At 40.6% G+C, this 72,089-nt stretch overlaps 1 protein-coding gene and 1 long non-coding RNA gene across 4 annotated transcripts; one reads left to right on the forward strand and one right to left on the reverse strand.

Moving 5' to 3' along the window:
- Positions 1-21,486: 21,486 nt before the first annotated feature.
- On the reverse strand, positions 21,487-26,253 carry LOC131906138 (uncharacterized). The gene is made up of 3 exons (XR_009378124.1): positions 25,519-26,253; positions 23,354-23,460; positions 21,487-21,704 (listed from the first exon to the last, which is right to left on the reverse strand). It is a non-coding gene; the product is annotated as an uncharacterized LOC131906138 (long non-coding RNA).
- Positions 26,254-27,666: 1,413 nt separating this feature from the next.
- On the forward strand, positions 27,667-60,502 carry LOC131907451 (C-type lectin domain family 2 member D11-like). Of its 3 annotated transcripts, XR_009378407.1 has the most exons (6): positions 27,672-27,948; positions 34,199-34,324; positions 36,122-36,297; positions 36,848-36,954; positions 55,679-55,803; positions 58,655-60,502. XR_009378407.1 is itself a non-coding variant. In XM_059258682.1 (5 exons), the coding sequence occupies exons 1-5, from the start codon at positions 27,882-27,884 to the stop codon at positions 37,982-37,984; spliced, it is 621 nt and encodes a 206-aa protein (XP_059114665.1). In that variant the 5' UTR covers positions 27,667-27,881; the 3' UTR covers positions 37,985-39,186. The 3 variants fall into 3 exon arrangements, 2 of the variants coding, with proteins under 2 accessions (XP_059114665.1, XP_059114667.1); XM_059258682.1 differs by lacking the exons at positions 55,679-55,803; positions 58,655-60,502 and adding an exon at positions 37,840-39,186 and having other exon boundaries at positions 27,667-27,948; XM_059258684.1 differs by lacking the exon at positions 55,679-55,803 and having other exon boundaries at positions 27,677-27,948.
- The last annotated feature ends 11,587 nt before the right edge of the window (positions 60,503-72,089 follow it).

Raw genomic sequence — 72,089 nt, forward strand, 5'->3', positions numbered from 1 at the left:
TAGTGAAAGAAATGAAACCACCTTGACCCATTAGCTACAGCATAGTGATTAGACAAACAAACAAACACAGAAAGAGGGATGTGGATAGTGACCTACTTTGTAGCTAAAGGACCAAAAGTTTGCTTTGAGAGTAGAATGGATAAAATGTGTACAGAGCTCATTCATTCACTCAGAAATATGCACCTACTATGTGTGAAGCATTGCTCTAGATGATGAGGATGCAGCTATAAATAAAAAGGACTATCCTTTTCCTTTTAGAGTTTATATGACTGTAGGTGTGCAGTCAGTGATCAATGAACACCTGCCTCAAAGACTGTGTGATGTTGAACGGCAATAAGAAAAACATTTAAATGGAAATTAAGATTTTTGCCATTAGAGATTGAATCACATCAAGCAAGCAGAGTAATCATGGCAGGCCTTTCTGAGAGATGATGCTGGAGTGAAGAACTAGAAGTCGCTAGGACTAAGGATGAATATCAGATAGATGAGTCCTCTAGGCAGCTGGACCTGCAAATGCAAAAGGAGAGCATGCCTGTGGTGTGGTAGGGGAACATGCATGCCTGGTGTGGTGTGGAGATCAAGCTAGCAGGAATGGTGACAAACAGAAAGGGGTTTGCAAGACATTCCATAGGCGCATATGTTCAGGGGAGTCATTGAAATGCTTAGAACAGCGGCGATGACTTAGCATTCTGAAGATACCAAAGCAGGTACTTCCACATAACCAATGTTCATGTGGCCTCTTCAGTGATTAATGTCTGTTGCGTTCAATATAATTTCATACAGAAGAATCCCAACAGGACACATAGCCCATCTTTTAGGACATAATATCTATGCAGTTTCTTATATCTTAGAGGTAAGAAATAGAGATTTCTAAAGTCATACAAATAACTTTTACTCTTAGTTAAAATAAACAAAAACAAAACAAAGCAAACAAAAACACTTTCAGGGGAAAAGGAAGGAAGGATGGAAGGAAGGAAAGAAAGAAAGAAAAAGAAAGGAAGAAAGAGAATGAAAGAAAGAAAGAAAGAAAGAAAGAAAGAAAGAAAGAAAGAAAGAAAGAAAGAAAGAAAGAGGAAACAAAACTACCTTTATTAAATAGTACCCTATATCAGACACTTGGCTTTGGAATTTATAAGAATTGTTTCATAAATTCTAAAAGGTTGTGAAATAGATATTGCTCAGACATTTCACAGATGGGGACATTTATGGTTTATGTAGGTTAAACAGATTGTCCTACTATTATACTGGGCTGCATTATATTACAATAATTTAAAATGTGAGTTTTCTTATTCCTAGGCTTTAGTAAAAACTATCAAAATGGCGACTGTATGATGCTTTCTCTATTTTACAAAAAACAATGGATTTTCAAAGGTGGAGAGATTGATAAAAGAGAAATATGAAATAGCACACACAAATAGAACATGAAACATGATGTGTTAGGATTATTTACTGGACTTTGTCACTCTCTGTTAACACTAGTGTTCAGGAGAAATTCTAGGCTGTTATAAATACCAGTCTCCTCATATTTGGAGTATCCCTGGGAACTTGGGGTCTTCTCTGGTGTCTGTTCCTGTCTCCTTTTCCAGCAAACAGCATGTCCCCCACAGCAGGAATTGATGAACCTTGGTCCCATTCCACAAGTCCAATGCACTGGGTGTTTCCTTCCATAACAGTCTTGTATCACCTCATCATTGCCCACTGTTAACAGAAGATTGCTTACAGAACCTCTGCATACAAGCTCAAGTCTCTTCTATAAAATATGGTATTTGCACAGGACGTATGTGCATATCCCTGTGTGCTTTAGATAATCTCCAGATTGCCTGCAGCATCTAAGATGATCTCAATGCCATGCAAATAGCTGTTAAAAGTATTTGTCTAAAGAATAATGATGGTGAATATCTGTTTATGTTTAATAGATGCAGCTTATATATATGTGTGTGTGTGTGTGTGTGTGTGTGTGTGTGTGTGTGTGTGCAAAGTTTTACTCAGCAGTGAACAGTGTCTTCAGATTTGGATGGACTTTAAGGCTAAGGGGAGCTTTCTCTTATGTCCTAGGAACATTTCTACTCTTTCTGCTTTACTTCCTTTCTCTTTTAGTTTTTCCTCAAGAACATTTTTAAATGAGCTGACTTACTTAATGATTGTCAGCATCCTAAAACTGGTCCAAAGTCCTGAGACCACTAGTGTTTGTCTGAAATCTGAATCATACGATGCAGCCACCAAAGATAATGCAAAAAAAAGAAAAAAGAAAGGAAGGAAGGAAGTAGAAATAGTAGAAATGGGCAAACAGGCAATTCTGGTACCACACAGTGTTATATCACAGCACCCCTTCTCTGCTATAGACATAGTGTATGGCATGTTATAGTGCAGAATCTCCTTTTTGCCACTTCAGTGTCTGTCATTTTGGTTACTTGCTTCAAGAGTAGTCTTAAGCCACTAACTATGAAATTCTAGGAATAAGTAACTCAGTGTTTTAAGTTGGACACAGCCCTGAGCAGCAATGATGAGCATCTAGGTCAAGAAGTGACTCATAGTCACCAGTGCTTGTGTCCTAGTCACCCTCACTCGTTCAGTAATGGCCTCAGATTGAAAAAGTAGTGAGAGCAACAGCCCAGTATTCTAAAGAAAAGCCATAATGCATTCCTTTAAATGAAAGGTAATAGCACAAAGTACTCCACTTAGTTGAAAAAAATTGTTCTTATTGTCATATATCAAACTGTGAAAGTTAGAGCCACCAGATGTAGTTTGGGCTTAGTTAAGATGGAAAATTTGTGTGTGTGTGTGTGTGTGTGTGTGTGTGTGTGTGTGTGTGATTGTGTTTGTATGTGTGTGTGTGTGTATGTGTGTGTGTGTGTGTGTGTGTGTGTGTGTGTGTGTGTGTGTAAAACAGTGCACACAGAGTGTAGCACTATCTCCAGTTTCAGTCACTCCATTAAGAGTGCTGGAAAGAGTCCTTGAAGTTAAGGGTGGTCTTTTGCAGTAACAAAATCACCTCTGACTTTTATCCCAGATGCACTCAAGTGGATTTAAAAAGTGTATTCTTTGCACTTCCTATATGCCTGTCAGTGTCCACGCTGGCATTGGGTGGCTCTGAAACTTGGCTCTGCTGGGCTGACCCTTCTTGTCTTGAGCCTGACTGGACTCAGTGTCTCAGGTAAGCGAGAGAAGAGCTTTAGCTTCATGATTTCCACATAAACATTAGTCCTCTTCATAGCACTTGGCCACCTTGAGCCTAGGAGGAGGTCAGTGACATTGAATGTTACAGGACAATATCCTGAGTCCTCTGTGGAAACTTCACAATTCTTCCATGCTCTTAATTTTTCTGAGAACCATTCTGGGTATGACATATGTGCATCTAGAATTGTAGAAAATAAAAGTCACAATTGTGACAGAAATATGACAACAAAGAAAACTAAAAGGCCCCATATTTACATATTGCATGGCTGCTAAACCTTCCCTTGGAGTAGGTGTGATTGAGGATGAACAAGCTCAGGTGAGACTGGGAGTGGCTGAGAGTTTTAGCAACACCCACAGATTGACTTGTCAATCAGATGATATGCAACCTCAGAGCTGTTTGAATCCGTGTGTTCTGTGCTTCTCTTGTTCATATATCTCCACACTTGTCCCTTAATCCAGTTTGCTAATATTTTATCTTCAGTTACTTTATCTAAAGTTAATTAATATAGACAAAACATAATATGAATCCTTTGTCATTAATTATGATTCCTTGACAAAGGACAGCAGTAACCTTGTCCCAGCATGTGCTAATGAAGCAACTACTGTGTGGAGTTGATTGTGGTGTAGCAGGAACAGGGCAGAAATAGTACTTGTCTTCTTTTTACTTGAGGGAGTTCAGTGATACTAACATGCCTGAGAGATTGGCATCCACATCGGGATAAATGCTTATTTATTTCTCAAATTCCCAGACCTTGGGCTGAAGGTCTTGCTGACAGCTCTGTGAAAGATGCCACTTTGCTGCTCATTGAATATGAAGAAGAACTGGTAAATTGTCAAATAAAATTGCTCATTTAGAACATAACACTTTCTTGATGCTATGTCGACATCTCTGGACTTTAATCAATTGTCTGAGCCAGTAGAGACTTGGATTTTAGGCAGCTCATAATTAGAGAGACTAAAAGGAATAATGAATTAATAACTGAACATAGTGAGATGAATCAATTAAAAGTATGAATATATAGAAAGCAATTTTATGAAGCAGAGAGAATTATGCTGGTGGGGAGCTAGGAACGACTTCAAATAGGAGCAACAGTGTTTTAGAAGTTTAGTAGAAGAAAATATGTCATAAACAAACATTGTAGCTTACATCTCTCACTCTAATCTTTGATTGGAGATTCATGCATGTGGTGGCATTGTGTTCCCCAAAATATTGTGCATCCTAATAAACTTATCTGGGGTCAGAGAACAGAATAGCCACTAGATATAGAGGCCAGAAAATAATGGCACATACACCTTTAATCCTAGCATTCCAGAGGCAGAGATCTGCCTGGATCTCTGTGAGTTCAAGGCTACACTGGAAACAGCCAGGCGTGGTAACAAGAGCCTTTAATCCCAGGAAGAAATGGCACAAATAGAAAGGTATATATGGTGTGAAAACCAGGAACTAAGCTGGTTAAGCTTTTACGCTTTTGAGAGCACAGTTCTGCTGAGAGGCATCCAGTCTGAGGAAACAGGACCAGCTGAGGAACTGGCAAGGTGAGGTAGCTGTGGCTTGTTCTGCTTCTCTGATCTTCCAGCATTCACCCCAATACCAGGCCCTGGGTTTGTTTTTATTAACAAGACCTTCTAACAATTCATGCTAAACATGCAGAACTGCTTAAAGGAAACAACAGTTATTTTCTATTGGATTCTATTTCTATTGGACTAAATCATGTATCAGCGGAGAAGATCTGGAAGTGCATAAATGGCTTTATTTTAAATCCTGATCTGTAAGTTTTTTTGTTTGTTTGTTTTTTGTTTTTTTGGGGGGGTTGTTGTTGTTGTTGTTGTTTTGAGACAGAGTTTCTCTGTGTAGCTTTGCGCCTTTCCTGAACTCGCTTTGGAGACCAGGCTGGCCTCGAATTCACAGAGATCCGCCTGCCTCTGCCTCTCAAGTGCTGGGATTAAAGGCTTGTGCCACTACCGCCCGGCTTCTGATCTGTAAGTTTTAAATGAGCTAATCTGAATAGTCAATTTACATTCATTTTGCTGAAAATTAAATTTTGTAATTTTAATTTAGTTTATAAGTTCTTGAGAAGGTCAGAGTAGGCTGAAAAGACAATTCCAAAATTGGTTGAAACTTCATGTACAAGTAGACATCAACCCTTTATAATAATGTGCGTGTGTGTGTGTGTGTGTGTGTGTGTGTGTGTGTGTACTTACAACTGAATTTTAAAGGACAAGAAATAGATTAACCCCTTAGGTTTAGAGATAAAATATTTTTCAGTGTCAATCTGGAATACATAGGTCTTCTTTTTCTATTTCTTTTTTCATACACACACACATATATATGTATATATGTATATATATACATATATATGCTTACATAGAATTTGTTTTTAAACTATTTATTTGTTTTATGTGTGTATGGTTGAGTGTATATATGTGTACCATGTGCATGCAGGAGCTCACAGAGTTCAGAGGAGGGCATCAGATTCCCTGGAATTAGAGTTACAGATGGCTGTGAGCTGCCCTGTGTGCTGGAACTTGAACCTGGGTCCTCTGAAAGAGCAGTAAGTACTCTTAACCCCTAAGCCATCTCCCCAGCCCCTACACAGAAATCCTTAAGCAGTATTTTTAGAGTTGTGGCAATGAAGTTGCACCATAGTGTATCATGAAATATATTTCTCTAGGTAGAATCAGTATAGATATTGCTGTTTAAAAATATTTTCATACATAGTAAGGTTTCATTTGTGTGTGTGTGTGTGTGTGTATCTCTGTGTGTGTTTCTTAATTGTGCTATGATATAAAATGCTTGCTTAATTTTGATTCATAGTAAGAAAGTCATGGTAAGTAAAGAAATACATGTAAGGCAGAAGATTTAGCTCAGTTGCTGTGTGATTTTTTTTTTTTTTGTTTGTTTGTTTGTTTTTTGAGACAAGGTTTCTCTGTGTAGCTTTGCACCTTTCCTGGGACTCACTTGGTAGTCCAGGCTGGCCTCGAACTCACAGAGACCCGCCTGGCTCTGCCTCCCGAGTGCTGGGATTAAAGGCGTGTGCCACCACCGCCCGGCTGCTGTGTGATTTTGTTCTTTAGATAAAAGGATGCTCTGACTAGACAGCGGTGACCAGGTAAATTTGGAGGCCGTCATGCTACAATAGAAAGAGAGTCAGTCAAACTGGCTTTTATTTTAACTGGACTAAGAAAATGGCTCTCTTGGAGTTCCTTTAGTGACCATGAATTTTTGTTTGTTTGTTTGTTTGGTTTTTTTGTTGTTGTTTTCAAGACAAGGTTTCTCTGTGTAAACAGTCCTAGCTGTCCTGAAACTCACTCTTTTGACCAGGCTTGCCTCAAACTCACAGAGATCTGCCTGCCTCTGCCTCCCTGAATGCTGGAATTAAAGATGTATACCACCACCACCACCTGGCTGGCCATGAATTTCTTTAGCCTACTTTCACTATTTTTTTATATTAGTCAGCAACAATTTCAGGATTAATGCATTAAAAATAATATATGATTATTACTGACTTATTCCAATTAATTATTTAACACATTAATTAGATGGGATTTTTTTAACGGTAGTCAAGAATTGCATTCATGTATACAATGTAAACACTTCAATAACATTTTTCTTTCCCTATTTTTTCACCAATGTATCCTAACAGCAGGGGAATGTGGCTTAGTGTGTGGTGCTCAGCAAATGCAAATAAATGAGGATTTGAAGAGGAATTTTAAGTTTTTTGCTGGATAATTGTTTTTGGAGACAGCTTAAAGGAATGTGAGTTGTTTATTCATGTTCATTTTTCTTTTGATATCCTTTTTTTTTTCTCCTTTGCCCACTGGAGATTTTAAATAATTGCTTAGAAATCCAACTCTAGGGGATGGAGCAATGGCTTAGTGGTTAAGAGCATTTATTGCTCTTCATGAGGACATCTGTTCCCAGAACCCATGATGGAAACTCAAACTCCCTTGACACCCTCTTCTGGCCTCCTGGGAGCCCTCAGGCATTTGACATACATATAAATAAAAATAAATTTTTAGAGAAAAAAATGTCTAATTCTGTCCTCTAAGATGGGGCCTATGGTTATTTCTGACGGCAGGAAATCCTGTTTCCAGTGCAGTCACACTGCAAGTCCAATATTGGCCATGAACTTTGTAGTGCATATATTCTGAATCTCATTTTATTTCTATTTTCTTATTACACAAAGTGAAATGTGACTCTTTAGGGCCATATGCTGCATGCATGTAAACATTTTCACACTACTTACCTCTTGCTTAGCACATAATCAAGCTGCTTGGTTGAGCTATATGCTTTCCTAAATTAGAATTCATGGTGATTACCAGTGGTACACAGACAGACACAATCCAGGTCAATAACAACATCACAATAAGAACAACTAAAAAATGCTAAAAACTCTAATTTTTTAACCAGAACAAACAAATTAGTAGCAAGTGATTCATACTCGTTTCAGATTTACTTCATGAATTACATAACACTAAACTAGAATTAAAATGGGATAAATAACTATAAATGTGATTGACCTTTGTGCCCTAGTCAACATGACAATCAATTCCACATTCTGTAGCTTAATATACAGTACTTCAGCTTTGTCATGTGATTAGATTAGATATTTCCACTGGTCAAGTCTCTGATGACTTTGCCCTGGCTGACTCATCATGGAATCTTGAGTGGTCATCTGAGGACTTGCTGACATACCACATGTCCAGTGAGTATTTCAACAGCTTATTTTCATGGTCATTGGACTTAGTTGGAAGACAGAAAAAGACTTGGCCTTCCATGCAGCTCTGTGCACTCTCATGCACATTTTGCTGGATGAGCCAAGTTCAACCCAAGTTCAAGGGTGGGGAATTGACATCTTTCCTTGATGGAAGGAGTTTCAGGTCATGTTACAAACCATGTGAATATAAGAAAAGACAAGGAACTAGGACTTTTATTTAAGTTCCACCATATAAAACTTTAATATTATTTTGTTTTATACTAAACTCCAGAAAGAATGTGTGGGTAAGTCTGTTAGGACTAGATGGCCTTGAAAGTAAGTACTTTCCTGCCATGAGTGGTGGTCTAAAACTATAATCCTAGCACCTTAGAGACACAGACCTGAGGGACAGTAGTTTTAGGTTATCTTCAGCTGCATAGTCAGTTTGAGGCCAGCTTGCGTTAAATGAGATGCTCTCTCAAAAAACAACAGTCCCAACACATACATCAAAATTTCTGGGTGTGGTTGCCCATGTAACTGTGACTCCAGCTTTGTATATGGTAGTGCTGTGGGGGATGGGAGGAGGGTCTACAAACAGGAAGATAACAGGCTACTGCCCAGCCTACTTCCAGAATCAATGAGAAACCCTGTTTCAAAGGAATAAAATGGAAAGATGATAGAAATGGACATCTGACACTCTCTGCTGGTCTCCCAGATACATACATTTGCATGCTTGCATGTGTGTGGATGTACACACACACACACACACACACATACAAAGAGGAAGGGAATTTCAGTCAATTAAATATATGTCACTTATTTTGAAAATTTTTTTTAGGGAATGCACCTTAGTCTTGATGAAGAAAAGAAGTTGAAAATGTTTTTTTAGAGACTGGTGATGACCAAAGCGGAAAGGTTGGAATGCTTTAAAAGCTATTGAATATTAAACTACAATTCTAGTCTCACTTATATTCAAAATGAGGTCCATTGCCCCTTCTGATCATAATGCATAGCTACAACTTTGAAACCACAGTGCTTCAAGAAGAAATTTCATGTCTATGCAAAAGCTCTAGAACTGTTGAGTCAGTAGTAATCTCTCTTTCTTCAATCCTATACTTAACCTATAACAGTTTTTCCAAATGTGTTTTAGCTCTCTCTTGTCTCCTTTGTTTGTTTGTTTGTTTTTGTAGACAGGATTTCTATGTGTAGCCCTGGCTGTCCTGGAACTCACTGTGTCAACCAGGCTGGCCTTAAACTCAGAGATCCTCCTGCCTCTGCCTCACAAGTACTGATTAAAGGGAGGGTGTATGAGCCACCAATGCCTGTCTATTGATGTCTTTTATTCTGAATGATTTGAAATAAAAATAAGAAAAAACACACCTCACATAATCATATATTATAAGATAAATTTTAGATCTGAATTTTCTGAGTTTTACTAAAATATCTACTAGACATTTTGGAACACTTCCACCCATTCCAGTAGTCACAGTTTAGAGTTAGACTTCACTTTCAGAAGTCACTGAGAATGACCCATTCTTGTCTTTTCCTCAGTGGTGTGTGTGTGTGTGTGTGTGTGTGTGTGTGTGTGTGTGTGTGTGTGACTTTGTAAAAACTAAATTTCTATGTTCAAGTCATGAAAGGATGTGCTTGATTTGTTATTTTAGGAAAGGAGGTTTTTACCTATTTAATGGTAAGATTGGCTATACCCAATAGAACCTACCTTGACCAGGATTTCTTAGCTATGCCTTGTTCTGACCTTCTACTTAAATCTAAACTTCATTCCAGGACCCTGAAGATGGACTTGGAAGAGTCACTAAATTTATTTGCCCAAAATCTTGTTGTTTATTTAATTGGCTTAATGGGTGGACAAACCTTGCTGGTTCCCAGTTTCTGAACCTTGGTAACTTCAGAAACACCATCTGTTTATGATAAAGATATAGACTAAATGGCTAGTGTGACCCGTCTTTTTTTTTTTTTTTTTTTTTTTTTTTGAGACAGGGTTTCTCTGTGTAGTTTTGGTGCCTGTCCTGGATCTTACTCTGTAGACTAGGCTGGCCTCGAACTCACAGAGATCTGCCTGGCTCTGCCTCCCAAGTGCTGGGATTAAAGGCATGAGCCACCACCACCTGGTGACATGTGGCCTATCTTTAATCTTTCAAAATGAGTCTTTGTCATCAATATTGTGTCCCTTCTAAACTATAGAAGATCTATACTTTCTGAAAGCTTTGACACATTTTGTGATTTCATTCTTTGTTGTCTCTATGTTTTGCTGAAGACTAGGGATAGAGGGAATTAATTTTAATAAAGAATAAATATTTATAACAACCACTTAAAATATTTATTTTATTGTATTTATTATTGTTGTGTACATATATTTTGTGTGTGTGTATATGTGAATGCAGTCATATGTATAATGGACAACATTTATGAGTTTGTTATTGTGTAGGATAGTTTTATGTCAACTTGCCATAAACTAGAGTCATCTGAGAGCAGAGAACCTCAATAGAGAAAATGCTTCCGTAAGATTATACTTTGGCAAGCCTGATGGGCATTTTCTTAATTAGTGATTGATATAGGTGGGTCCATCCCTTTATTGGTGGTGTCATCTCTGAGTTTATAGTCTAGGGTGCTGTAAGAAATCAGACTGAGCAACCAAGGAAGAGCTAGCCAGTTAGAAAAACCCCTTAATGGCCTTTGCAGCTGCTCCTGTCCAGATTCTTGTGTTGAGTTCCTACCCTGACTTCCTTCAGTGAGGGAGTGTGACCTAAGAATTGTAAGCTGTAATAAACCCTTTCTTACCAATGATGTTTTATCACAGCAATAGAAAAACCTAAATAAGACAGAGATTGGCATTGAGTGGGCTATTTCTGTGACACATCTGACTAAGCATTTTTTAGGAGGATTGTAGTGGCATTTGAACTTTGGAATGAAAATGCCATTGATATTCAGAAGCTCAATGGTATGTTTTGTGGAGGTGTGGAAGTTGAAAGTGTTGAGAGAAATGCAGATGATGGAGGCTTGGCTTGTGAAGCTTCAAAGGGAAGTTAGAGAGGACATTGCAGACTTGATTGGGGCTGTTCAAGATCTTATTTGAGAATCTGTAGTTCTGAGCTACTGGCACTAAAGAATCAGCTGTTTTTAAGAAGAGACCAGATCTATTAAAATGAAACCCTTGCTTTGCTGGGACAATCAATATTGGTCAGCTGGAGCTAAAAAAGAGACCAGCATAAATGAAGCAAAATCTTCTGGGAAGTTCTCCACATGGTCAGCAAACACAGAAGCTGTGGTCCAGAGGGGACCAAAGCTGTACCTTGTTCTGGCAGCCAAGCATGGTAATCTTTAAGAATCACCTAGGTGTTATTGATTTTGAAAGTATAAAGGCTACTTCCTACTTTCTCTTCTATCAAGTTGAGTGTAACTGGATTTATGTTGAGGTCTTTCATCCACTTGGACTTGAGTTTTGTGCATGGCGACAGATACGGCTCTATTTGCAATCTTCTGCATGTTGACATCCAGTTATGCCAGCACCATTTGTTGAAGATGCTTTCTTTTTTCCATGGTCCAGTTTTGGCTTCTTTGTCAAAAATCATATGTTCATAGGTGTGTGGATTAATGTCAGGGTCTTCAATTCGATTCCATTGGTCCACGTGTCAGTTTTTATGCCAGTACCAAACTGTTTTTATTACTATAGCTCTATAGTAGAGCTTGAGGTCAGGGATCATGATGCCTCCAGAGGTTGCTTTATTATACAGGATTCTTTTAGCTATCCTAGGTTTTTTGTTTTTCTATATAAAGTTAAGTATTGTTCTTTACAAGTCTGTGAAGAATTGTGTTGGGATGTTTCTCTGATTTCTTTCTCAGCCCATTTATCATTTGTATATAGGAGGGCTACTGATTTTTTTTTAGTTAATCTCCCTCAAGACCCAGCTATACCACTCTTGGGCATATACCCAAGGGATGCTCAATCTTACCACAAGGACACATGCTCAACTATGGTCACATCAGCATTACTCATAATAGCAAGAACTTGGAAACAAACTAGATGCCCCTCAACTGAAGAATAGATAAAGAAAATGTGGCACATATACACAATGGAGTACTACTCAGCAGTAAAAAACAGTGATATCATGAAATTTGCAGGCAAATGGATGGAAATAGAAAATATCATCTTGAGTGAGGTAACCCAGACTCAGAAGGACAAACTTAGTATGTACTCACTCATAAGTAGATACTGGATGTGAGGGAAGGGATGGCCAGACTGCAACCCACAACTCCAGAAAGGCTAGCTGACAGGGAAAGACCCTAGGAGGGACACATGGATGACCCTGCGAAGGAGAAGTGGATGAGATCTACATGAGCAGACTGGAAGTGGGGGGGTGGCAGAGGGCAAGGAGTCAGGGATGAGAACATAGGGAAATACGAGGGTCCAGCTGGAACAGGGACAGAGTAGGAGGACAGGGAGGGAGGACATCATGGGAATATGAAGAGGCAGGGTGCTGGGAAGGCTCTCAGGAATCCACAAGGATGACCCCACCTTGGTCTGCTAGCAGTGGTCCAGAAGGTGCCTGGACTGATCTACTCTGGTGACCGGTCTAGCGAATAACCTAGGTGTCATCATAGAGCCTTTGTCCAGTGACTGATGGAGGCAGATGCAGAGATCCACAGTCAGGCACCAGGTTGAGCTCTGGGAATCCAATTGATGAGAGAGAGGAGGGATTCTGCAGGCAAGGGACGTCGAGATCATGATGAGAGGATGTGCAGAGATGATGGGCCACACTAGTGGAAGCCCATGAACTGTGGACTGGTAGCTGTGGAGCCCCCATGGGATTGGACTAGGCCCTCTGGATATGGAAGACGGTTGTTTGGCTCGAACTGTTTGGGGGGGCACTCAGGCAGGGGGATCGGGATCTGTCCCTGGTGCATGGGCAGGCTTCTGGGAATCTGGTGCCTGTGGTGTGACTCCTTGCAGAGCCTTGGTGCAGTGGGAAGGGGCTTGGACCTGCCTAGGCTCAGTGTGCCAGGCTCTGCTGACTCCCCATGGGAGACCTTGATTTGGGAGATGTGGGTTGGCTTGGGAGAGAGGGCTGGGGGGTGGGAGGAGGGAGGAGGTGGGATATGGTGGTATTTTATTTGTCCTGAAATGTGATTTTAATTTTATGTTAATAAATAAAGTTGCCCGGGGGTCAGAGCTATTAGAGCCATAGCAAGAGCATGGCAGTGGTGGCGCACGCCTTTAATCCCAGCACTTGGTAGACAGAGCTAGGTAGATCTCTGTGTGTTCAAGGATACAGCCAGCACTGGAGACACATGCCTTTAATCTCAATCCCAACCATAGAAGACCTGGAAGTCTCTACAGACAGGCAGTGACGAGGCAGTCATGTGTTTGGGTTTACAACCAATGAGAAGGCAGAACAGAAAGACTATATAAAGACAAACACACAGGAAGTAGGTTTTTTTTGGAGAGGTCTCTTGGCTTAAGAGGCTAGCTGCAGGGTAAGGCTTTTAGCTCTGATCTCTTGGCTTTCTTCTTTGCATTGGTTCTGTGTTTCTTATTTAATAAGACAGTTGGTTACATCTACAGTGGGATCTGTGGATGATATGTGGAGTGAGTAGAACATTTCCTAATAAAGAAAAATGAAAAAAAAAAAGAGAAAGTATAAAGAAGTTATGGAGAGAAAGCCAAAAAGCAATACTCCTCCATGGCCACTGCATCTTTTCTTGACTGTTGAGTTCCTTCCCTATTTGAGTTCCTGCCCTGATTGCATTTAGGTTTATGGTGGTTGAATAAGAATGGCTCCATGGACTCAAGTATCAGCAGGGAGTGGCACTATTTCATAGGATTAGAAAGATTAGGAGGTCGGGGGCTGGAGAGATGGCTCAGAGGTTAAGAGCACTGACTGCTCTTCCAGAGGTCCTGAGTTCAATTCCCAGCAACCACATGGTGGCTCACAGCCCTCCGTAATGAGATCTGGTGCCCTCTTCTGGCCTGCAGACATAACACTGTATACATAATAAATAAATCTTAAAAAAAAAAAAAAAAAAAGAAAGATTAGGAGGTGTGGTAACTCTACTCGTACATTTCTATACCCTGTACTTCCCTATCATGTCCATGTATTTCACAAAGCCTCTGTTGTCCTCCTATGGATCCCTTTCTGGTTTCATAGCCTCTCTCTCTCTCACACTCCTACACTCCACACATTTTATATATATTCTATGTATGTATGTAAATTTAAAAATAATATATATATAACTTAAATAGATTATATAATACATGTATAAATTAAAATCTAGGATCTTCAGATGAAAGACAATATGTGGTATTAGCTTTTCTGAGTCTGAGCTACTTCACTTGATACAATAATTTCCAGACCTGTGAATTTTCCTAAAAGTTCATTTTTCTATATGGATGAATAAAATTCTACTGTGTCTTTTTTTTATAACATTGTCATTATTCATTCATCCTTTGATGGATGGTTAGGCTGATGGCATCTCTTCATTATTGTGCATAGAGCATCTGTAACATGGATGTTCAAGTATCTCTGTGGTGAGCTGTGAAGTCATCTGGGTACATGGTTAGAAAGAACAAAGATTGGTCATATGGTAATCTATCTTTAATTCTACTGTGCTCAGTCTTTGCTTCTTCCATATTTCCTACAGTGAGAGTTATAAGACAGCTTTATTTATAGTTCGGTAGTGTTCAGTGTCCACCGTTGATTGGGTTTGTTGGCTCATTATTGTAATCCCAGTACCTGGAGGATTAGGTACAAGGATCACTTTGATTTCAGGCAAGCCTGTATTCCACAGCAGGCTACAGGCACTCCACATTGTGATTGTTTAAGGGGTGGGAGCGGGAGGACTAGAAAGGAAAGATTGCGTGTATGTTCAAGTTAGGCAACAATATTGCTTGGCACATGATTGTGTTTTGCACAATGTTGCACAACACCTTTGTGCTGGTTAGGTTTTTGTCAACTTGATAGTCATCTGGGAAGAGGAAACCTCTTCTGAGAAAATGCCTCCATCAGATTGACCTATAGGGAAATCTGTAGGGTGGTTTCTTGATTAATGATAATGGTGAGAGGGTACAGCCCACTTTGTGTGGGCACCCTTAGTCAGGTGGTCCTGGGTTACATTAGAAAGAAGGCCAAGCAAGCCATGGGGAGCAAGTCAGTACGAAGCACTCCTCCATGGTTTCTGCTTCAGTTCCTGCCTTGCTTTAGCTCTGGTCTTGTCCTCCCTCAATAATGGCCTGTGATTGGGATGTGTAAGTCAAATAAACCCCTTCCTACCCAGGTTGCTTTTAGTCATGTTGTTTACCACAGAAATGAAACAAAAACAACCTTTTCTGTGAATGTTTGATAGCTTTCATTTTATTAATACCATTCTTATAAATGCTTATAAGTATCTAGACATTTTATGCAGGAGTTGATTTTATTTTGTATTTCTTTTTTTTGTTTGTTTGTTTTTTTGTTTTTTTGAGACAGGGTTTCTCTGTGTAGCTTTGCGCCTCTCCTGGAACTCAATTGGTAGCCCAGGCTGGCCTCGAACTCACAGAGATCCGCCTGGCTCTGCCTCCCAAGTGCTGGGATTAAAGGCGTGCGCCACCACCGCCTGGCGGAGTTGATTTTATGAATGGACATTTTTCTACAATTTCTTTATTTTTGCTATATAAAATCTTCATAGTTCTTAGAGAGTTTTGATAACCTAATAGCCTAGACTACAGTTAAAAGGAAATGGACAGCTCCATTTGTTATTACAGGGAATTGCTCAGCAGAATGGTAAATAGATTAGAGGTAGACCTAAATGTGGATGGCAGACAGCTCTGCCATTTAGTATCTGTGTAACGTAAGAAAGAATTACTGAGATGGTTAACACTGATTTTCAACTAGACAGGATCTAGAATCACCAAAGACACAAAGCCATGATGGTCTAGATTATCTTAACTGAGGTGGGAAAACTCACCCTAGACAAAGAAGTTACAGATTATTATCCTAATATATACATGTAAAAGTCCTCAACAAAGTACTGCAGATTCAATACCACCATGCTTCTATATGATTATATAGCAATATGAAGTGGGATTTCTCTCAGGTATGCAAGTTCAATGTAGCTGGAAGAAGATTCTAAATGTCCTCATCATGAAGAAACAATAAGTGTTTGTGGGGTGATAGAGTAAGGACCTAATGTGATTAACACCCACTATACACATGTGCTGGAATATGATACCACATCACACGTATGTATACAATTATGGGCCAGTTAAAAACATAAAACTGCAAAAAATGAAATCAATTCATGCAGTTTAACACACTAGTTGTCTAAAATGATAAATAACATGATTACATTAATAGATGCAAACTAAGAACAGAAGGAAATGACTTCAGCTTGATAAAGAACATGCATGAAACACCAACGGCAGCATCATTCTCCATGGTGAGAAATACAAAGCTTTCTCATTAAGATCGGGAACTGGAAAAAGATTTCAGCAACTTCTGGAAAAAGATTTCAGCAACTTAGTAACCAGAAAATGCAGTAGGATGATGCATTAGTTACCCATCTCATCACTGTGACAAAGAGCCCGAGAGAAACACCTCAGGGAGGAAAGATTCACAAGGGAACATACTTCGTAAGGGTTTCAACCCACCATGGCAGGGCAGTGTACTCCCTTACCCCGTAGGTCCATTGCTGCAACTGAGACACAATGGATATGAAGCACAGGCTGCCAAAGGCGTAATGGCCACATGGATCTCTTGCTGTGTTTATATTTACATGTAAAGGGGATGTTTTCTAAAATATTGAACTACGGTATAGTAAATATATAAAGCAGTGGTGTGTTTATGAGAAGTATGAAGTGCTGTGTGCTGTGTATGATGTGTGTTATGCTTTCATCCAGCTGTGCAGAACTGAAACAGCTGGACTGAGGGGCTTCCTTGAATCAATTAACCTCCCTGTCTCACCAGCTCTCAGAAAACTTTAAAGAAATTCCAGATTGATCCTTTGGTTGATGCAATAATCCCAAATTAAAGAGGACTAGGTCTCCTGACTACTGCTAATGGTGGGATTTAAGCCCTCCTCCAGGAACAATGCTGCTTCTGTGTCAACGAATGCAAACTGGCTTGAGACTTAAGGAACAGAGAAAAAAGTCAATGACAAGCCTCCTTCTACGGATGTGCTTTGGGATTGCTCCCACTCAGGCTCCTCCTCTTCATCACGCCTTTTCTCCTTATTATCCTCACACTTATGCTTTCATCCTGTCTTTTAAACTTTTAAATGAAGTTCTCCCATGATCAAATCACTGCCGTCACTAGGTCACTAGGTCCACATTAGGACAATGGCTACCCTGGCTAGGTTCCCCACTGTGTCCCCTAATCTTTGGTTTCATCTTATGAACTACAGCCCCCTGTCTAATGAACTGTTTTCAAAGATTTATTTCTCTAGAAGCACATGACAGTGGTCATCCAACCCACACGACTAGTCGAGCTAAAACTCTCCTCCTGCTACGTGAAATCAATCTGACCTGGGTACCCTTAGATCCTGGGGACAGAGCTAACCTAAAACAAGAAATCTCAGATGAGCTAAGAAACTCTGAACACAGCATAACGGTAAGAAAACCTGCAGGAAGGCCAAGCTACACAACTATAACGTACATGCAGAGGGCCTAGATGAGTCCCATGCAGGCTCCCTGGGTGTGGGTTCAGACTGTGAGCTCCTATGAACCCAGGTTAGTTGGTTCTGTGGGGTTTCTTGTAATGTCCTTGTCCCCTCTGTCTCCTATAATCCTTTCTCCTTATCTTCAGCGGGATTTCCCGAGCTCAGCCTAGTATTTGGCTATGGGTTTACATCTGTTTACATCAGTAACTGGATGAAGCCTCTCTGATGACAATTAGGGTAGGCACAAATCTATGAGTACCTTGGCCTTGAGGGACTCCTAACAGTGGGAGCAGGGGCTGTCTCTAACTCTTTGTTTCCGCCTTTTGTCCTTGGCTAGTCCTTATACCGGATCACCTTGCCCAGCCTTAATACAAGGACAGGTGCTTAGTCTTACCTGCAACTTGATATTGCGAGGCTTTGTTGATACCCCTGGGAGGCCTGCCCTTTTCTGAATAGAAAAGGAAGAGTCGGTTGGGAGTGAGGGCAGAGGGGAGGGAGTGGGAGGAGAGGAGAGAGGGCAACCTGGGTTCTGGATATAAAATAAATTTCTTCAGAAAGGAAGGAAGGAAGGAAGGAAAGAAAGAAAGAAAGAAAGGAAGGAAGGAAGGAAGGAAGGAAAGAAAGGAAGGAAGGAAGGAAGAAAGGAAGGAAAGAAGGAAGGAAGGAAAGGAACGAAGGAAGGAAGGAAAAAGGAAGGAAGGAAGGAAAAAAGGAAGGAAGAAAGGAAGGAAGAAGGAAAGAAAGAAAGAAAGAAAGAAAACCTGCCTGACAAGAAAACATAGTAACAGAACACCTGCTGGCATCATTCAGCCTTGACTGTAAAGAACACCTTTTGATAAAACTTTCCTCTCCAGAAGTTCCTGGGTATATGGTCTCCACTTCCATAGAGAACTAGTATCCTTCATTATTCTTATTAAAGAACAGTCTGCTTTAATCCTGATCTAACATGTATGCTACCATGCCCATCTATGTCTATCTATCTATGTCTATCTATCTATCTATCTATCTATCTATCTATCTATCTATCTATAACTACATATCAGTTGTTGATTCATTTACTTGTTTATTAGTTTATTTGTTTATTCATATCTACCACCACGTCTGGCAAAGAGGAAGCTGGAGAGGCAAGCATGGATGCTGAGAACTGAACCCTAGTCCTTTGGGTTGTGGACCTTAGCCTTTAACTGCGGGCCCATCTCTCCAGTGTGCACTTCATTTCAATGTCTTTCATAAGAGTAGCTGGCTTCAGTGATATACACTCTAGAGAGTGAAAGAAGACATTGTGAGGTTTCTCAGCAGGGCTAGGTTTTTATTTTTTAAATATTATTAAAGTGGTACAAAAGGTGACATGCTAAATTGCATGTTCAAAAACTCATTGCTATCCATTTCTAACAGGTTATATTGTGATTTTTATGTGATTAATTTTCACTACATTGAAACAAATTATGTAAATGTATTTCAGCTTTTTATTCATAGACTGACGCTGAGAAAACAACATTATTTTGACTCAGCATTTGATGTGTCCCATTTCCCATAGCTCACACCCAGTCCACAGCTGTGTTGATTCAACGTTAAGTCTGCTGTTGATTTACTGGTCTGTTTTCTGTTCAGTGATGTGGATTCTGGTTTGGTTGTCAGAGAAATGTCAACTTGCCGTTAAAACTCAAATATTTGCTTTCAGTGTTTTGTCAACTTTAACATCTCTGGGCTCTGTTGTTCAAGGAGTATGCCTCAAGTAAGATTAGTTTAAGAGAAATAGACGTGAACAAATTGTGACTGCTCTGATCATGATTATTAGCAAAACGAAGAGTGGGTTCTCTGTGACTACCCTGGCCAGCTGATTAACCATCCATGTGAAGGAAGAGGATCCGGTTCAGCATGACTCAGTAGCCAGTGTTGGTTCAGACTTCTAGAATCTAACAGCAGGATGATTGTTTAAGGCATGTTTAAACACAGCACAGTTTTACTATAGGCAGATCAATGAAGCCCAATGAGATTTTTATTATTTTGTTTTCTTGGTTTTTTTTTGAGAAAATGTCTTCCGGAGCCCCAGTTGTTATCCTCTGGCCCTACCTCCCCAGTGCTGGGATTACAGGTGTGTTACTTCCTTGTCCTACAGCTGTTTATTCTTTAAGGAGCCCTATTATGACAACCCCATTACCACCTAGCACTTCCCATTAAGATGTCACTTTTCACACAAATTTTATGATCCGTTCACTAAGTTGGCAATCAGGAATGGAGAATGGGGCCATTCTTGAAACAGTTTCTAACAGCTTTTGTACACAACTGTTTCATTCAAAAGGCAATGAACATATTCTGTATGTTTTCCCTAAACATATCTTCAGGGCCTGAGGAGATGGCCCCTCATTGAAATGCTTGCCACATAAGTGTGAGGCCAGGCATTCCATTCTTCAGAACTGACATAAGAAAGCTGGGCCTGGTGACGTGAGCTTGGAAACTCAGTTCCAGGAAGGCAGAGACTGGTGGACCCTTGGGATTTGCTGGTCAATTAGCCTAGCTTAATCTGTGAGTTCCAGGTTCAGTGAGAGAACCTGTCTTAAAAAAACAAAATAATAATTAAGGAAGTTACATGTCTTTATTTTTACCTACAGAGGACAAGATGTTGAACATGGTTCCAGGATGGGTCAACCTGTGCTAGGTACTTTATTATTTCTTTTACTTTTTTCTTTCTTTCTCCCCCTGCCCTGCCCCTGGAATAGGCAGGGCCTGGCTGTTGCTTCCTAGTGAAGCAAAGTCAGCATACAGGGTCATGCAGTCTAACTGCTGACTCTTATCGTTTGGAATTTCAAAGAGGAAGGAAAAAAAAAGAAACCAGGGAAAAAAATCCTTTAATATTGCTTTCAGCCTCAACCACTCCTTCCCCTTTTTGGAAAGGTATTTAGAGTTAGTTAGAGATCCAGATTTCTCATTGCTTATACTTTCATTTCTCTTTTGCCACAAGCTCTGCAGAGAAATGAGCACGAAAAGTCAGTTGGTCTATTTCAAATCCCGAGGCTGCCTCAAAACAAAACCAACCAAGCAAAACCCTAAACCCTCAAAACTCCAGGACTCTGGCTGAATGGGGAGTTTGGGGGGAGTCCTATTTCCTTCCTTCCTTCTCCCCCACCCCTTCCTTTCTTTCTTTCTTTCTTTCTTTCTTTCTTTCTTTCTTTCTTTCTTTCTTTCTTTCTTTCTTTCTTTCTTTCTTTCAGATTTATGTGCATGTGTGTATGGTAACAGATCCTCTGGGACTGATGTTATAGGCAGTTATGAGTTACCCAGTGTGGGGCCTGGTGACAGAACTCTGGTAAATTCTCCTGACTGCTGAGCCACCATCTCTCCAGCCCAGAAAGTCCTAGTTCCAAAAAAGTAATTTGTAGTCGGAAGTTGAAAGTTCCTAATAAATCATGAAGAAACACTCGCTACTATATTTGCATATATTAAATAAAGAGTAGGCAGCTTTCTTCCGAAACTGTAACCAAGGCAGAAAATATAACTGAGTTACCATTTTATTTTTTAAAAAAGAGATGGGCAAGGCTCATCAGGGCTTTAAAGCTTTTGCCACGTAAGCCTAACCACCTGACCTCAATCCCAGGAGCCTAAGGAAGCAGTAGAGAACTGGCTCCTGTGACCACATGACCTCTGACATATGCTGTGGCATGGATGTGCCCCCCATCAGTAGTAAGTAAACTAATTTTTAATGGGCCAATGGGTAACTCGCCAATGTTTCAAATAAGTGAATATGGCTATTAGATATAATTATTTATTGTACAGTAAAATATATTTTTCAAGGAATAAAGTTGGCTCTTTGTTTGTTTGTTTTCATGACAGGGTTTCTCTGTGTAGCTTTGGAGCCTGTCCTGGAACTCACTCTGTAGACCAGGCTGGCCTCGAACTCACAGAGATCCGCCTGGCTCTGCCTCCCGAGTGCTGGGATTAAAGGTGTGCGCCGCCGCCGCCGCCGCCGCCGCCGCCACCACCACCCGGCTAAAGTTGGCTCTTAACATCATTGCTTTCTTCTAGCTCCTGAGAGTCGGGGTAGACAAACTGCACTCGCTTCTGAACTTGTTACACTGGTAGTCGAGGCCCTTTAAGGGAAAACTCCTGCTCAAGAATAGAACCTCTGACGTGCCTGGAGACCTAAAATTCCAGCCATTTCGATATCACACAAAGCCTTCATGCCTTAAAAAAAAAAAAAAAAAAAAAAAGGTAGAATTTAAGAGTAGTTCCAGCATCACAGAAAAACTGAGTGGAAAGTACTGAGACTTTTTACATTTGCTGTCCTTCCCGATCCATTTCCCTAAGGTCAACATCCTATAGTGAGAAACACACATGCTCAGTGTAGGGATAAATATTGACTCTGTTATGAACCTGAGCCAGTCTGATTCCCGGCATTGTGACTTCTGTGGGTCTGGAAGGACGGACAGGCACTGGTGTCCACTTTACCACACAACCTAGCCTCACTGCCTAAGCTCTCTGGGCTTCCAGTGGTGTGTCTCTCTAACCCAGGCCAGGAGTCTGGCTCTGCCTATGCCTGACCTGGGCTCCCCGACTCCCAGAACTGCTGCAGGCCTGGCATAAGAGGAGGACCGGCAGTCCTTACCCCTGGGCTAGAGTTCAGTCTGTTCTCATCCCTGCACCAGGCTACGTTCTGTCCTTATCATCCCTGGCCAGGCCACACTCTGTCCTTATTATCACTGGACCAGGCTACACTCTGACGCAGGAAGAGATCTATTATCTCTGGCTCTGAGTTCTGGGGTTATAGGGAGAGGCCTCCTGCTAGGGGAGGGTTGAAAGTCCTTGGGACCTTATAAGGTCTGCTTTTGTTAACAGTTTCATTTCTAAGTCAGAGGTCAGAACTCTGAAGAGAAACGAAACACAAAGCAAACCAGTAAACGGAAATTCAATCTCCAGATGGCGCCATCCTGGCTGCCATGGACGCTGACCCTGTTCCAGCAGGATTTTATGATCTGGAGGTTGGAAGAGAGGTGGAGTGGAAGGCAGGGGGATCAGGGAGGAAGGAGAAGGGAGAGAGGGAAAGAAATAGAAAGGGGGAGAAAGAAGGACAGAAGAAGAGGGAGAAGGAGAGAGGGAAGAGAGAGATGAGAGGTGGAAAGGGTGGACAGAGTGAGACAGGGAGAGGGATCAGCATTTGAAGTTGTTAGGTGGGTTTATGGAGAACAGGATATGCTACTGGCCAGATTAAAAACCTTCCAGGCCTTTATTTTAAGCTGCAGGCTTTCGTATCAGGTCAAGAGGATGAGGAAGAAGCTGCCATCTTGGAAGGTGACCTTCTTATTACTTAGTTATGGCTCCTTTTCCTATCTGTTTGCCTATTTGAAATATATCTAACTCCTACTCCTTCAATATTACCCCTAAAATTTTTGTACGGGCCTGGAGAGACATCTCAGTGGTTAAGAGCACTTGTGGTTTCCTGCAGTAGACCAGGGTTCTGTTCCCAGCACACACGTGTCAATTCACAACTGCCAGCAACTCAGTTTGGGGCCATCCAACACCACTTCTGGTCTCCACAGGCATCAGGCATGCATGTGGTGCCCATACACATATGCAGGAAAAACACTCATATATACAAAATAAGAATAAATAAACCTAAATAAAAAGGTCTTAAGATGTTATGTACTTATACTTTTTATAACAATTATTTATTGATTCCTTGGGGATTTCACATCATGCATCCCAATCCCAATCACCTCCCTGTCCCTTCATATCTATCCCTCACCACTGCAGCATCCCTCCCCTGAAAAAAAAAAAAACCTTCCCAAAATGAATTAAAACCAAAACAAAGCAAACGAACAACAACAAAAACCCACCTTGCTCCTCCATCTTTCCCATCTCTCCAACACCTCTTCATTTGTTCTAGTGGCATTGGGAGCTGTGGTAAGTCAGGCATTCTACCCCTTAGTCCAATCAGCCACACCTGCAAAAGTTCATTGCAATGAGTCATTGGTCTGGTTCAAGGCTTCTGGCGCTCCATTGTCACTGGACCCTCACAAAAATTCCTTTCAGATTTCCTGCTATTGATACCCTGAGTCATGGAGATCCTGAGGCTATCGCTCAGCAGGACCAGTCCCTTCTTCATGCAATCCAGCAAGTCATAGATGGGGTAGAAGTTAGGGTGGGCCAACTCAAGGCCCAGGATGTGAGTCAGCGTAGTAGCTCATCTGGTCAGTCTGGGCTGCTGGGACCACTTCCCCCCTCAGGTAGGGAGCAGAGCCAGCTCTTCTATGCCCACGACATCAGGGCCAGCTTTCCCACACCCTTGGTGAGGGGTGGGACCACTCTTCGAAGTGTAGGGGCAAGCTCTCCCATGAGGAACTGGGTGAGCACTCCTACTGTAGTATCCAGAAAGGTGCAGGGCCAGCTATCCTAGGGCCAATGAAGGAAGGGATCAGCTTAGCATGGCCCTCAGATTTCAACACGTATGGTTCCTATTACCCACTGTGGTAACATGGACCATGGACAGCAATAAAGACTCCAGTTGCAGCAGGATCACAAACCCAGACATGGCCCCTGGCAGCAGCTTTGGCCTGGATGACACCATGACCCTGAGTGATAGGCACGACTTTGGTGGTGCCACAGTCCTCAGACACCAGCACGGCCACAGATTGCAGCCTAGACCCTGGGCATCTGTGTGGCTTTTGGTGGCAACTTGGGCCACGGACATCAAAACAGACTCCGGCTGTGGTAGGACCACAGACCCAGACACGGTCCTCAACAACAGCTCAGGCCCTGATGTCACCATGGCACCAAGTAGCAGGGCAGGCCACTCAGATAAGCATGGCTCCTATGGCAGCATGGCCCTCAGACACCAATATGGCCCCAGGTGGCAGCCCAGACCCCTGGAGTTTGCATGGCCTTCGGTGGTATCAGGAGCCACGGACATCAACACAGACCCTGGCTGCAGTAGGTCTATGGACCTAGATGTATATGTAAAAGCTGGTTCCTAAAATGATTTTCTTGTATGCTTCCAAGAACTCCTAACAGTGTATTTATCTAAAATGTCTATCAGGCACCCAAGACCAAATGAAACAACACCTGTCTCCTAGGCCAGGCGGATAGCTTTATTTCTTATAGGGTGAGACCCTCCTTTCTTATACAACCTTACTAATAGACCCCTAACTTCTTACCTAACCACTTCTCGGAATGTAGACTGAGCACACAGATCCCCTTTTTGACATACTAACCGGTCATTAGCACTCAGTTGACCTCCTCTTTTACCACTCCCATTTTAGGTTGTAAAAGAAAGCCTGGTGGTCACCACCTGAGGAAAATTCTTACTTGCCTTTATGACCCCGTAAGAATTCAAGCCTGGTGACCTTGCTCTGCCAGAGGATTGCTATTGCTTGGTTTTATAACTGGATTCCTGGGGAGACTTGAGGAGAACAAAGAGAATAAGGAGACCAGAGGAGGAGAGAGAGAGGCAAAAAGAGAACTTAGATGGGGAAGAACTAGATTGAAGGGCTAGAAGAGAGTACTAGAGGAACAAGATGGAAGATGAGGAAGAGGCAAATGGGGAAGAACAAGGTGAGAAAGAAGGAGATGGGAGAGGAGCTGAGATGGGAAGGAACTAGATGGATGAGAACCTGGATGGGGCGGAACTAAGATGAGGGAATTAAGATAGAACTTAGAGGGGACAGCAGATAAATGTAGAGAGAAATCAGGCAAGAAAGGAGCTAGACATGAGAGCAGAACAGAAGCTGTGTAGAGAGAGAACTGACTCAGAAGAATAAAGTGTGTGGACTAAAGAGTTTCGTGTGTGTAGATTCATTTCCTATCCTCAAAGATTAATTATCAGCTGGTTGCAGATTCTTCCCGGACCCTGGGAGGGGATTATCGAGGGGCTGGACCCCCTTGAGTCCTCGTTCCTTGCCGTCTTCACTTCTGCAGATCTGCCTCTTTCCACAGCACATGAATCGTTCTGTTTCTCTGTGTCCCATTCCTCCATCATCTGTTTGCTCATTACAATGGCACCTACCTTGTGGTGCCCTTATAACTAAGGGTTGGAGAAATGACTTGTCCGAGCCAAAAAGTCAAGAATTATGACTAAAGATTCAAATTGGTTACAGAGTCTTCCCATGATGAGTTCCTGAAGATGAAGAAATGAAGGAGGACCAAAACCAGGCAACTTCATTAGTTAAAAAGACACTGATCAAAGATTGCCTTCAGCCTAGAGAAAAAGATGGTGTCGGGTTACTTGTAATACCTCCTGTGCTCTAAAACCTCAGGAGATAGACTCTTATATTCTTGTTTTGTACCTCAAACTTGTGCTGATGTCTAAGGAAATAACTGCTTGTGTAACAGGACTTTCTTGTCAGACTTCCTTTTGGAACCACCAGCTCCCAATAATGACATAGAGACTTATTATTAATTATGAAAGTCTGACCTTTAGCTTAGGCTTGTTCCCAACTAGCTCTTACAACTTAACCCATTTCTATCAATCTTCATTCTGCCACGTGGCTTTTTACCTCTTCACCATTCTGTGTGTCCAACTCCCTCCTCGTCTCGCTGGCATCTCCTCCTTTCTTGCTCCCACCATTCCTCTCTCTCCCCAGAAATCCTGACTATTCTCTCCCGCCTAGTTATTGGCTGTTCAGGTGCCTTAGGCAGGTGAGGCAAAACACAGACACATTTTCACACAGTGTAAACAAATATCCTGCAATATATTTGGACATTAGAAAATTTGGGTGACACTCATCTCCAGCTACATTGACAGTTGTGTACCCCAAATAACTGAGTTCAAAACCTCTCTGGCTGCATTTCTGTTAACTCATATTTTGATAGTATACATAATACATTTATATTTAATATTTTACACTACTGTATTGATTATATATTATTATACTTTATATAATTAATATATTAAATTTTTAGTATTTTTTTAACTTAACCTTGGCTGGCCTGGAGCTCCCTATGTAGACCAGGCTAGACGTGAACTCATAGAGATCCACCTGTCATAGACTGCTCCCCCCCCCCCAGTTATAGGATCAGCATCATGTACTACCGTACCCATCACCCAAATATTTTATTCTAGTATTTTAAAATTTTTCTGAGATGTTTACAATTTTCCTTGGCATATGTTTCTAAATGATAAAAATAATGCTAAATTTCTTATTCTTGAGGATGATGCTATTCTGTTGCTACATTTCTGGGGTATCTGCATTCTAAATCCAAACTCTTCAAGCCTGCAATTCCAGCCCTGGAGCACTCTGACGCCCTCTTCTGACCCCTGCAGGCACCTGCACTCACAGGCACAGACCCACAGACAGTCATACTCACATACATATAATTAAATATAATACAAATAAATCTTAGAAAAACTCCAACTCTGCTTCATAAACTGTCTGGTCCTGAAATTCTTTTTGGCACCAAAGCTATGAACTAGGTTTGGCCTGAGTCAAAGATCCCTGAATATCTAGGGAAGAGATTCTCAACCTGTGGGTTGTGACCCCTTTGGGGGGTCGCAGGACCATTTCACGGGGGTCATATATCCTGCATATCAATATTTGCATTCTGATTCATAACATTAACAAAATTACAGTAGCAATGAAATAATTTTATAGTTGGGAGTCCCACAGCATGAACAACTGTGTTAAAGGGACGCAGCATTAAAAAGGTTGAGAACCACTGCTCTAGAGGCATTTCTTTCACTGTTGAGGGTGGCAGTAGGAGGTATCTTTCTGTCCCCACACCACCAACAAAAACATTTCCAGATTGGAGCCTGTTGTATGAGACAGCCTGAATCCATGGTCCTGGGTCATGGTCTCTCATAATTGGCTTCAGAATAAACGATCTCGCCGGGCGGTGGTGGCGCACGCCTTTAATCCCAGCACTCGGGAGGCAGAGGCAGGCGGATCTCTGTGAGTTCGAGGCCAGCCTGGGCTACCAAGTGAGTCTCAGGAAAGGCGCAAAACTACACAGAGAAACCCTGTCTCGAAAAACCAAAAAAAAAAAAAAAAAAAAAAAAAGAATAAACGATCTCTTATTCCCAGAGAGGTGAATATTTATTCCCAGAGAAGTATGTTCACTTCAGCTCTCTCCGTCCGGACTCTTTCTCTTAGAGATTCAGTCTCTGGATCCTTAGCACACAGAATCCTCTGACCTGGCCCTGGTGCCCCTTCTTAAGCGATAGTCTCAAAACTCAGACTTGTAGCAACATCGGGCTCTCACCTATCCAAAAGATCACTGTCTGACTGTGTGGTAGTACACGGAAGGGCTAGTAATTCAGAAGGAGGAGCGACTGCAACAGCACACAGGCGGAGCCAACCGTCCACGGTATTTCTTCCTCTCAGCTGCTAAGTTTCTATCTTCCTGTGGCTGAAACAGCGTCTAGGCTCCGAGATGGGTGCTGCAGAGACTGCAGAGGCTTCTGTGGGCATGCTCAGTACCACAGACCGCCTGAAGGAGGGTACGTATTTAATGCATATTTGAACCGAACTACAAGAGCGGAGAGGTGCTTCGCCAGGAACGGGGACGGACGGGGGAGGGCAGAGGAGCTTAACCTCAAGCCTGTCACAGTGGTTCGCTGCAGAACCAGAGAATGCAGACAGGAATTTAGCTAAGAGGTTGTTACATTAGTTATTCCATTGGAGCATATAATACTTAAATAGTTCTCGCACAAAAGAAATGAACAGTGGATTACCTTACAAAAGCCGGCGCCACGGCTTTTTTTCTTTGTACTTAGCTTGCTAGTGCACTCTTTTCCCTGGGCTCTGGTAAACTACACTCCGGTGAATTGCACCAAGTCCCTGTGGAATATGCCTGCTCTACAGGTCCCACAGCAAAGGCAAATTCAAACAATAGCTTTGCAAAGTGCATAATGACAGAAGTTGCCTGGGAAGCTGGGGCTTTTGTTTTGCAGATCCACTGTAAAGAAAAAAGGAATGCAAGGAGGTGGCATGGGGTGGGAGGCTGATCCCACCCAGGACTAAATCCTTTGCATTTTGAGCTCATTGTAAATTATGGAGAGAGAATATAATAGGATTTTTTACTTCAATTTTCAGAAAGGAAGCAAGATTGTGTTTTCTTGCATTTTGAAAATGTCTGTGTTTCATTACATTTCATTCTTTTTCCTTCTTCCCTGTTCCTTCACCTTAATTTTTTTCATTTAGGAAAAGAATATTGGATTTTGAGAAAACAAGACTGATATTTACCAAAATACAAAATTCATGACAAATATTAACGCTTATTACTTACACCGAGTATTATTCTAACTGAAATTATTACTGTTATTATTAATATTAACTATTGATGTTGCTGCTACTGTCTATTGTCTGATGTTGATGATTGATTCTTTGAGAAAGTCTCATACTATATCCCAAGCTGGCTGATAACTCCTGCTCCCTTTGCCCCAGCAGGGTTGACTTTTGAAACCAGATACTTACCCAATGGGAACATACCTGTTGCTAATGCAGAGCTCCCGCCCCAAGGGCAGCTGTTGTATAACTGAAGGCATTTCGAAACTCCACTCTGTTGAAACCATAACTGGTTCTGTGAGTGAAGCAACTTTTTTTTCTTTCAAGACAGGGTTTCTCTGTGTAGCCCTGGCTGTTCTGGACCTCACTCTGTAGACCAGGCTGACCTCAAACTCAGAGATCTGCCCGCCTACTTCTGCCTCCTGAGTGCTGGGATTAAAGGCTTGAGCCACCACCACCTGGCATTTTTTTTTTTTTTTTCTAAATAAAGCTCAAAAATCAGATCAGCAATATTTCATTTCTTGGTTTTTTTTGAGAGATCATTTCTAATATTGCTTCCTAATAAAGATGTAAAAGTTATGTTCTAACTGTGCTGTGGGAGGCATTCGAATTTAGAAGGAGACACAAATGTATACACTATGAGAAAAATGGAAGAAAAAAATTACCATTTATGTATCAAAATGAAAAAGACAGTATCAGACCTTACACCGATGTAAATACAGAGAATTCTCAGTAAATCTTGCTGTTAATAACATATAAGAAATGTCTGGTGTGGCATCCTGTTGGAACCCGGGTGATTAGATGCTTAAAGTTTCTTCAAGAAGACATATCAGGTATTGTTCTTTAACACAATCCCAAACTCTTCAGTTTGGTTCTTTTTCTTTTTTCTTTTCTTTCTTTCCTTTTTTTAAAAATTGACATTTTACAATTAACATACCCTTTTATTGTTTCTTTAAGGAGACTACATTAGAAACTCCCTCAGCTATTTTCAGAAACACTATACATTATTGTGAACTTTCTTACTGTGCTTTGATACTAGAGTTGATAATCTCTTTATAGCAAATATTGCCTCCTTCCTTTCTACTCTCCCAAGCCCGGTAAGAGATATTTATATCTGAGTGTGTTTTGTAACACTATTCACAGTAACCTGCACATGGAACCCACCTGCATCTTGCAGTGAATAAATGGGGAAAATTGTGATACATACTATAAGAGAGGATGAGACAATGTCTTTTGTGATAACATGGGTAGGTCTGGGTGACACGTTGAGTAAAATTAATCAGACATTGAAAGTCTAACTCTGCTCATCAGTTAGAGGAATTAGCTAGGAGTATATATTATTTAGTTAGAATTTGGAAGAGGTTTTAAGCACGATGTTAAACTCAGAAATCATAGGTAAGCCTAGACATTTCCAATTTGAAAGTGTTTAGACATCTGATATGTTTTAAGAAGTAATCTTGAGGATGGGGGTGATGGAAGGAACAGAAAGCTGATGAAAATCAATTTCTCACATGCAGACAAGTTTTGGAGCTGGGTAGTGAGCACATGAGAATTTAGCATATTGTTTTCTCTATTTTTGTATAGCCTTGCAATTCCCTACAGTCAATGTTTTGTTTTGAAATGTTAAAAAATAGAAGAGAAAAGAAGAAAACATGAGGACTTATAGATGAATGGACCTTCAGGAGACCAGTAAAACAAATGGGTCATTATTGGAGACATTAAAAGATGCTTTGATATCACCTTAGTAGAAATAAAAAAAAATAGAAATCATGATAATTGAGTTTCTAAAGACATTTTTGTCTAATATAAACAACAAAAAAAATGAACTTCATATGAGTCAAAATCCAAAAGTCATTATATAATGCTTATAATCCTGTAATCCTAAATATTGTCTTTCTTATTAGTTTAAGCATAAGCTCTCTTCTGACTTGGAGATATATGAAACTGAGCAAATATAGTGGTTAAAGTCAGTGGAAACTTTTTTTTTTTAAGTATAGTTTATATTCAGTAAAGTCCATTTACTTGGTGTACATTTCTGAGTTTTGAAAACATATACTCATAATGTCTCCATCACAGTGAAATATAGACCTATAGCTCCACCCAAATTCCTCTGAGGCCCATTGCAGATTCTTCCCTGACACTCGCTTTCTCTTTTCCCAAACCATGGCCACCTCTGACCTGACAGAAGCTGTTCACATAGATTCCTACAGTCTGGTAGTCATCCACATGTGACACTTGTGTGTCAAATACAAATAGTTGGTCTTAGATTTATGTTCCAAGCATCATTGGTCCACAAATAGTTCTGGATTCAGAAATATAAAAGCAGCTCATAATACATCTGCTTTTATTTTGCAGAAGATTAAGAAAAGCCAATGGGAAAACTTGTGGATTAGATTAGCTCAAGCAGAAACAATTTAGTGACAGATGGAGCTATAAAAAAAAAAAGAAAAGAAAAAAGAAAACAAACAAACAAAAACCCCATAACTCTGTGATCAGATTCTCAAGATAGGCTCAGGACAGCTGTTTTTGTAGCTCACTGCTCTAGAACTGTTGATGACCTAAGCCTAAGAAACATTTGGACAGTGTGAGAGATGGTCAGGGGCAAGCAGATGCTCCAGTTTTTCCTTTTGAATGTCCTACCCACACTGCTCAGTAATACTGATTTACATTGTCAAAGTTGGAGGATATTTGGCTTGTTGCAAGGTTTGAGTTTTAAAAAAAAAAATTTGATTTTTTTTAAATAAGAATCTCCAGAGTTACTGTCAATATTCACATGTAGATTTTATTTTTTAGTGGAAACATGGGTTTTCATTTCTCTTGTGGGAATATGTAGATAGCAGGGCCCAGGGCATATAGTAAGTGTATTCTCATTTTAACAAACTGATGATGTTTTCAACTGTCTTTTCTCAAACCTGGTAACACTGAACATATTTAATGCATGATCATTGTTAGCCAGTGTTCAAGTATTTGACTCATTTTTATTCTTTCTCTCTCTCTCTTTTTTAAACCAATGAATTCTCAGAACTCTTGGGATACAACTTCTTTTTTTATCTATGTCTTGCAAAAAATTGTTTTTCAAATTCCCTTTGCAGGACTCAGAGAAGAGGTTTTCTTAATTAGGCCCAAATTCAAGTGTTCCATTTTCTATAAGGTCGATAAGTATATTGGTATTATACCTGAGACATTTCTATTCAAGACTAGTTCACAGAGATTTTTCTTTTCTCTTTTCCTCAGATAGTTTTATAGTCCTAAGCTTCATGCTTGGATAACATTTTATAGGAGGTAGGAGAAGTGAACTTTAAGCAGTGGATATGGATTGTCTCAGCATATAGGCAGAAGGCGCACGCAGGAAGAAGCAAGAGTGGAACAGCATTCAGTGTGCACAAAGATCAGCCTCCTGAGATGATGGCATGCAGCAACCTCTGTTGCCGGAAGTTTTCCTGTTTCCCAGCCTGCCGGAGGTCGGGGACAAATCTCTTCCACTTGCGGCCTCAAGTAAACACACAAAGGGTTATATTAATTATAACTGCATGGCCATGGCTCAAGCTTTTAACTAGCTAGCTCTATATCTTAAATTAGCCCATAACTATTAATCTATGTATCTATCGTCACTTGTTCCGTGGCTTTACCTGCCTCACGTGTTGCTCCTTGGGCGCTTGCTGGCATCTCTCTGTGCCTTCTTCTTGGCTCGCTCTTTGAATTTCCCGCCTACCTCTAAGCTGCCTTGCCATAGGACAAACGGCTTTACTTATCAACCAATCAGAGCAACACCTATTCGCAGCATACAGAAAGACATTCCCCCATCAAACCTCATCTCCCCAAATATGTCCAACTCAGTTAAATGTCAGGCCCACGTGTTTGACTTGTTTCTCAAATTGTTTTGTTTTTTGTCCGTTCTTTTGATTTATGCATCTATACTTTTGCCAAAACCGTACTTTTTATGTCTTTGTTTCTGTCACTCTGTGATTAGGTGGTGTCATTTCTGCAAATTTGGCTTCTTTTTTTCTAAACTGCTCAACTAGACTACTTCTTTTGCATTTTCATGCAATTTGAAAGTTATCTTGTCCTGGAGAGAGATGGTACATGCTTAAAATCATTGGCTGCTCTTATAGAGGACCCAGGTTTAGCTCCTAGTACCTTCACAACTGTCTGTAATTCCAGTTCCAACACCCTTTTCTGGTCTCCTTGTAGATCAAGCATGCACACCATGCTCAGACATGTAATGAGTCTTTCTTCGTTCCTCCAGCTCCCAAATAATGACATAGAGTCTTCTTATTAATTGTGAAAGCTTGGCATTAGTTTAGACTTGTTTTTAACTAGCTCTTTTTACTTAAGTTTACCCATTTCTATTAATCTATGTTTTGCCTTGTAGCTTTTTACCTTTCTTTCGTTCTGTATGTCCAACTCTCTCAGCGTCTTGTTGGCACCTTGATTTCTTCTCCTTTTCCTTTCTCTCCTCAGAAATTCTGCCTATTTCTCCTAAATAGCTATTGGCCATTCAGCTCTTTATTAAACCAATCAGAATGTCCCTTAGCAAAGACACATCTTCACGGTGTACAAATATTCTGCAACACAGACATATATGCAGGCATATGCATAAAATAAAAATAAAGTAAAAATAAGTTTAAAATGAATACAATAAATAAATGCCTTATTTATTTCTTTGAAATGCCCTATATCCATAAATGTGTTGGGAAGAGTTCCTTCAATTCCTAACTTGCTGAGAGTTTTTGTTACTTTGGACTAATAATTTTTTTCCACACGATTTTGACAAACTTGTTAAAATGCTCCCATATTTCACCCATTAATTATGTCAATATGTTCCATTAAATTTATGTGTGTGTTTATTAATTTATTTACTTACTAGGTTCTTTGAAACTGATCCTTATGTAGTCCAGGTTGGCCTCAACCTCCTTATGTAGTCAAAGCTGGCCTTGTACTCCTGACTCTCCAGCTTCTGCCTCTTTAACACTGGAAATGCACAAGTGTACCAACATGTCTGTCTCTTTGACTGGAGCAGGAGATACACAGGCAGTCATGAGCTGCTGCATGTAGGAGCTGGGAGCCAAACCTGGGTCCTCTAGAAGAGTAACAACTGTTCTTAACCTCTCAGCCATCTCTCCAGTCTCTTGTTGATCCCTCAGTCCTAGACAGTCTATTCTTATGGAACTAGAACAATGGGTGGTTTTTGTTGTTGATTCTTTTTCATCCTGTTCTTCACTCTTTCTGTTTCTTGCTCCTTCATTGGCTCTTGGTTCAATAACTGGAAGACTCCATGGCAACAATTCTGTTTCCTTTCTTCTAGTCTTCTGTGAGCAATAAGTATTGTTTATAGACCAAGACTTTCTGTGAAGGGCGTTTGCAACAGGGGAGTACAAGCCAAATCTATAGATGAATCTGGGCAAATTTATCTTTTTCTTTAAAAGTTTCCTGAGATTGATACTCTCATATTCATATTTTCAGGTAAAAAGCTCCAAGTACATTGTCTCAGGATCATCTCCCCTGAGTCCCCTGCAAAGCTCTACGGCTGCTATGCAGTGATCGCTGTCCTCACTGCAGCTGTAATTGCACTGACTGTTACACTGTCAGGTGAGTGACTCATCTCCAGATTCTGCAGCATTCTCTCCACATCCACATTGTCACTTAGACTTACTGACCACTGTGAGCCAGGCACTGTGGGAAGGGCTGGGGAGAAAACTCACTGGAAATTCCTGTTCTCTGGGAACTTGGGGTCTAGCAGGAAGAAGCAGTGAAGGAACAGCACAGGCTGTGGTGTGCACAGGAGGCCAGGCTCAGCATCCCTGGGAAGATGGCATTCAGCAAGCTCTAGAGAGATGCAGGAGACATATGTCTACTTGGGGAAACTATTCAAGGTGGAGAATAAGGAGAACAATACTGTAGCTGGAGTTTTCTCCAGTCCTGCCTGGCCCACGGTCAGGACAAATCTCTTTCACCCACCAGTCCCACAGCTGCTCAGACCCAACGGAGTAAACACACAGAAACTTATATTGCTTACAAACTGTATGGCCGTGGCAGGCTTCTTGCTAACTGTTCTTATATCTTAAATCAACCCATTTCTATTAATCTATAAGTTGCCACGTGGCTCGTGGTTTACCGATATCTTAACATCTGCTTCTCATCGTGGCGGCTGACAGCGTCTCCCTGTCTCAGCCTTCCACTTCCCCAAATTCTCCACTCTGCTTGTTCCGCCTATACTTCCTGCCTGGCTACTGGCCAATCAGCATTTTTTTTTTTTTATACAGAGCAATATCCACAGCACAATACCCAAAGGAAGTGTGAGGACAGAGAAGAGTAATATGGCCAGGAAGATCCAGCATCTCCCACCATTACCCATGGTTTTAGTTACCATGTTCAACTGTATTTTGAAAGTATTCAATGAAAGTTTTTTGAAATGATCAATTAAAGAATTTTAGTACCACACTCTTCAGAATAGTGTTAAAAGTCTTGTACTGTCACCATCTGTGGGGTGGCCTCTTTCCCTCTCAGCCTGTTGGCCATCAGGTTGAGAGGGGAAAGACAGAGAAGGGGTGACAGAAAGCTTTGTATGCAGCCCATGAGCATGGATGAAGGGAGGCCTCCAGGAGACAGACTTAGGTGAATCAGCTCAACTTTATTCCAGAGTATAAGGAATATATAGGATTGGGGAACCTGGGAACAAACCCTAATTTGTATTAAATGGCATGCTACTATTACAAGGCTTGGTATGTGGCAGTAGGGTCCTATAGCAGAACTCCTAGCATAAATCTTCTTAGCAGGGATCTGTATCAAGGGTCAAGCTAAAGATAAATCAAGCATCTGGTTTTAGAGACAGCTTTCAGTCCTCCAGGCCCAGGGACATCCTCTAGACAAGGCCAGGTAGAGAGCAGGAAGTTCTGTTGGAGGGGGAAGGGAGTTCCATATTGTTGAGCTTAAAGAGAAAGGTGCTAGGCTATGGCAGACTGTGATCTCTAACAAGCTAGCAATATATTCCAAGATATGAACAATCCCTTAGTGCAACATGTCCACACTGTGTATACTACCTTCCCAATAGTCCTCCTGTTACCTCAATTATCAGTCTGACTGTCAAAGTCGGTGTCCATACAGAGTGCTTGTTGCTCTAACAACCCTTACTGCAGTGAACAATCGTAAAGCACAAAAAGTGATGATATAGAAATTCACTTCCTGGGAGCCCTATTTTCAGTGAGCACCCAGAGAAATTGGGGGCACAGGCCCTAGCTGGGATGCTTTTAGATAAAGGACCATCATGCTAAAGAGAGGATTTCCACAGATCAGTTAGGAAAACTACAGTCAAATTCACACCTCACAGCTAAGCTTAGTAGGCTATGCCAATTCATGTTATAATTCATTTTGTTGTCCAAATTCTAGCAAAGGAAGAACAGTTCTCATCCAAAACTACCTATGCTGTTTGCCCAAGAGACTGGGTTGGATTTGGGAGTAAATGTTTTTATTTTTCTGAAAACACGAGTAATTGGACATTCGGCCATACCTTCTGCATGGAACGGGAGGCCCATCTAGCTCGATTTGACAGTCTGGAGGAGCTGGTAAGAAAGGATCGGGAATTGGTTTGTTTGCTTGTTCTGTCGAATATGTATTGCCTTGAATAGGGTGGTTAAAGATGAGGCATGATAGAGACATGGGGAACATGTGAGTGTGTGTCATTTGCTGATGCTAACACTTCTGATTGGAGCCCTGAGACATTCAAGAAACATTCTCTCATGTAATGCTCATAGTCAATCTGGAATGCCAGGTATGCCATTTTACTGAGATACCTGGAGGTCATGAGCATTTTTCTCCAAGCCAGCATATGTTGCATCCTGAAGGTGATAACTGTTAATAACGGCAAGGGGAGGCAAGGAACTATCCCAGCAACAGAGGGATCTGTCATTAAACTCGGTACTTGAACTCAAATGAGGTACTCACGAATTATAACTGTCAACTGGATCCACTGAGAACTGAGGGCTATTATGACTCCAAAGTCCGTATCCCTCAATTACACCCTTCTGTCATCTAAAGAGGAAACTGTGGGGTGGGGACACTCAAGGGTCATCTGAAACGGAGAGACACATATTCACTTTGCATGTTTTATGACAGGATTTCCTGAAGAGATACAAAGGGATTTTTGACTACTGGATTGGCCTGCACAGGAACTCATCAAGTAAACCTTGGAGATGGGCAGACAACACTGAATATAACAGCTTGTATGTTTTCAAACCACTTTTCCTTCTACCGTGTTCATGTGTTGTGTTTGTGTGAGCTGTAGTTATGAAAGATGAAGGCTGTGGCATGCGAAGCCAATGGTACTGCTTCGGAAGTATATTGGGCATCATTTTTAAAACCTTTACTTAGTGTGATTTTACTCAAAATCTTTAGCATGACGATGGCATATGAGGTAGCTATTGTCTGCTCCTGCACCAATTTAAAATGTTTTGTTGTTGATAAATGCCCTGTTTGGAATGTAGAAATAATCTCAGATGGTCAATGAGGGCTCTGAAACCTCAGGAAGCCACTGCAGAAGTGCAAGCCTGAGGCTCATCAGTCCACTGTGTGCATGGCTGCACCGGTTCACAGAAGCAGAGACTCCAAGGGCATTGGAAACCTCCTCTGAAGTCTTGTAATTAGAGCGCACCCAAGACAGTTCTTGGATGTGAGCATAGCTGTTTTGAACGGAGCCATTATACTGGAATGGTAGATTACAGACCCAGTCTTGTCCATCATTAAAGCCCTTTCAGCAATTTACTAAGAAGTGGATTTCCCCATACGAAAAATGCTTCAAAACAGAATTGAAAATCACCCTCAGCGAGGCCACCCATGGCTGTAGTTTATTTGAAAATGGCAACAACCATCAGTTAAATGCTTTGTACACTCAGTTCAGGGTTCAACATGAACGAATGACAGAGGTCTGGTCATCAAATCAAACGCTGAGAATGTAAAAATCACTAGGTGTAAATCTTGTGCTGGTGATTCCTCCTGGGCTCTGCCTTCCTTTGATTCATATTACAAGCAGTAGAGACAGGCAAGATTTCATTGCGGGAGCGAATGCAGTTCTGCACTCTACAGATTTACTGTTTTGGGTTTATTTTCAGGGTTCCCATCCGAGGATGGGAAGAATGTGCTTACCTGAAAAACAATGGCATCAGCAGTGCCTGGATGCATGCAGAAAGGAGATGGATCTGTAGCAAGCCCAACAGCTATATCCTCCAATGCCAAATTCCATTTTCTCCTTTGTAGTCTTTCCCAAGACATGCTTTGTAACCTGGCCTCTACAGTTGCTACTCTGTCACCTATTTGCCAACATTGTTATCAAAAGGAACTATTAATATTTCTCCACATCACAAATGAAACCTGTCTTGGAAAACTGCACACACAGGGGTTTAGAAGAACATAGATGAGTCTAAAATAGGTGTTGACACTCATATCTTAAGCCTAAAGTACAATTAATGTTAGTGAACCCCACTTTTATGATATGAAGTTTTTGTGCAGACAGTCCACCTTTTGAATTTATTTATTTTTGATACATCATTTTATTTTACTTTTTTTTTTCATTTTACATATCAACCACAGTTCCCCCTTCCTCCCCTCCTCCTGCTTTCCCTCTACCTCCCCCACCCCATCCCCCATCAGCTCCTTAGAGAGAGTAAGGCCTCCCATGGGGCATCAGTAAGGTCTGGCACATCAAGTTGAGGCAGGACCAAGCCCCTCCCCTCTGCATCAAGGATGAGCGAGGTATCCCATCTTAGTGGGTGGGCTCCAAAAAGCCAGTTCATGCATCAGGTATAAATCCTGTTCCCACTGACAGGGGCCCACAGACAGAGCCAGCCATACAAATGTCAGACCACTAAAATGATTTCCCCAAAGTGCACTTGCCCTTGGAATTTAATAATGAAAAGCGTCAGGCAGTGGTGGCATATGCCTTTAGTCCCAGCACGCAGGAAGCAAAGGCAAGTAGATCTCTCTGAGTTCAAGGCCAGCTTGGTCTACAAAGTGAGTTCTAGGACAGCCAAGGCTACACAGAGACACCCTGTTTTGGAAAAAAGAAAAGAAAAGCAGAATGGCCAGCTGGTATTGTGACACACACCTGCAATCCCAGCTACTTATGGGTTGAAAAAGGAGGGTCTTAAGTAGCTACTTATGGGTTGAAAAAGGAGGGTCGCCGGGCGGTGGTGGCGCATGCCTCTAATCCCAGCACTCGGGAGGCAGAGCCAGGCGGATCTCTGTGAGTTCGAGGCCAGCCTGGTCTCCAAAGCGAGTTCCAGGAAAGGCGCAAAGCTACACAGAGAAACCCTGTCTCAAAAAACCAAAAAAAGAAAAAAGAAAAAAAAAAAAAAGAAAAAGGAGGGTCACAGATTCACAAGTGGGGACTGAAAGTATGGGAATGCTTTAACAATGATAGGGAAGATGAGAATCCATTTGCAGCATCCCATAATTTGGCGGGGGGGACAACACACAATACATTCTTTTCAAAATTCATTCCAACATATAGGAGAATTTAAAAAGTATTTAAAACTAAGATTTACTTTATGCTCTGCAATTTAAAACATTAGAGATATTGTCAAAATGTTTCTCTACTTTAGTTTTCAATTATACACTTCTAAATACACCTTATAAACAAATGCCATTTTAGTTTCCCCATTTGATTAGACTCACTTCACATCAAATGGCAGTTAGTTAAACTCCTCCAGCATTCAATAATTAATCTCTCGAAAGTGTGCATATTATTGGGCCCTAAAAACAACATATTTAAAGTCTTTATGGAGTAGCTACACTGTACTGATGAGTCCCAAAAAGGACGAAATACCAGGTTACAAAGCATCTTTTGATCTCTTCATCCCTTCCTCTCCCTCTTGTTCTGTTCAAAAAACACTTTTATATCTACTTTTTTTATGTCTATTTCTTGTATATATATGTGTGTGTATGTATACATGCACACTGCCTGAGCTGGCAGAGATCAGAGGGCATCAGCTCCCTGGAACTGGAGTTATAGACTGATGTGAGTGGGCACATAGGTGCTGGGAATGAAACCCAGGTCTTCTGCAAAAACAAGTGCTCTTAACTGCTGGGCCATCTCTCCAGCCTTCTCTTCTTCCTCCATGTTTTTTTTTTATTTTTTTTTATTGACACTTCTTGGTAAGCTTTGCAAAAGTAGCATGTATCTCCTAAACTCTTTCTGTAGACCAGACTGACCTGGAACTCATAGAGATCCGCCTGCCTCTGCCTCCCGAGTGCTGGGATTAAAGGCATGCGCCACCACCGCCTGGCTAGTTTTTCTAAGTTTTAAAATGCAAATGCTATACTTTGTACCTGTCCCTTTCTGAACAGAAATTGAGCAGGGGTGGGGATGAAGAGAGGTGGGGAGAGGGAATGGATGGAGAAAATGGTATATAAAGTAAATAAATGAATTTAATTAAGAAAAAAGTGCAAGTGAGTAATGTATTGTGTTTATTTTAAGACTATGCTTTATTATTTATTAGATGAATACAAGTATATTTTATTCTGGAAAATGACTTTCTAAGCCCCCCTTTCATTTAGCCCTAATAAAATGTTTTCCTTGCAATCTACTTTACTTCCTGCATCTGAATAGAAAGGTAGAAAACATCCTCAGGGACTGGCTGTGTGTTCAAAAGAGGAGTCTTCAAAGTAGACCCATGGAATGAACTATATTCTCACAATTTTGGCTGTGAGACTGGTTAGTTTCAACTAAGTTCCTGATAAAGAAAGCTATATTTCTAAAATAATTATTTTATATCATTAAATGGTGTGAACTTAACTTACAAAAGAAATTTGATAGGTGTATGATCTTAGCTGACCCAAAAATCTTGTATGCAGTAGACTTGAAAAAAAATTAGGTCTACTCATTCCAACTCCTAAGATTCAGATGAGATGACCCAGGAAAATGTCTTGGCAGTGTCTCCATCTGGCTCATCATAAACACATGACAAGTTTTCTTCCATTGCTCTGTGGAAATAATTCTGAAAGAAACAGCAAGTTTTGAAGAGCATTGGCCCTTCTAAGGAATCCCCCCACAAGCTGCCAGTGAGCTGTTTAAACCACTTTCTTATAGGCAACAGAATTTACCAGTAGTTAAATGAATCATTTAAAAAGCATATAATAAATCAATCTTTTTCTTTTTCCTTTTTCTTTTTTGAGACAGAGTCTTACTCTGTAGACCAGGATGGCTTTGAACTCAGAGATCTCCCTGCCTCTGCCTTCTGAATACTGGCTTTAAAGGAGTGTGCCACCATGCCTGGCTTAGGTTCTTATGGGTGGGGGAGGTGGGTCAGTGAGTAAGAGTTTTGTTGTACAAACACAAGGACCTGAATTGAAATACTCACCAGCTGCCTAAAAAGTCAAGCATGGCTTTCCTTATACTTCTGTTACTTCAGGTCTACAGGGGACAGAGATAGGAGGATCCCTAGGGCTTGCTGGTCACCAATCTGGTTCAGGGAGAGACAACGCTTCACACAAGTAAAGAAAAAGTAGACTATAGCTATGAAACAAACGGTTCAAATGCATTATCGGAACTAAAATCCAAATAATTTGGGATTTGTACCTTCCCTTAGTTCAAATACATCAAATTTATCCTTAAAATTTTTCCTTTTATTCTTTGAGAATTTTGTTCAATGTGTTTTGATCTTATTTACACTCTCCCCAACCCTTAGTTCTACCTGATCTGTCCTTACTCACCCACCTTTATGTCTTTAAAATAAACAAACAAACAAACAAACAAACAAAACCCATTGAGACCAGTTTATGCTGCCCAAGCACTCCCAGATCTATGGCTTCATCTGGAGCATGGTTGGCTCTCCAAGGGCAGCGTTCTTAAAGAAAAATATCTCTTCCTTTCCTAGCACCTAACTACTTACTGCCAATAGCTCCATGGCAAGGGGTGAGATTTCATGTCTAATCAACACCTCCATGCTGAAATTTCATCAGGTTTGGGTTTGCACAAGTCTTGTGCATGCTGCCAGAACTGCTGTGAATTCATAATGTGTCTGTCCTGCTCTGTCCAGAAGATACTGTTTCTTTGTAGTCATCTACCACCTCTGGCTCTTACATTCTTTCTACTCTCATTGCTACAATGACCCCTGAGCATGGGGAGTTGGGGTGTAGTATATATGTTCATTTTAGACCTGAGCATTCTATAGTGTCTTATTCTCTACACCTTGTCCAGTTTGTGGGTCTTTGTATTAATTACCATCTGCTGCAAATAGAAGCTTCTCAAATGAGGTTCGAGTGATGCACTGATCTGTCTAGCTACTGGTTCTTGGCCCAATAATGGTTCCAGCTTTGGGCTTCATCTTCCGGAGCAGGACTTAAATCCAATCAGAAAGAGGTTGGTGACTTTTATGATGTTTGAAAGAGGTTGGTGACTCCTATGATGTTTGCGACACTATTGCACTAGTGGACATGTCTTGACAGACCAGCCATTATTGTAACTTGCATGGTTTAAAGCTGGGTCTAACTGATGATTACTTTTCTCTTCTGATAGCATGTATAGCCCTTTCTAGAACAATGAAAGCTATTCAGTTGGATGAAACTTCTGGGTCAATACCAGCTTTGTTTCTCCGTGTTCTGTGATTTGAATATGTAGTATCTTTAGCAGTAGGATTTTACTTTCAAGCTCTTGAAGGCAATCATGAGCAATGGCAATAGCCTGTAATGTTTGGTTGGGGGTGTATAGGACTTCACGATCCAAAAACTCAAAAGAATTAACCGTTCTTGGCACTGGTCTTTTTAGTTTTAGCATGTGGTGTCTAGTAAGGGTATTGTTGCCTATTATTAGGATAACATCATTTTAAATATATATATTAATTTAATAAAATATTTCAAAAATATATAGCACACATAAACATACATATATACATACATGTGCTTCTACAGTAGTAGGTTTCCATATCACTTTTTAAAGGGGCCTTTAATGTTATTTATCTCTTCACATACTCTCTTCTCCATCCTGATCTTTGCTCCCCCAACATAATTAAACCTTTCTTGCTCTATCATTCTGTTTTAACACTTCATATCAGTGTTTTCTGCCTCCCTATCATTGAAAGCTCCTCTCCATGGTCTCTTGGCAATGTCCTGACTTCTGTGAGTATTGCAGCAGAAACACAACTATCTGAGTGTCTGAAGCCAACATTTACAAATGAGAGACAACATGTGACATTTGTCTTTCTGGGTCTGGGTTGCCTAACTCAGAATGATTATCTTCAGCTCCATCCATTTAGATGCAAATTTCATGGTGATATTTTTTTTTATTTTTTGTTTGAATTCCTGAATTTTTTTATTTTAAATCTTATTTTGTTTTTGCTTTTCTTCAGAGGTTCTATAAATTAAATTCCATTTTCATTTCTTGTCTTATTTTCATAATTTAATTCAACTGTGTTTTGTGGTATTTGTTTTGGCATTTATTTATATCTTCTTAGAATTCTTTATTTTCAGTATTGCTGTTTTTGAATTCATTGTCTTATACATCACCTGAGTTGTTTTTCTTAGGGAACATTACTCTGGACATACTAACTTTTTATGGAGACTTAGTACTTTGGTTATTCATGTTTGCCCATTTGTAATGGAAACTAAGTATCTGCAGTCAGGTGGTGAGTACTGTTTATTGGTATGGAAATTTTGACTCTAATCTAGTTGAGCAGGTGTTCTAGCTTCCTGTTAATATATTTCAACTTGTCAGATGGTAGGCCAGCTGTGTGGAACTTAGGGTTCAGTCTTTGGGCAACTCAGTGTTGATGTTTGAATCAGGTATCAGAAGTAGTCCTGGTTTAGCTTAAGTTAAGTGAGGCTTCTCAGCTCAGAAGACCTTCTGCAGTGTTAGAACTGTAGCTCTATGTAGAGGGGAGGTCATGCCACCTTTTCCTTCTTTATGTTCTTAGTCCTTGGCCTTATCCCTAGTACGGGTTCAATTAACAGCCAATCCACAACTGAACATGTTGTTATATATTTTCTGATGTGTATTTTTTAAATTATATGTATTCTTGACAGTTTATAGCCTGACAGTTTACTTAAAAACACAGGTTGTTCTTCTGTGTTATTGAATCTAACCTAAAAGACTTCACAGTTTCTTGCTCTGATCATTCCAGAGGCAGAGTTAGGTAGAACTCTTATAATATGCTGTATTTTATGGTCTTTACTCATTTGGTATCTTTACCATCATCCATCCTTATCAAAGGTCCAAGTGCAGTCAGGCTGAGGAAAACTGGGGTAATTTTCATGATTTTTTTTTTTTTTTTCCATTATATGTTCAACTATTGCAATGAATCAAGTTCTCATAACAGGTCTTCGATATCAGTCACTGGAGAGTGTTCTGTGGTATGATAATGACTAACCCAAAGGACCTTTGTCTTTTCCTTTTGCATTCAGTAAGTCACTAATTTCTGTCTTCTAAGTAGACCTGTAATTGAAAAGTTGGGGGGGAGAAATCTCCTTTCTAAGTGACATTGACATCAATCCAGCTGCATGTTTCCTTCACACTGCAAATCCCTGCAGACCACTCTGACCGAGAGTCATAGTATCTTGGATGGCTTTGGGTTGGGTGTACAATTTTATGGAAGAGTATGGATCTCAGAAGGCCCTATTTCATCTCCAGTGCTGAAAAACCTCTCTTTAAATTGTATCAGTTATTGGACACAGGGATGCATATGGATATAGTCAGGACACTGTGACCCAGAAATCATGACATTTCCATAGTTTAGCCTTCATAAGAACTGGAGTTATCTTGAGTCTTCCTTCTTTTTATAATGCATGTCTAATTAAGCTTTGGGGGTTTCCCAGACATATTCACTTCACTTTTACCTCTTTGGAAATTCCTTATACTTAAACTTAAAATAAAGCTATTTTTTTAAATCAACTCTATGTGTTACTTTCCTTCTACTTAGCTGACTCCTACACATATTTCAGCTGTAAATTGTGTAAGCATTTCCTGCCTGAGTTCTTGACTCTGAATTTTCTTTTCTTTCTTTTTTTAAGATCTGTTTATTTTTTATGTATAGGCTTTGCCTACCTGTGTGCCTACATGCCAGAGTAGGACACCAGATCTCATTATTGATGGTTGTGAGCCACCATGTGGTTGCTTGGAACTGAACTCAGGAGCTCTGGAAGAGCAGCCAGTGCTCTTAACCTCTGAGCGATCTCTCAGGTCCCCTGAATTTTCTCATAGTAGTGTTTACAGGGCAAATTATTACCTTTTCTGAATTCTCAAGACAAATGAAACACAGATATTCTTTTCAGTTCCATACAAAGTCCCTTACAAAGAGTGACTGTGGCCACACCTGGCATGCTGACTGGCAGGTAACAGAGTCTAGAGATAAATGGTGTTAAGTGATTATTCATATCTTTGTAACCACATGACTCATTTAGAGATAAGTTTTATCATATGAACTATATGTAGAAACTCAAAGACTTTACATTAGTACAACCATCAAGAGTAACAGAAATTCATTTTTGACCTTTGCTTTTCTTCCTCTGTCTTGTTTTTAGCGAAGTTTCCAGCAGATCATTTGACTATGACCTTTATCACTTACAGGAAACTTGGACATATTAACCTCTTCCCCAAGAGCTCATAGGGAAGGTGAAACTATTGCTCTCAGCCTCATTGTATGAACTAGAACATCTACTAAAATGTGTTGTTACTATGTCTGGAGCACAGTGGGTAGCAGTAAGCTGTAGTTTTATGCTGTCCCAACAGAAGAGTTCTCAAGGGTAGGCTGTCAATTGTCCTGGCTTTCTGTTAGAGGTTTTTTTTTTTCTCCTGGGGTGAGCAGATATGAGCTGTCAGTCAATGCACAGATGCCTATCTTTAGGGTATTTTGGAACCACAGTGCTGCTGTCACTAAGCATTGAGGTGAACTGTCATCTCTGCAGTAGAAACCTGTAGGATGGTGAAGACTCTGGGTGTAGGGGAGTGGGAGGCTCAAACTAACTTCTAGCCTCAATAAGCTTCCATGAAGTCCACTAGAAAAGTAGATTTTTTTTTTTTAAACAAAGGTTAATGGAAATTCTTATGGGGTACCCACCAGAGAACACTACTTGGCTATGGGTTTAAGCCAATACAACTTCTTTATTAACCAGCTGGAGACTACACTGGCTATTCAGGATCCCACTTCACCACCAAGCCTTTCTCAGGGTGAGCATTTTTTTTTTTGTTGTTGTTTTTGTTTTTTTTTTAGTTTTTTTTTTCGAGACAGGGTTTCTCTGTGTAGCTTTGCGCCTTTCCTGGAACTCACTTGGTAGTCCAGGCTGGCCTCGAACTCACAGAGATCCGCCTGGCTCTGCCTCCCGAGTGCTGGGATTAAAGGCCACCACCGCCCGGCTCAGGGTGAGCATTTAAGGACAAAAACCATACCTAGGTTGACATACTTTAGTTAACAAGAACAGTTAACTATTGCCCAGAAGCAGAACTACAGGAGCAAAAAAAAAAAAAAAAAAAAAAAGCAAAATTAGTACATTTAGGGACCTTCCCAGAACTGTGGACTTTGATGGATTAGGTCTTTGCTTTCATTTTGGCAGGTGGTGCTGCCAACATGCCGTGTTTTAAGGCCTGAATGATACTTCCATCATGGCGTCAGTTGTGCTAAGGTCCGGGGGCCTGACACAGAAACCTAGTAAATGAAAAACAGTGCAAGAATTGATAACCATAGGTTTCAACACAGATTGATCCTTGCAGAAGGTAGCAGTATTGATGCAGAGTACCCAACAGACTGAATGAAACACAAGGAGCCCAGGCAGGGAACACTGTACACAATGATAGGACAAAGATGAATGGACCTAACAGGAGTCTCAGGGGAAAAGAGGACAACAAGGAAACCTGTGCTATTTGGAGAAATAGTGGTCACCTTATTCTCAAGAGAAAACAGCAAGCCAGACAAGAGATGTCTGAAATAAGGAAACAGAGTAACCTTCAGACAGCCATGGGGCTGATTAGCACATTTCAGAGTTGTTTCTTCTGGGCAGACTTTGACCAGGACAGGAGTTGTACTAAGTAGTTGCATCACAGGACAGACACTTCCCCTCCTTTTGAGAAATAACCTCTGTTTTGGTTGCATACGAGCTTAGTATTTGTAAAGTATGCATTTCAAAATACTATGAAGTTAATTTTATTTTAATTATTTTTTTCTGTAATAAGCTCATAAAATAGTGAGTTAAATTATAACATTTCATGCGTGTGTATTTTCATGCTTGTGTATTTCCACGCATGTAGACCATTGTGCTTTGTTCATATTCACACCCCACCATGCTTCCTTCCCCTTCCCCTGCTGATACCCCAACATTTTTATATATTGAAATGTAGATTTTTTATGTGACAGAAAATATGACACTGAAGTGGGTTTTTGTTGTTGTTTCTTTTCTTTTTTATATTTCTGTGGCAGAACGAGAGTTTTGAGCTTCTTAAACTAGTTTTATTATTTGCCTTCCTTGGCCATGAAGTGCTTTTGAGGGAAAATTTCTGTGTACATTCTCCATTTCTCCTTGTGGCTACCAGGAACAGGAAAGAATTTCCATAATGCAGGTGTACTCTCAAGGATTCTGTGAAGCTTACATGTCTCAGGAGATAATGATACCATGGTAGGAGACTGGGCGTGGGGTGAGCCATCAAGATTGACATACGAAATAAGCTAGTTGGAAAAAAAAGAAAAACTGGAAACTCACCCATGGTTACAAAATAAAGCATGTGAGAAAAAAGGTCTGGGGAATCCTGTGGGGAAGGTGGGTGCAATGTGTAAACGACTTGTGAATTTCATGGTGCTGAGGCAGGACTTGTCAGCCCAAAGCTTCCCTTAGCTCTGTAACCCACGTCCATTTTCCAGAGGGTCTTTCTCTTCTTTAATAAACTTCCTCTATTTCTTCCACTATCAGTGTGTTCCTGGTTCACTTCTCTGTTTCAGGATAAAAAACAAAAACAAAACAAAACAAAACAAACAAAAAAAAACAAAAAAACCACGTTGGAACTCTTAACAGGTGTCCTCTGGACTCTGGTCCACGCCTACAATAATACTTCATATTGATTGGTCAGACTTTTTTAAGTAACTACGGATGATTAACAGAATACTATGCAATGGCATACCCCTATATCATCTAGAACTAACTGATAACCCATTTAAAGCACAGATTTATTTAAACTATTTGAAAAGGAGACTTTAAAAACTGCTTTTGCTTTCCTTATTGTAACTGGCAGCCTCACCACCACTGTCTTAGATTACAGGAAGAGACGAGGTTCAGGGTAAATCCTATCATGATCACTGCATTAATCATTAATCAAAATGACATTTACCCAGAACGACCGTTGAACTAAAACAGAATGGTTACTCTTTATTGCATTTGAACTTTGCAAACCAAATAGGAAGAAAGTTTGTTTACGTTTGGCTAATGTCCATCTGGCTGTCCTCTAGGCTAGGGACATATATTTTATATTACTTCCTTATTAAGTGTGCATGAGCAAACAGAACAAATCCTTAAAACTACTGGGGGGAGGTATAATAATAACATGCAGGCACAAATGCCTCATGGTCTTCTAGCTAGTCCAGCATGCTCCAGTCTTTTTATTTATTTACTTGTTTTGTCAGATAGAGCTAGCTTGCCTGGGAGACAAAATCTTTCTTGTTGAGCACATTCTAGAAGCGCCAAGGGAAATCTTCATGGTTGAAGATATGTTCTACTATGTATCTGACATGAAGCAAAGGATGCAGGGAATTATGAGAACTCTTCCTCAACTGTCAGGCCAAACCTGAATAGCAACCCAAACCTCTGTGTATTCAGAAGTAATAGCAAACTGAGCCTTCTAATGCCTGTGACAAGCCACAGTCAGCAATACTCGAGATACTCCATACCTAGGTAATTTCCATTTCTGTGCAAATCCTTTTATTATTCCACATGGGCTTATCGTTTCCTGCCATTTGAACTTAATGATATATTAGAGAGGGCTGCATTCTAAGATCAGGGACTGGAGGCTGCCTCAGTGTGTGTTAATAATGGAGAGGGCCAAAATAAGAAAAGTCAGAAAAGGGGAGATATAGAGGAAGAACTTTGGGTGGGGGGAAGAAAGGAAGTGAAGAAGTGACAGCTACCAAACAAGCAAACAAACAAACAAAATGATGCATAGCAACCCGGGACTCTCCTCTTAGGAAACAGCCAGAGCCTGGTCCCACATGGCAAACACTGCCCCATCTTTCCCTCCTCATCAGGAAGAAGGAAGAGGTGACTAGGAGTCTGGGAGGAGCTTGCCATTTCTGCTTGGCTCCTCAGGTGGGTTGACTCTAATTCCAGCATCAAGGCACTAGATGAGGGAGGTGGCCCAAAAGGGCAAGCACCCAGTGTACTCAGAACTGGAGAAGCAGTTCTCAATAACAGAAACTGAAACATGAGACTGAACCCAGGCAGAGAAGCAGAAACTGATCCCCAGAAGAATTTGCACAAGTTCTAGATGATGGGTTATGGAAATCTGAAATCCAATGCCCACACAATCACCTTCCTCTGTCACCATCAGGACCAAGTAATCAGACCACAAGAAGAGAGCAGAGTTGGACAGGATCTAGCCTCTACCTACCATAGTTCAGCGAAGTAGAGCGGATTCAAAGAAAGATTAAAATGGGCTTGAAGTCAGTACACCATACTTCTGCACTGTAGGGAGCCACAGAATTGTGGGGAGGATGTGGTTAAAGAGTGGGAGGGATAGCAGGAAATGGTAGAGAGAGCAAACCCGCAGAAGTGTGAAAAACAATCCCCAAAGCCCGCCCACAATAGCCACCATAGGGTGGGTGTGTGTGTAAGGAAATGAACAGAGTCTGATAAACAGGGTGAAGGAAACATGGGAGGTGAAAGGACCAAGCAGATGCCATAACAGGCTGCTCAGTCTTCTCTCAGAAATCAGGCCTCAATTTCAGTTTCCTGAGACTTGAGCAAGCAGTTTCTGGGAGGGCCATGAACAAAAGACATAGTCCTTGCAGTAGCTCCCTTTCTGCACATACTCTGTTCAAAGTTTAGGCAAGTGATTACCGTCTGAGACCCCCTCATCAACTTAGAGCTGCATGCATAGGTCAGTGTGAACATGCGAGGCCAGCCAGCCTTCATGGCAGCTCAAGGACAAAGCCTGGGACTTGTCCAGGCCTGCCCCAAAATGATAACTGTAACACCCAACCAGTAAATTCAAAGGTTACACACCCTCATCCAATCATATGACGCAAAGGCTTGTACCACCCTGCTTGCGGTTTTTCCCTTTAAAAACCCCTCACCCTGAGAGCTCGGGGCTGTGCTCCTCCATCTGCTTGTCAGAGTGTTGGACACGGACTAAGCCTGGACTTGCTTGTTATTAATAAACCCCTGTGTGTTCTGCATTGAGTATCAGCTCTGTGGTGGTCTTGGTCTCACAACAGAGGCACAACAGAGGTAGGCTTGACCAGGAAGAAGCATTGGTCAAGAACTTAATGCCTGCCATTTCATCTGATGGCTGTTTGTGACCACATACTTTTGAAGCTTTAACATCTATTTTTTTCTTATTTTATATAACATGTACATTTTTAAAACAATTTTACAACACCCCACTAAATATGCCCACAAGCTGGCAGCTTCTCAACATGGAGAAACAAACATGATGTGCCAGACAAAGATGTAAGAGTCCTGCTTAAAAAGTGTTTAGTGACCAAATAGAGGACTAAAATAAATTGATAAAGAATTTAATACAAGGCCTGGACAAAAAGACTTACAAAATCGATTCAAGATATAGACAAGAAAATTACCAAATTGGATGAAAGAATCAGTAACTTAGAGGAAAAAAAAAACACATTAAAATACAGAGGAAAAATTCAGCAAAGAGGTAGAGATACTCCCCCTCCAAAAAAGGAACCAAACAGAAAGCCTAGAAGTGGGATAGTCAAACAAAGACAAGGCAGAGTGGTGAAACACAACCTTCTCTACATAGTATGGGCATTGTACTCATCCTCATCACAGGTGTGGTAACCTGTACAAGATGAGGCCAGTCAACATTCCAGTTGGCGGCACTGATTGGACTCTGTGATTTATAAAGAAAAAACAAGTTGGCATGAAGGTGGGAGGGTTTATGCTAAATGGGTGTTTGGAGAGACTGGGAAGGAGAAGTCTAAGTGGATATGATCTAATTACATTGTATATGTATGTAAAATTTCAAAGAATAAAAAATATTTGTAAAACCAAACAAAGAAACAGAAAACCACAGCAGATAGCAACATCAACAGGTGAAATTAAACAGAAGAACTATCTCAGGGATGGAGAACAAGGTTGCATTATTAATACATATATAAAGAAAACAAAGTCATATAAAGAAAACAGTCAATGAACATAACTGAAATGTTCATAAAGTCTGGTATCTTCTCAAAGGCCAAATGTAAGATTCTGTGGTGTAGAGAAATAAAAGATGAAATCAAATGACTTAGACAAGCTATTTAATGATGATTTCCCAAACAAAAAAAAATATCCAAACATAAAGAGTAATTTAGAACTCCAAAAGACATGAACAAAGAAACTCCTCTATAACATATCATAGTTAAGACCTCAAAAATACATTCAAAAGAACAATGCTAAGGGTATAAGGGAAAACATCAATGAACACACAAAGGTGGAAATACAGGAATAACATTGTCAGCAATCATAAAAGCCAGGGAAGCAGAGATGATATATTTCAAAGCTTTGAAAATAAGTTACTGTTGATCAGGACTGATATACCTTGAACAATTATCTATTGAAATAGATGTAGAAATAGACCATTTCAAGACAAACACAAGTTAATTTTGTCTATGACAGCAAAGTCAGTACCACAGAAAATTCTTAAGGAATAATTGACTCAGAGAAAGAAGGAAGAACATGGGGGAAAAAAAGACACTTCATGAAAGCAACAGATGAATAGAGGAGAATAGGGAAAAAAATGAATCATACATAGTCAACACAGCAAGTCAGCAAATATCCAACACATCCAGGCAAGGAAGAAAGGAATTCCTGATAAGTCAACCAATGAGAACAAGAAACAACAAAGCCCTAACAATAGTAAAGCCATCTCAATTATAACCAGACTATAAATGCTTTTAAATAATTAATTAAAAGGCACAGTCTAACAGATCAAATAACAAGATCTAAGTATCTGATAGCTCCAAGAAAATCACGTAGTTAACTAGAGGACTTTCCATACGCACCAAAGCATTTCTCTAAGAGGGCATTATAGCATGTGCCTTGTTTAATTTATCAACCAGAGCATTTGAGAACTTTATTTCAATTGCTGTTTTTCCTGTTTCTGATATTTAAGAAAATACAACACAGCTAAAAACCAAGAAGGCAGGATTTGAAAGCTGAATTTAGATCTGCTAGGCTGGCAAAATGGGATAGGATATCTTATAACCAAGGGCAGTAGCAATGAGACACAGTTCTGTCAGACATGTGATCAGCATCTGACTCTCTACTGTGTATAGTGTTGCCAAACACCAATGTTTAGCAGATGAAGCAGATTAAATGCAGGCCCAGAATCTACAATATTATTAACTTATTCCTGAGTTCAGACTACACAGATGGCGTCACTTTGGATTGCAGCTTTGCCGTTTGTTACATCGTGTCTGCAGGGATTTTCACCATCCTATAGAGGACAATGCATTTAATAGGTAGGAGTGTTGGAGAACATATTAGCATTGTGTCTGAAGTCAGTAACGTTTCAAACTAAGACAAGCAGGAATGATGCTGGAGTAGGAAGCTTCAGGAATCTGTCCTTCTGTCTAACAGTGACTCATGCCTCATAATCTGCTTGAAGTCCAGTGCCCATTGTCTGATGATTGGATCGGGATGCTGACCCTATACTGAGCATTGTAGTTTAGCCATGCAGTATACAATAGAGTGCCAGTTGCTGACCATGTGGCCGACAGGGAGGTGTGACTTCAATGCCTAGAGTCATGAGAAAGTTTGTGTCTCACAAACCAGCCCACCAAAATTAAGAAATTCATCTTTCAAAGTGTAGTTTCTATTGAAGCCCATCACTTTGTTCTTCCATGAAGTCCCAAGTCATGTGCTAAGTCATCCTGAGCTGAGGATCACCTGTACTTTGGCCCTTTTGAGTCTAACTTGTGCCTTAAGTCTTAAATAAACACTTGTAGCATCAAACGAATACTTTGATGAACATATTTGGGTAGAGTTTGATTACATTTCAGTTTCTTCTTCCACATCTCTTCATGCCATGAGCTTGGATGGCTGTTTGTGTTTCTGGTGTAGTTGCTGGAGTCTAGTGAGCAAAGGAGACCTGTTTATTCAAATATCAGAACTGAGTATCTGATTTTTGAAGCATTTGCTTTCTTGGGCAAATAGGCACAGAATAGGCTGAAGTGGATTAGGATCTTAAAGGAATTACATTGCTTCTTCCCCCTGCACTCTGGAGGGAAAGCATTCCATGAAGTCTTTGTCAGATAGTTGGCTAACTGCGGAGACAACAGACAAGAAATTTTGATGGCTATGTAAAAGTGAACAATGTATCCTCTACAAAAATAGTTTAGCAAGTCACAGATAGTTACACTTCTTCAAAAGGAAGATTTTGGACAGTCCCTGGAGTGCAAAAGTATCAGAGCAACCCTAATATAATCCTAGTAACATCTGGTCCTCGACAAAGCATTGCAAAATGTACAAAGAATGGTTCACTTGCAAAACAAAGTATTTTCTAGAAATAATCCCTCATGAAACTCGGATACTAGAATTATTACTTAAGGACACTGAATCAGCCGTCTTAAATATTTACAATGCTTTAAAGAAAACTAGAAAAAGAATGGAAGGGAGCTGGGAAAAATAATATATAAATAAAATGAGAGTGTCAGAAAGGAGTTAGGAATATGAAAAGGAACCAGAGAAACCGGACCAGAGGAGTATAGGAGCTGAGCTAATTTGATCCTTAATAAGATTAAGAATATCTGCTTTCTCATGAAAAGCTGCAGATACTAGAGACAGTGGGAGGACACATTTAGAGGAGGAGAAGGACAAACAGAACTGTTGTAGTTGTGCCTGTTTGAGACAAGGTTTCAAACTCTAGCCTACTCACATCGTATTTATAGCCTGGCTCCCACCTCAGCCTCCCAGTTGCTGGGACTACAGATGTGTGCTACCATGCCTGAGATGTAACTTTGCATTGTTGGGACAAAATACCTGAAAGAATCAACTTAGGTGGAAATTTTTCTTTTTCTCATGGCTTCAAAGGTGCTTAGTGCTATTGCTTTGGGGATGGTGCATCATGGCCAGAGTGCATGGTGGAGGGCTCCTGTTCACTTCATGGTAGCCCAAAACCTTAGTAGGGGGAGGAGAGCCTCCAGTTTCAAGGTTTTGATAGCCTCTTCAAGAGTATCCTCCCAAAGAACCAACTCTCTCGGCGTGACCTCACTTCTTAAAGGTTCTACTACTTCCAACAGAGGCACAGGCTGACAAACATATTTTAACACATAGACCTTCCAGGATCCTTCCAGACTATAGCTTTGTAGCCATGTCAACTAAGAATGATATACTTGGCCAAAGCATCCTTTAAAAAGTGAAGGAAATAAAATAATTTACAGATAATCAACATAGGAAGATATTACCAGTAGAACTGCTCTCTGAGAAATGCTAAAGGAAAATTTCCCAGCAACGGACAAGACACAGATTATAGTGTGGATCTGTAGCACAAAGAATGATTGGAATCTTAGCAATATGTGCAGGTGGGAGAAGGAAAAGAAAACCTCTCAGAGTTACAGCGTTTTGGCATCATTTTCAACCTCTCTTTTTTAAATATATAATTTATGGAAATGCATAAATTAACAATTGGAGATACATGTTAATAAGCATGTAAATCTAGAAAGAACATAAGAAGGAAGTGGATATAAGCATGGGGGTGCGCACACACCCTTAATTATAGTGTTCAGGAGGCCATGACAGGGCATCTTTGTGAGTTTGAGGCCATCTTGGTCTACACGGTCAGCTCCTGTACAGCAGGGATTGCATAAACGACCTTGTCTAACAAACAATAAAACAGAGTGGGAAAGAAGAGATGGTAAACAATGAAAAAGAGATCTTAACATGGGAGGAAGCGGAAGTGAGAGCAAAAACAGCAACTATGTCCCTTGTAGGTTAAAGGTTCTGTTTGCGGTTACGACAGTTAAGAATAAGTTCCTCTTTATCCTGTGCAGATTAAGGTTTCTGTTTGTATTTAAAGAACAAATTCCTGTTTGTCCTGTGCTGTCAAGTCCTTGTAAGTTAAAGTTTCTATTTGTAATTAAGAATAAGTTGCTGTTTCTTAGATCTGATGAAAACTGCAAAACATGTTTTTCAACCTATATTAAACTGTGAGCCCCTTCATATGATGGGTATTCTTATCTTTGTTAATTTCCTTTCACTGTGGTTTTCTAACAATATATAACAGTCAACTCTCTTGTCTCTGGGCACACTTTATCTCTTGTATAGAAAGGACCTCAAGAGGCCAAGATGGCTGCTCCCTCAAACCCCAACTTACACTGAGACAGCTAGCTGGCCATTCCCCGGTACACCCCAAAATACAGTTTGCTTTAATTTGACAATTGTGGACTTAGTCTTTTCTCCTTGAGATTCCCAGGTTTAACAGAAGCACCATGTGACAAGAAAGCAGAAGTAGTTGTCCCATGAGGAAAAAGGGGAAACTAACCAGAATTGGGGAAATGACATGTAGAGGCAATGGGAGAGAGAAATGTGTGAGGATAAATTTCAACATCACAAGTGTATGAGAAAAATGTGTAAAGATGCCCTAACAAGCCGTATCAGTATGTTACCTTAAAGATTAACTTGGAAAATTAAAAATGAACATCCAATATTTAAAGATGTAATATGTGGCAGAATACAAAGGGGGAAACAAAGGTATAAGACTAAATTAAATGTCAGTACAGTTATTGCAGCCTTGCTGGTATTACTAAACATGTGCTCTCCATTTAGGGTGTCAATCATGATCTTCAATAATTTCCTGTTGAGATCCATAGGCCCCTCTGACCAGTAGATTAGGCAGAGTGGGGGCAAGGCAAACTCTGGGAATGGATGAATGGTTCTGGATGGACAAGATGGTAAGTTCTGAAAACCCAATAGTGATATTTATATTTGAATCTACTTTGTCTGAAATTTCGAGTGTTTCCTGGTAATTCACTTCAGCAGTATTTATTAAGATTGAACATAAAGGAAAACAAGGCAAATTGCACACTGTAAAGGCTCTGCTCCTGGAATCAAAAGCCTACTGTGTTGAGATAACATGACTTGATTCCAGCCTCATCTGTGTCGCAACTTGGAATTTACTTTGAGAAATCCACACTTCTTTGTCTGCTTCTTACTTCAGCAACAAAATCAAAATATGCATGTCTGCTTGGATGAGTGTAACTGTACTATACCTCATAGCCTACCTATGAAAATTAGAGGCTTTGATATTTATGATTGATTCTTTTAATCTTCAAATGATTACATAGAGCAGATAAATCACTATATAAAACTGCCATTGCATCAATCTTAGGCCATTTACATACAACTTATAAGTGATATCAATACCTATTATTCTTAAAAAGATCACAGTCCTAAAGTATTTAGGATGAGTAAATCTGGGCCCTACAGAATTTAATCTTAATTTGTATTTATACAGTCACTACATTGCTAAAAATATTTTTGGTATTGCTGGAAGAGTTAGACTGACCCTATGTCCACTGGGAATTTGCTTATCTGGAGAGATGAGAAGGCTTGAGATGATAGTTTTATCATCATAAAGCTATCAATATTGGAAATAGAGCTGTATGTACTTGAGAAGGGAACTAGGCTGGACATTTGTTTGAAAACATTAGTGTTGGACTTTTAGCGGAGGATTGTTTTTAGATATCAGAGCCTACACCTATTTTTACACACTGTTGTGTTAATGGGCCTCAGTACAAGAATCAAATGTAGGAACTGCTAGTTGTCTACTGCTAGAAAAACCATTTGTTACCTACATATAATATCATTGAAATCTTGTAAGTTTCAGCAATGAACACATCGCATCCACCTACAACAATTTCATGAATTAAAAGATATATTTATAGCCAAAATGTTGACCTCAGTGTGTGTCAGGCCATTTGAAGACAGCTGAACAACATTTGACGTTTCCATGTCCACCAACTAAGGAAGTTACAAAGGGTTTGTGAAAGGCTGTGGAGGCCAGCTGTTTAAGGAAGAAAACTATCCTGCAAATCTAGAGAGAAGACAAATATGTCAACAGTGGTCAAGGGCTGGCCTGGAGCTCACTATGCTTCAAAGTTGTGAATCATCTTCTGCCTCTGACACCTGAGTGCTGGGTTCACAGGCATATGCCATCATGGCTGGCTCTTTTTTTCATTTAAATAGTTTAAATAGTGGAACGTTTGGCTGGAGTGCCTCAGTGTTCAAGAGCTTTTTTCTTTCAGATGACCCGAGTTCAGTTCAGATCCACATGGTATGGCTCACATCTTCCTATAACTCCGTTGCAGGGGAGCTATTACTATCTTCCAGCCTTTGTACAGACCTATAAATACATTAAAAAATAGGTTATCTTTTAAATTATCAATTGTACAAGGCATTTATATATCCTACACATAAATTTCTTACCAGATACATGATTTTCAAATAGTTTCTTCCACTTAGTGGCTTACCTTTGCACTTTCTCAATGGCACCTTTTCAGATAGAGTCGTATAAAATTTGATGGTGTCTAGTTTTTCTTTTAGTATCTATCGAAGACTGTTTCCTTCTAAAAGCACTAAAATTTAAAATCCTGTATGTATGTGCTATATTTTGGGTTAATTTTGTATCTAAGCATCTGATGAAAGTCCAACTTTGCTCTTTTTTTTTTTTTAAAATAAGGACATTGAGTTTATTTGTTTTTATTAATATATTGAAAGATATTGGGTTTCACTGTGACACTGTCATGCATATAGATAATGATGTTTGCCTCTCCCTCCACTGTGAGTCCATCTAGAAAGACAGGGGAAAAGGAGGGGACACAGCCAATGACCACTCACCCTGGACTCTGAAATCTCTCAGTGTCTAAGAGCCAAGAATTTCAGCACAACTAACAAAAACATGCAGTCAATATTACACCCATATAGACAACAGTCGCTTCTCAATAGATATGTTTTCAAATAAGCATGTTAAAGTGGTAGGAACACATTTGAAGGAAAGCATATGTCACCTTGGGATTTAACCTTCTCTTTCATCCATAAACAGTTTCTGAGAAAACCACAAGCAATATTAGACATGTTTATAGTCAAAGCATAGGCAGAGAACTTCCTGATGACTTCTTAGTGTGTACACCTGACACAATTCATCCCGGAAAACACCTTATGATCTTATTTACTAAAGAAATTTCCTGAGATAAAACAATTTAAATTTTTTAAATCCTTTGAGCAATGTAAGCTCCAAAATCATGTAAGATGGAGAGACAGCTCAGAGGTTAAGAGTGCTAGCTACTCTTGCAGAGGACCCAGGTTCAGTTCCCAGCACCCACATGGAAACTCACAACCATCTGTAGCTCCAGTTCCAGACGATCTGATCTGATGACCTCTCCTGGCTTCCACTAGAACTTCATGCACATGATGCATAGACATACATGTAAGCAAAATATGCATTCACTTTAAAAATATAAATACATACCAAAACTACATGGAGAAACCCTGTCTCAAAACGCACGCACGCGCACACACACACACACACACACACACAATCAACCTTTTTTTAAAAAATTGTGCAAGTATTGTAGAGACACTTAATGTGCCATTTTTGTCAGGCCATGCTCCACCATAGGGAGTGTATTACTGTTGTTATTAAGTCCTACCTTCGCCCTAACACCCATGCTTAAACTCATATTTTTAAAAAATTAATTCCAACTTTGTTTGGTGTTGACTCATCCTGAATTTTTTTCTCTCCAGTGGAAATCAAGACCATCAGCTTCATCTGAGTTGAAGTCCACCCAAGTTGAGGTCCATTCACGCTGCTCAGCCAGCTGTGAGGAGCAGTGTCCACTGAAGATTGCCACCCTCCTTTACACCATGCCACCAAAACCCCTTATGCTTCCCTGACGGACCCCTTCCTGTGTTCATGTTTGCAGTCTTTTATTTCCCTCTAGATCCCACAGATGAACATTTGAGACTTGTCTTTCTGAGTGTGGCCCCAGTTTCATCCATCTCCCTGCGGTAGTTGTTAATTCTAAGTAGATTATATATGTATTGTATTTTATAAAGACTGAGTTAATACTAGGTTCCTGATTTCCTCATCTTGGTTTGTTTAGCTGTTGAAATGTCCAGTAGCCAAATGATTCTGCTTCTTCTGTTGTATGCTTCGGACCAGAAGAGGAGCATATATTTATTTGAGAAACAAAGGTACCTTTGGCACTAGACACTTGTGTTAGGCAAGGTCCTCTAGAGAAACAGAAGCAATAGAATATATATTATAAACTAGATTGTGATGGCTAACTTCAACTCTCAGCTTGATACAGCTAGAATCACCTGGGAAAAGGGTCCTAGTAAGGGATTTATTGTGTTGGTTGACTCAGTATCAGCTGAGTAATCCAACATGAGTGTTGTGTGATAGTTTGTTTGTGTTCTGACAAATAAAGCTTGCCTGGAGATCAGAGAATCTGAGCAGCCACAGTCACATCTTACCTCTATGAATCCCCTGACTGAATGGAGGAGATCCTGTCTCTACCTGCCTTATATTCCTGTCTCTACCTCCTGATGATGCTGGGATTAAAGGCATGAGCCTCCCATGTGCTGAGATTAGAGGAGTGCACCACTACCACCTGGCTCTGTTTCTCTTTTAGACTGGTTCAATCTCCTATAGCCCAAGGTGGCCTTGAACTTCTAATTTCCCTGATTCCTTTTTCCAAGTGCTGGGATTAAAGGTGTGTGTCACCACTGCCCGGTCTCTATGGTTAACTAATGGCTAGCTCCATGATTCAATTTCCAGGAAAGCTTTATTTGTCAGAGCACATACAACACATGAGTGGGGGATCTGCATGCTGAAGAAGCAGAAAACTAGGTAATGCCCAATCCAAGAAACTCAGCTGCCTCAGTATGGTGCTGAAGGACTGGAAAACTACGTAGAGTCAGTGGTGCTGAATCAAGTTGTAAGATGGAAGAAACTAGAGTTCATTATGATCACCATCACCCTGACTACCCCACCATCATCATCATGACCGACATCATCATCATGATCATCATCATAAGCAGCAGCAGCAATGCATGCACTTGTTCATAAAGAAGCTTGTAGGTGTAGCTAATTCCTTTTGTTTTTGTTTTTCCATGCAGTCACCTGGTATAATTCATGTACACGCTGAAGGCGTATTCTTTTGCCCCAGTTACTGCCCTACAAAACACTCTGCTGTGGAAACACTCACACAAACAAAGGTGTGTTTCATCAGTCCTGGATAACTCTTAATCCAGTCAGGTTAACAGCCAAGACCAGCTAACAATCACAATACCCTATGCTGGGATGAGGTTGCAAGGGATGAGTAGCTTGGCTCATAGGTGGATAGAGGACTTGAATAGGTTTTTATCCACATGACTGTAAAGATGGCTGACAGGTATATGAGAATGTGTTCAATATCATCACTAATCTCACTCTGTTATTTTTCAAGGTCTGCAAAATACAAGCCAACACAAGCAAGCAGTAACTTGTAGCTTACAAGAGGCAATAGGCAATAAGATCTATCTTGAGTATTGTGCTGAGAGTATGGCTCATAATTAACTACGTAGTCAATTTAATTTTGTTAAGCAACACAGTATTTTTTTTTTTGCAATGAATTTGGATCATAGACAGGATTTGCTGTGAAAAAATATTTTCAATAAGATTATCTCATGTGAACTATGGTCAAGACAATCTATTTTTTCCCATAATTTCCAAGAATCCATTTCAGAGATTGGTGTAGTATAGAGCCAGTATTTCCTTTCTTTCTGTTTCTTTGTTTCTCATTCTTCCTTTCTTCCTTTTTTTTTCTTTTGGAAGTGCTAGGGATTGAATCTAGGGCCTTGTATATACTAGATGAATATACTGCCAGAGACCTATATCCCAGGCTTTGTTTTACCTTTTATATTCAGGAAGGGCTTTACTAAGTTGCACAGGCTAGCCTTGTGCTCACTCTGTAATTCAGGCAGGTCTTGAACTCTGATTCTCCTGGTTCGTCCTCTGAGGTAGGGATAGAGGCCTGTGATACCAGGTCTAGCTTGGAGTCAACATTTATCATGCTGAGTTCTACCTCCACCTCATTCACTCCATTGATAAGTTACCATTCTATACCTCAGAAGAATCCAAATGAAAGTACAGTATTCACCCCTGCTTCTGTTTTGTGCTTGATTTGACCTTCTGTAGCTGGTTTGTATAGCATCTAATAGTTAGTTCTAGGTGCCAGAATGCAATCTCCCCTCATCGGTGCCCAATTTTGTTCCCACATAGAAGCATTCACGTGGCATTCCAGATATCACTCTGTGCAGACTTCCACACAATGCAATGTGTTAACTTATGGCAGGAAACTTTGTTTATATTTTAAAAAGCATGACCTAACAGTGTGGGTGAGTTGTGTTAAATACGGTTAGGATATTTCAATTGGAATCTTTCTAGTTTTGTTGTTTAATTAGAATCTTCCTAGTGTTCTGTGTTTCCTGCCAGGAAAGGAGATATTCTGAAGAAAAACACTAGGTGACCTTTCCATCAGGTACTATACCACTGAAACAAAATATACAAAGAATTAAACTTCCCAAGGAATCCCATACAACAGGAAAGGGGAAGGCTGAGGCATTGGAGGAACTTACCTCGTAGGAGGGGATTTTACACAGTTCTGGCAAGTTATTCAACCACATTTCAGGAGAGGCTGGAGACAATGATAGGTCAGTGATGGATCACATTTTTACAGGACTGCTTAGGTTATGCATACATCTTTCTCTATACTTAACAGTAAAAGAAGGGAGTTGTAAATAGTGGGTAAGACCACATGCCCAGTTACAGAAACAGACTTGGTATTGTGAGTATTGTCTGTAAACACATGTAATGTATATTGAATAAATATCTGTCTTTTGTTTTCTCCTTATTTTATCATGAAAAATAAGATGTATTTATTTTACTTTAATATTGAAACATTATTAATTTATATCATAGCATATAGGTTATGGGCTACAAAGAGAATGTAGGATCTTTTGCTTCCTTTTCTGGGGAAGGTACAGCTATCCTTGTCTGCTGGCCCCATGATACTGAAGCTGCAAATAGAGAAACATGTTAGAGCTTGGAGATGGAGTCTCTCCTCTTTGAACAGGCCTTGGCTGCATTTCCCTCTACTCTAACATGCCATCCCCCTTTTATTTTAGACCAGTGTTTGAGTAATAACAAAATTTCGAGGAAGGCATAATGTTCCCACATACCCATAGCCACTTTCTTCTACTATTAATCTCATATTAGCAGGGTATATTGTTCAACTAATGAGTACATATGATGTCATTAGTAACCAAGTCAACACTCTCGTCAAGCCTCCTTCACTTGACCTACTGTCTTCTACCCCTAGATCCTGTCTAGGATACAAGATGGCCTTTTCTCATCTTTCTTCTGAGGCTCCTCTTCACTCTGATCTTTTGCCTTTTGTTTATTTTAAGCATCTAAATACTTTGCAGAGAAACAGCTTTTAAGAGTGCTTTGGAATGACTTATTGGTATTTGAATAAAAACAAAACCCAAACCCAAACAAACAAAAGCTCTCAGCTCCATTCTCTCCAGGCTATCCTCATAGTTGGAAGTTGAGGCTCTCACCTGAATAGAAGTGGAGAAGGGCTGTTATTGTTGAGTAATTTATTTACTGGGCCCAACATAATCCCAATTGCCCCTCCTTTCCCTGTCATCATATCTGTGGTGATATATTGTATACCTCAATAAAAACCTATCTGGGAATCAGAGACAAAGCCAGCCACTAGATTAGACATAGAGGTCAGGCAGTGGTCTCAAACACCCTTAATCCTATCACTCGGGAAGCAGAGATCTGTTTGGGTCTTTGTGAGCTCAAGGCCACACTGGAAACAGAGCCAGGCAGTGGTGGCACATACCTTTAATCCTAGTACTGGGAAGCACACATGCCTTTAATCCCAGGAAGTGATGTCTGGGCAGAAAAGGGTATATAAGACGTGAGGAAACAGGAACTCTCTCTCTTGAGGCTGAGGATTTTGTAGAGGAAAGAATGTAGCTGGCTTGTTCTGTTTCTCTGACCTTTCATCTTTCACCCCAATATCTGGCTCCATTTTTTTTTTAATTTATAAGACCTTTTAAGATTCATGTTACACATGTCCTGGACCATACCTCTCGTGAAAGCCTCCTCTGCCCCAGAGGCCAGGACAGCATCTTGAATCCCACATAATACTGCCCCCCCCCATCATGCCTGTGCTTTCTTAGCATAACTCTAACTACTCCTCCTCTGCTCATCACCATATCCTGGCCCATATCTCTGGCAGAAGACTTCTAACCCATCAGAGGCCAAGCCAGCATCCCCCAAACCAGGTGAGCCACCACTCCGCCCCACCCCTGCCTGCCCCACCCAGCATAACCCAATTGTCCCTTTTATCCTTGCCACCTGATCCCAGCCCACACCTCTGGAGGAAGCCTCGCACCCCATCAGAGACCAGGTCAACTCTCTGAAAACAAGGCAGAAGTCTCCTATCCCACCAGAAGCCAGGCCAACTTCTGAATCCTGGCCAGATCAGAGACCATGCACATACATAGCCAGAACTTTAGCACCAGACTTGGACAGCAACCCTCTGCTGGACCAGAGGTCATCCAAGCCAACAGAAGTCCAGCCCCCACCATAGGTAGAGACCCTCTGCTTAACCACAGGCCACAGGATCCAGAAGACTAGAAAGGAAGTAGAAACTAAGGAAGGAAACACCCATCCTACAAAGGCAAATCTGGAAATTGGCACCTAAATCTATAAGCACTCGAAATCCAGGTGACTAAATATAAATGTAAGAACACAAGCAATGGCAGCCATTGCAGTCCATTGAGCTCCATAGAGACAGCGCAGGGATAAGAGAAAGCCAAATGAGCACTGGACTCAGAGCAAGGAGGAGGTGCAAACAAGTGACTTCCAAAGTTCTAGAAATGACAGACATCTAGTTGCCTGGACAGTTGTAGCTAGAGTTTTCTCCAGTCCTGCCTGGTCCACAGTCAGGACAAATCTCTCTCACCCGACAGTCTCACAGTCGCTCAGACCCGACCAAGTAAACACAGAGACTTATATTGCTTACAAACTGTATGGCCGTGGCAGGCTTCTTGCTAACTGTTCTTATATCTTAAATTAATCCATTTCCATAAATCTATACTTTGCCACATGGCTCGTGGCTTACCGGCATCTTCACATGCTGCTGGTCATGGCGGTGGCTGGCAGTGTCTCCCACTCAGCCTTCCACTTCCCAGAATTCTCCTCTCTCCTTGTCCCACCTATACTTCCTGCCTGGCCACTGGCCAATCAGTGTTTTATTTATACAGAACGATATCCACAGCAGACAGTCACTCAAGGTTCCTCTATAACATTGGGGCATCCATCTTCAGCCTAAAGGCCTAGCATATCTGACAGACTCATCTGTGAAGTAGGATTTTCTTTTTTTTTTTTTTTTTTTTTTTTGGTTTTTCGAGACAGGGTTTCTCTGTGTAGCTTTGCGCCTTTCCTGGAACTCACTTGGTAGTCCAGGCTGGCCTCGAACTCACAGAGATCCGCCTGGCTCTGCCTCCCGAGTGCTGGGATTAAAGGCGTGCGCCACCACCGCCCGGCTGAAGTAGGATTTTCTAAAGAGGCTTCCTACCTTGTCTTTGCAAGGATCAGCAGTCCTTTCTTTTGTGTTCTGCTTGTCCATTTCGAACAGCATACTGTCAGCAGTTGAAGCAAAGGCATTTTTTGCCCAGTGGCTAACTTTTGCCACAATGAAAGTAAACTCCATATGGTGGTTCTTCAAAACCCATCATTTTCTCTGAAGTAAATTGGTGCTGCCAGGAGCAGACATGCCTCATTGTTATAAAAAAGAAAAAAAAAATCTATGTCATTAAAACATCTTAAATGCCATATTTTGTAGATCTCTGAAGTGATGAAGATTACCTATCTATCTGAAATATATCTCTGCATATCTAGAAAACCTAACATGACTATAAGTGTGATTATCATAGATGACCAATTATTAATCTATATTTCTTAATTATACATTACAATTTTAAATGAGCTGCATAAACATAATACCTTAAATAAGAATAGAAATATATATATATATAGTATAACAAAATTAACTTTAAATTTGTATCAATAAACTAAAATCCATAGCAATGTAAAACATATTAAATAAGTTGTTGCTCAATAATCTACCCATTTATTCTATCATATCTATATCATATCCCCCCTTTTTTTAGAAAGAGATTGCATTTCTAATCAATCCCCTTTAGATAAAAATAAACATTTATAAACAATATTTTGGGAATTTGAGCGTACCTTTTCCTACTGCTTCCTGCTGACTGGGGGCACTGATAATCTTATGGGGATCCTGAGAAAATTAAGAATTATAGTTAAATCTTGGTTGTAGAATTCTGTGAGGATGCATTGTCTCAGCCAGTTGCTTTGAAGCTGATTTTGGATCATCTTGGTCATGGCATCATCAGAGACCTTTTACGGGGTCTTAGCTGATCAAACCATATTAGCCTGGGAACAATACATAGGTTCTCATCTTCTGTGGAAACAAAAGCAGAACCTCTTTTCCAAAGCAACACATCCTTAGACACAAATTTTGGAGTAAAGATACCTTTAAAATATACATATTGGATTATCTCAGCAGCCTTTACATTCAAATGTCTCTCTCCAGTTAAAAATCCCAAAGACAATATAATCCAGACTCTGTGTGACTTCCATCTTTATGTGGCTTATTTTTATATTACTTTTATTGTCTCTTTAAAAACTTTATTTTTTAAACTATTTCTTTATATTACTATCTATCCTCCTTTTTCTCTCTCTTTCAAGCCTATGTGCATTTTTAGACATAATGTAAACCATTTAGAGGTTTATTCCATCTGAATCTGTCTTTTTGTGAATCTATTGCTTTAAACTGCAGCATTTTTAGGACTGAAATCCACTCACCTCAGCTTCCTACCATGGTGGAGGTAATTCATCACCAGTTCTGGGAGCCATGCTCTCCACTGATTCTGGGAGGCAGTGGGTCTATGCCTCTATCAAGGAGCATTTAGCCCAGAAACCTTTTTCTTTTGTGTGTGTGTGTGTGTGTCATTACTAGCAAAAGCTAAATCCAACATGCAGTGCACTGCATGGCTTGGAGACACCTCTGTGTACTGCAGTGAGAATCCATCATCCTATACTTAAGCCCAAATGCTGCGGCATCTCTGTACCTTGGTGTCTGTATATCTCAGACCGAATGAGACATGAAGCAGGAAGCTATTTTTGGCTCTGTTATAGAATCTTTTTTCTTAAGTTTTCTCAGGTTTTTGGTGGAAATTCTTGTTACCATGTCTGGGCGCCAAATGTAGTTGAAAGTTTTTTATGGTCCAATCTGGCCCTGCGGTCCCACAGCCACGTATAAAATAATCACTCAGAGGCTTTATATTATTTACAAACTGTATGGTTTATGGTAGGCCTCGTGCTAGCTAACTCTTATATCTTAAATTAATCCATTTTTATTAGTCTATCTTTTGCCATGTGTTCCATGGCTTACCAGTCTGCTGGCATGTTGTTCCTTGGGTGGCAGGCTAGTGTCTCTCTCCACTCTGCCTTTCTCTTTCTTGTCTCTCTCCTTAGATTTCCTGCCTGCCCCTACATTGCTTTGGCCTATGGCAAAGCAGCTTATTTATTAACCAATGGGAACAACATATATTCACAGTGTACAGAAAGACATTCCACAGCAGACACTGTCAATAGGACAAAACAGCAGCCCACAGAATGGGAAAAGATCTTCACCATCCCCATATCTGACAGAGAGATGATTTCTAAAATATATGAATAACTCAAGAAAATAAGACTTCAAAGAACAAACTAAATAATCCAATTAAAAATGGGGTACAATTCTAAACAGAATTCTCAACACAGGAATCTCACATGGCAGAGAGACACTTGAAGAAATGTTCAATATACATAGTCATCAGGGAAATACAAATCAAAACAAGTCTGAGATTCCACCTTGCACTTGTCAGAATGACTAAGATCACAAACAGAAGAGACAGTTCATGCTGGAGAGGATGTGGTGCAAAGGGAAGACCCTTCCATTGCTGATGGGAGTGCAAATTCATACAGCCACTTTGGAAATCAATACAGACATTTCTAAGAAAATTGGAATCAATCTATTTCATGACCCAGCTATACCAATTTGGGCATATACCCAAAGAATGCTCAATCATGCCACAACGACTCTTGCTCAACTATGTTAATAGAAGCTTTATTAGTAATAGTCAGAATCATGGAACAACTTAGATATCCCTCAACTGAAATATGGATAAAGAAAATGTGGTACATTTACTCAATGGAGTATTACTCAGCTGTTAAAAACAATGACATCATGAAATTCAAAGGTGCTGTGGAACAATCTTTGTACACTATAAATATGTATTGCTCTGATTGGCCAATGGCTAGCCAGGATTTTCAGAGCAGAAATAATGCTGGGAGGAAGGAGGACAGAGTCAGAGGAGTCGCCATTGAGACATGGAGAGGAAACAGGAAGTGCAAGATGAGAGGTAATGCCACATGGCACAATGTAAACTAATAGAAATGGGTTAATTTAGGTTATAAGAGTAATTTAGGTTATAAGCCTGAGCTATTGGAGAGTATTTATAATTAATATTAATTCTCTGTGCATTTATTGGGGAACTGGTGGTCCCAACCAAAAACTCCACCTATATAAAGGCAAATGGATGTAACTAAAAAAAAAAAAAAAAAAAAAAAAAAATCATCCTGAGTGAGGTAACCCAGACCCAGAAAAACAAACATAGCGTGTACTCACTTAAAAGGGGATATTAGCTATAAAATAAAGGATAACCATGCTATAATCTATAGACCCAGACAGGCTAGGTAACAAGGAAGGCTCAAGAAGACACTCAAATCCCCTGGGAAGGGGAAAAATAAGAGATTTTGTGGGTGGACTGGGATCAGGTAGGGATGGGAACATAAGGGATCAGGTGGGGGTGGGGTGGGGGAAGAGTACTGAAAGAGCCAACTAGGAAGGTGGTCATTTCAGAGTCAGGTAGAAACCTGGTGCAAGGGAAACTCCCAGAAATCTACAAGGATGACCCCAGCTAAGACTCCTAGCAATAGGGGATACTTAGCCTGAAATGGCCATCTCCTGTGACTAGGCAAGACTTCCAGTAGAGGGACTGGGACATCAACCCAGCCACATAACCTGTGACCCACAGTCTGTTCTACCTATGGGGTATGCTGGGGTAAGGGTGACACTGAGATTGTGGGAGTGGCCAACCAATGACTGGTCCAGCCTGAGACCTATACCACAAGAGGGAGCCCACCTCTTACACTTCCTAGAGCACCAGGACCCAGAGGCTGGATGGTCCAGAGACCTAGGATAGAATCAAACAGGTAGGTCTGGAGAAAAAAAATGTCAGTGTAATGATGTGTAATGATATTCTGCTGTACTTATAGATTGGTGCCTAGCCCAGCTATCATCAGAGAGGCTTTATCCAACAGCTGGTAGAAACAGATGCAGAGACCCACAGTCAAATATTAGGCTGAGCTTAGGGAATCCTGCTGAAGAGAGGGAGGAAGGATTGTAGGAGCCAGAGGAGTCAATGATGTTGTAAGAAAACTCACAGAAACAACTAACCTGAGTTTATAGGAGCTCACAGAGACCAAACAGACAACCAGGAAGTCTGCATGGGACTGACCTAGGCCCTTTGCATACATGTGGTGGATGTGTAGCTTGGTCTCCTTGTAGGACTCCTCACAGTGAAAGGGCTGTCTCCAACCTTTTTGCTGGCTTTTGGGACCCTATTCCTCATACTGGGTTGCTTTGCTCAGCCTTAATACAAGGAGAGGGTACTTAGTTTTAACTTGATATACCATGTTTTGTCCATTTCCATGGGAGGCTTGCTTTTTCTGAATAGAAAAGGTGGAGGAGTAAATGGTGGGGGGACAGAGGGGAGGTGGAGGGACAAAGGGGAGGTGGAGGGACAGAGGGGAGGTGGGGGGAAAGAATGGGAGGAGAGGAGGGAGGGGAAACTGTACTTAGGATATAAATAAATGAATAAATTAAAAAAATCTATTTGCTGAGCTCTCTCATGATGGATGAGAAGAATTGTGTCTTCTACCTAACTTTTCCTTTTTAAGATTTTCAGCTTTAAATTGATGGTCTCTTTATAAAGTCAGCTGGGATTCTTGGGGAAAGCTACAATCACCAACAGTCCACATGTGTAGAGTCCTAGGTGTACTGACATTAGTTGGCTAGTATGGCGGGCCTCAGTGAGAAAGCACTCAGCCGTTCACTAGAGTTTGGCTGGACAGCTATTGTGTGCTAAGTATGCAGTTAGGCACTGGTACAGCAGCATCAGAAAGATAACATAATCTTTGTTTTCATGCCCTTTGCTTTCATAGTCCTTTCATTTTGAAAGCAGTAAAAGGAGGAAATAACATAGTTTTTTTTTTTTTTATGCTTTTATGTGGAGCCCTCTATTCTGCACCCCTGCTTTCCTGTGCGGGCCGAGTAAAGAGCACAGGAACACATGCATGTCTTTGACCTTGGCAGCTGCGGCAGGTTTTTTCCCAGAATTGTTTATTAAACCCAAGCCAAGGCTTTAAACAAATCCAGGAACTGATGCAATTTTTCCATTTGCTCCTGCGTGCAGTTCGTGAAGCCTGAGGGCCCTGGCTGCAGTCCATGAAGCCTTCCCACGAACCCCAGGCCTTGACTCCTCTGCCACAGGTCACCTAAAAAAGATCGCTTTCATCTTAGTTCTCTCCACGATAGACAACACTCTAGTCTTGCTTGTAAGATCACTCTGGACTTCAGGGATTTTTATTTTCATGTCACCTAACCTCATTTCAGGATGCTTGGGAAATGACTTGTGGAAACTCCCTGGCTGTGGCTTTTGGAATGATTACAACTATTGAGCTACATGGAATTAAACATCATGCTGAAAGATAGGTTTCGTTTTCCTGGAAACTGGTGCAGTTCCCAGAGCCATATAAATCTAAGCACTCTACCACAGAGCAATATCCCCAGCCCTCTTTATACTTGGCATTTTGAGGAAGGTCTCACTGAGTTGTCAGACAGGCCTTGAATTCATTCTGTAGCTCAGGCAAGCCACACATAACTCATTTTTTCTGACAGTGCATTTGGAAGCAAATTCATCTACTATTTTTGATGATAGACCTCTGTGACACAAGGCATCAAAATTCACTATTCCCCTATTTAATAGAGCCATGGGATTAAAAGCCTGGGGAATTTTCTGGGAGACATTTAATATTCAAACCTTAGCAGAAGTTATTTTGAAACTATTTGAGCCTCTCAGAAAATGAAATTATAATGAAAGACAAAAACAAACAACACTGAAACTAGATTTCTGCGAATTTATTATTCTAACACAGTTACAAGTACTCAAAAGTAAGCCTCAACTTCTTGCATTGTTTGGTGGCTGACATTCACTCCTTTGACCCATTTGAATTTTTTCCCAGGGGAGTCCTCACCTTCCAAGCTGTATGTACGGAGAACAACCTATTTTATTTCCAGAAGCAGAAAGAACCAGTCATGTAAATTTTCCATAGAATGAGGAATTCCTGTTCAGGGAAACAGTGTTCAGGTGAATAAGAACCAGCTGCCACAGCGAGGAGTGGCCTGACCATAAGCAGGCCGGAACAGGCTACAGGGTGGTAGAGGAGTATAGACAGATTTAGTTAGTACGGCTAACAAGAAAGAGCTTGGCATTCTGTTAGCGGAAGCTCTCTATACTTTGATAGGCGTGTGTGGGCAGGACCTTTTTCAAAAACCAACAAACAGCCATTGTTAGCCGCAGTGTCTGGAACATTTAGCTCTAGTGATTTGTTTTTTAGTTTCACATTTGTGAGTTTAACTTTTTCTCAAGCTTTATGCATAAACTGCAAGTTTTCACATCTTTTCTTGTTACTCAGTATATTTCTCCTGCTTAAAAATGTGCTCAGGATAGCTTCTAAGGCTCAAGTCACATGTATCTTTTTTTTCAAGCCTTGTCACTGATTGGCTTCTTCTTCTTCTTCTTCTTCTTCTTCTTCTTCTTCTTCTTCTTCTTCTTCTTCTTCTTCTTCTTCTTCTCCTCCTCCTCCTCCTCCTCCTCCTCCTCCTCCTCCTCCTCCTCCTCCTCCTCCTCTCTCTCTCTCTCTCTCTCTCTCTCTCTCTCTCTCTCTCTCTCTCTCTCTCTCCTTATTTATTTTACATCCTGACCAAAGTTTGCTCTCCTTCCTCTCCCCCCATTTCCTCTCCCCTCTCCCCTCTCCCCACTCCCCACCCCCATCCACTCCTCTATTTCTGTTCAGAAAGGTGCAGATATCCCATGGGTATCAACAAAGTATGGCCTATCAAATTGTGGTAAGACTAAGCACCTCCCCTTGTATGAAGGCTGAGCAAGGAGACCCAGTGTGAGGAGTAGGGTCTCAAGAGTCAGCCAAAGTGTTAGGGACAGCCCCTGTTCTCACTGTTAGGAGTCCTACAAGAAGACCAAGCTACACAACTGTCACATATATGTAGAGGGCTTAGGTCTGTCCCATGAAGGCTCCCTGGTTGTCAGTTCAGGCTCTGTGAGTTCCTATGAGCCCAGGTGTGGGTTTTCTTGTGATGTCCTTAACCCTTCTGACTAGTGCAATCCTTCCTCCCTCTCTTCAGCAGGATTCCCCAAGCTCAGCCTAATGTTTGGCTGTAGGTCTTTGCATCTGTTCCCATCAGTTACTGGATGAAGGCTCTCTGATGACAATTGGGATAGTCACCAACCTGATCACAGGAGATGGCCATTTCAGGCTAAGTATCCCCTATTGCTAGGAGTCTTAGCTGGGGTCATTCTTGTGGATTCCTGGGAGTTTCCCTTGCATCAGGTTTCTACCTAACCCCAAAATGCCCCGCCCCCTTCCAGTCATCACTTTCAGTACTCTCCCCCTCCATCCACCCACTCAACCTGATTCCTCAAGTTCCCATCCCCACCTAGTCTTGGTGGTTTTTCTTAATCATATTGGGTTATACTAAAACCAACTACAATTAAGATGGAGTCAGTTATATGTCATTGTTTTATTTCTTTATAATGTATTGTTATTTGTTACTTTTTATTTTGTCACAGAAGGAAATAACATAACTGCAAAATAAAATCCCCCCTTCTAATGAAGTCAGTACCA

The sequence above is a fragment of the Peromyscus eremicus genome, chromosome 3 (assembly GCF_949786415.1).
Source record: "Peromyscus eremicus chromosome 3, PerEre_H2_v1, whole genome shotgun sequence".
Taxonomy (NCBI): domain Eukaryota; kingdom Metazoa; phylum Chordata; class Mammalia; order Rodentia; family Cricetidae; genus Peromyscus; species Peromyscus eremicus.

What these genes read in the sequence shown, in the direction of transcription:
- LOC131907451 (XM_059258682.1), top strand. Translation starts at nt 27,882, where the DNA reads ATGGGTGCTGCAGAGACTGCAGAGGCTTCTGTGGGCATGCTCAGTACC. An exon ending in ACTGACTGTTACACTGTCAG is followed by an intron (nt 34,325 to 36,121) that starts GTGAGTGACTCA and finishes TCCAAATTCTAG; the next exon opens with CAAAGGAAGAACAGTTCTCA. An exon ending in TTGACAGTCTGGAGGAGCTG is followed by an intron (nt 36,298 to 36,847) that starts GTAAGAAAGGAT and finishes GTTTTATGACAG; the next exon opens with GATTTCCTGAAGAGATACAA.